This window comes from Marmota flaviventris, chromosome 11 (genome assembly GCF_047511675.1).
Source record: "Marmota flaviventris isolate mMarFla1 chromosome 11, mMarFla1.hap1, whole genome shotgun sequence".
NCBI lineage: Eukaryota > Metazoa > Chordata > Mammalia > Rodentia > Sciuridae > Marmota > Marmota flaviventris.
Genome location: NC_092508.1, coordinates 68,162,985 through 68,235,073, shown reverse-complemented (window position 1 = coordinate 68,235,073; position 72,089 = coordinate 68,162,985). Strand labels below are relative to the sequence as shown.

At 34.2% G+C, this 72,089-nt stretch overlaps 1 pseudogene; it reads left to right on the top strand.

Moving 5' to 3' along the window:
• The first annotated feature begins 27,948 nt into the window (after positions 1–27,948).
• On the top strand, positions 27,949–51,268 carry LOC114094767 (outer dense fiber protein 4 pseudogene; annotated as a pseudogene).
• The last annotated feature ends 20,821 nt before the right edge of the window (positions 51,269–72,089 follow it).

Genomic DNA, 72,089 nt, shown 5'->3' with positions numbered 1-72,089 from the left:
GTTGCTATTTTCTTCTAGAATCAAGCATTCAAGGGCCATTTGGGGGGTTTCCTTGGCACTGATTCTGGATGTGTGACAGACTGAGACACTCTGCTCAATGCCCATGGTGCTGAACATTCCACATTCTAAATATGTAGCTGGAAAACTTCCCAGATTGTACATCTGCCTCTCTAATTTACACCTCCAAAGATAAGGGTGAGCAGGGAAGAGGTGAGAAGCTTTAATGAATTGCTTGGAGCCTTTGCATGTGCTGTGGAAACCTTCCCAGCACACACCAAACCGTAACAGCAGGGGTATAGAGGGTAAACAAATACTGCAACTCAGTGATGCCCACTACATTTCTGTGGCCTCCTTACCTTCCAAAGAACAACCAAGAATCCCTTCCCCTCTTTTCTTAGCCTCTTTCTTCTTATCAGCCTTTCCAAAATGCCTTACAGGTCCCACGTTGGACCTTGACTAAATCCTTGCATTTTATTGACTGCAAAACTGTTCCTAGTGTGACTGGGGACCAATTTACTTGCACATGTTGGGTTTTCCTTCCCTTACTCTGGATACTTCTTATGTAGAAACTGTACTTTCACTGGGATCAAGCATTTACCTGGAAAATAAGATTACTAAGACTCTGAAATCTATGAGATAGTTCTGGTAAGAACATGTAAATTTTAAGTTGGTTCTAGTGAAAAAGGAATAAAGTTTAAAGAAAGCAACCTGCTTTCTGTTCGATCTTAATTAATAATGCTTCTCAACAGGCCATCCTTGTAGTCCATGTTGTGAACACAATAATCTGATGCATGTGTGCTTGGCGGGGAAGATATTTTTTGTTGTTGGGTAAGGGTCTTAAGGTGTTCGTGGTTCCAAATACACCATAGGTAGAATTCATTGTAGTTGTGGATGTGAATGGGGAGTAAAACTTTACTTTAATTTTGAAGCCTCTTAGCTGAAATTTAGCATACCATTCAAAATTCGATGTCGGCTGCAAACCTTAGTATTATTAGCAGAAATTGTCACTTTGTCGCAACAGAAATCACAGGTATTTTCATAACAGGTAACAGTTTTTGCAGATAGCTCAAAAACATTTAGATTATTTACTTGTTAAATTTGAATAATTATTAAAAGATCAATAGATTTTGTTATTTAATGTGTTAATAAACACATAAAATTGCATGAAATCTTTATTTTATAGATAATTATGCTTCTATGTAGTTAGTTTCTGTTTTATGTCTATATATATTATTGTACACATTTAAAAATACTGTCTGTGCATGTTTCATCAGAGTACCCAAGGGTCTGAACAATAAATAAGCTAAAATATTCTGTTACATCTGTATCGTATATTACCAGCTCTGCACATCCTCCACAACCTCTCCAGGGAGACCTGAGCACATCAGTCTTTCTGCATTCACTGCATTTTATTTACAGTTGCACTTACCACGTCCAGTCATGTGTTATTCCTGAGTATGGGCTTCTGGAGGGCAAAGGCACTCTTTGTAGGATACAGGTTCTGCCAGAAGTGGTTCTATAGCTGGACCTTTGGGTTCTAGACCCTAGACTCATCTAATCTAAGATACTTCACTTAATTCTTAGCAGTGTAGTGCTATCAAGATGCTCCCATGTTCTCAACTATAAAATGAAAAGAATAATAGTAGCTACTCCCTACATGTCTTGTAAGGGTTATGTGAATAAAGCACAGAGAGCAATGGAAGAAGTAAGCACTCAGCAAATATTAGTGATCATTATTTCTGTTTTTATTTAAGCAGCAGCAGCAACATTTTGAGAAGGATGGTGGGGGAGTATATAGTAGAGACAGTAAAATCTTTGTAACTACTGAGTTTAGCCCAACACTGAACAGGCATCTGGTATGTGACAGGCACTCAATTAGTGTCTGATGAACAAATTAAATAGTGAATTTCTCCCCTTCAGAAAATTATTTATAATAAATTTATACTTTTGAATCAAAAAACAAGAAACATACATAAAATTTTGTCAATCAATAAGTAATTTATAGAATCTCTGCTGTATGTTCATTATCATGAAATGTGACCCCAGTCCTTTTACAGCTCTAAGGAATGTATGATTTTGTATATTGAGGAAAACAGCAAATATCAGCCGCACACATAAGAGATGAATAACAAAAGGGCAAAAGTCTTTTGAGGTTCCTCCTGGAGAGCAATGGGTAACTCCTGCTTACTGATTAATTTTATCATTTAAAACTTACAGTGTCAAATTATATTCCCATGACTGTCCTCTCAGTCTGTTTTCCCAAAAGCATCCTCTTCTTCCCCATTCATTGAGTAACATTCTGTTTCCTATCTGGCCATTCCTTGCCCGGGGATCTATCTCTTCTTTCATAATTGATGCAGAGAAAGAAAATAAATGAAATGAGTGTTATGCTGAAAGGAACAAAAGGAAAATTTACTTTTGGGGAAAAGACTTCAGGAAAGAATATACTTGGAATCTGTGGTCATTTAAGAGAAGAAAACATTATTAAGACTTATTATATTTTCAACTAAACATTTATTTAGAATATTTAGCAAAAAATCTTTTCATTCTGAACTGGTTTGTTACTATTTTTTATGATCTTTATGATGATTACTAACCATCCAGTGGAAAAATCAGTTAATCTCTCTGGATTTGAAATTTCTCTTCTGTAAAATTGAGTTTAGACAAAAGCTCTCTACAGACTTTCCTGTTAGTAAGCTTCAAATTTACTTACACCAGTTTATTCACTTTCTTCAGTTTCTCTTGTCCTCTTAATCTAGGTACAATCTTTATACCATAGAAATGAATGAGCATAAAACATTTGCACAATATGGCATAAGTAATATTGCACATTTCTTACATACTGAATTATTTTATTATCACTTTTATTTCTAAACCAATTGCCTTTGGATAATTTTATACCCTGTATAGGAAAAAAAGATGAAGGAATTTTATATCCAAAGAGTAGCTCTCCAGTAAGCAGTCTTAGCAATCACCGATGCACCACCATAACCTGTTTGCTATAGAAAATTCAAGCAAAATAGTCACAGAATACACAGAAACCCACGTGACAGCTCCTAAAACTTTATGAATGATTTATATCAATTGAATCACTTTTTCTCTGGTTTTTAAATCCCATATTTTCTTGATTCCATATACACACATATACATATCCTCATATCTTTATAGACACATTTTGGCAAAAGAGAAAGGTGTGCCGTTGCCTTGGCTTGCACCTCTGCAGGTTCAGGTGCAATACAGTCATGAGATTTTAACACCCATCATTGAAGGAAATACTGTTTCTACATTTTCTTGTGAATAGATAAGTAAGAGATGTTCAGAACTTCAAGAAGCAATATATTCACAAATAAGTAAAATTTGTTTCCTTTTTTTGTTGAGATATCTCCAAAATATCATCACCTAGGAGGCATTGAGGAAAAACAATTGATCATCACCTTTGAGACAAATCTCCATAATTAGACCACAGAATTCTTAAAGCTAACAGAAATTATCCATTTTGTGTAACAGGAAGGAATGTCATCCAGTAACAAATTTCTGTCTTTTAAAGTTTGACTTTCAGGAAGTATTGTATGACTTCCAGTTCCTCAATAAAGACATTTATTGAAGGAAACAAACAAATAAAAGACTTCAAATTTAACCAGATAATCCTCAAATATACCTTAAAATTATACTATCAATACTAAAGCTGTTAAAGTTTTTAATCTCAAAAGCACCTGTTCTGAAAAAAAAAATGTGCCTCCCTTTGATGCCAGTTATTGTTCTTGCTACCCTTTGTATTATTTTAAAAAACACAAGTTAGATAAAAATGTATGCAATTTCTTTCTAAGCTATGTAATTATACTTGTATGAAGTGAATTTAAGATTTTTTTTCACTGATACTGGACTAGTAATATTTTTCAATATTCATATTCACACAATCTCTGTATTCATACATTTCTAGTTAACACAGCTAATTCATAAATTATAAATTTAAATTTTCCAGGAACAGTCAACTCATCTGATCAGTTCAAATTATCAAGATCAGTTGACACACACACACATACACACACACACAAAAAAAAAAAAAAAAAAAAAAGGTTTGTTGCATTTGCTTAGATCCCTACAGGTCAGAAAATATTATGACACAGTTGTTACCCCTGGTAAAGCACTGCTAGCCAGTTTTTAACCTTTCATGTTTGAACAAATTATTTAGAGAATATCTAAGCTTGTGGACCTCCAAGTGTGGTCCATACACCATGGCATCTGCCTCATCTGGGGTCCAGTAGAATGCCAAGTCTCAAGGTCCATCCCAGTCAGGTCTTCTGACTCAGAAACACAGAGGTGGGGCTCTGCAATCTGTTCTCCATGTGTATCTGATGTTGCTAAAATTTGAGGACCGTTTATTCAAGAAAAAGTGTGAAGCCTATAATGATCTGCATTTCTTTTTATCATGCCTTATGGCATGAAGAGAAAAAAAAAAACATGGTAAGATTGAAAGGACCAGCATTCTTTAAAATTTTAAGAATGAGATCTTGGTAGAAAGAAAACATCACTGCCACCAAAAAAAAAAAAAAAAAAAAAAAGAAGTTTAAAACTGTTCATCAGAATCAAATGAAAGAACATCACCTTGTATGAAAAAAGTAAAAGAAAACATTATAGTTCATGAAATGACTGCAGAAATTTTAATTCAGAATGTGAAGAAAGAAGAGACTACAAGTTAGATGTTTCTGTAGATGAAGAAAATCATGCTTAAATCTAAAAATAATTAAGTTTTTTGGTGGTGAATTGTGCATGTAAATTAATATGGCATTTTTTGAAAACCTATGAGTAACTTTAAAATATTCCAAAATACGGAACAGATTAGAACTGATAAAAGTTTAAATGTAGCAAGTCTACATTAAATACATATAGATGGGGTCATTCACTGCAGGAGTTCTCAGGATATTTGCTATTATAAAGCTCATTATAAATTTTCAAAAGATTTATAAAGTATGTTTCACTTTAAAATTTTAAACCACTGAATTCTGGGTTTATTTGCTTATAGAGAATTTTTGTAGCACTCTATTTTTATTTTATTTAGTTTTGGAAGTTTTAAAATGAATTAGTCATAGATTTATTGTGGATTCTACAAGGGAAATATGAATACCTGAAATAGGGGTAAGGCATCTTCTTAAATACACAAGTTTTTGGTCTGACTTCAAATACAACACGAACAATGTCATCTTTTTTCTTCTTTTATGGATGCTTTTTTCCAGAGGTGGAATTTTGAACTGGACAGAAAAAACGGATTCTCTTTGACTTTTTTATGTGTGCTTAAACTGTGGAAACTCATCAGGATCACCTCATTCAGGTACCAATTGCTTAGAGAAGCTCCTGCACTTCATTGGCAAAATTGGTGCCCCAGGTCTCTGTGAGTGCCTTGCGTGCATGCAGGCCCTGTCAGTCATTTATTTTCAGTAGATCCAGCAAAATCAAACCATTCTATAGGGTGGACCTTAAATCCTCATTTATCTGGTTCTGCTAAATTGTAATGATGTGTTAGTTCATCAGTTCATTCATTTGTCGATAAAACAAACTAGTTTGACCTCAATACCCAAAGTGTAGCATCAGGAAAATCACAAAGTATTTTCATTCTATCAATTGACTCATAAAACAAGAAAAGGCTATTTCAGTAAGGAATCTAAATCCTTTAGTGAATATTTGATCACTGTCATCATCAAACAAAACAATTCTCCAAAGCATATCTCTGATGATGTTTTAGATAATATAGTCATAACTATGCTTAATGCTATCAAATTTATGGAATAAGTGTTTTGTTTATGAAACTTTTGTTTTATGGCATTACAATGACATCCAGTGGTTGCCTCTTTACATAATATTTATTAAGATACCTTCTCAAACAAAAAGTAACTTAATCTTGATCTGAAACTTGTTCTCGGTAAATTTCCATGCTCTTACATAAGCAATCTATAGTTGCAACAGTCAGCCCAGAGGAAAGTTAAAGTTTGGATTGGAGGAGGTGTATAGTGAACAAATTATTCCCAGCTTTTTTCTGTCTCAATGGTGAACACCCTAAGGGACGAATGTGACAATCTGCTTTAATTTCCTCATTTTTAGTTCTACTTGAGGCTACTCTTCCTTTAGGGGATCTAAAAGAAACTTCTAAAGACGCTTCATCCTTATTCTTTTAAAAATTCATTTATATTGGTCAATTAATTATTTGCCTGTGCCTTGTTTCTGTTTCAGCACTAACTATTTTCCTTAGAGTCATTTATTGCTGCTGCAACAGTACATTTATAAAGACTTGGGACAGCCTTACCTTATCTGCCCTCAAAGAATATATTTTTAATTTTTTTCTATTTAGAGGATTTTAAAGGGGTTACCTTAGCAACTGCTGCAATGTACATATTCTGTTGGGATTTCGCTAGTCTGACTTTTTATAGCAATGTAATGTTAACAGAGAACAAGGATGTGGGCACATTCCTTTATAGAGTAAACTTTGGATCTAGGTCATACATATGTTTCTCAAAGAATCCTTCCTTGATGACTTCACAATTTTTCTGTAATCAGATTTACAATCTTTTATCCTGTAATTTGAAATAAATACTAACCATTTTATAAACCAATGAAAAAGATGTGACAAGAAGAAGAGATAAAAATTGTAGCTTTTGGTAGATGTTAAGAACAGAACCATAAACTGGAGGGGGATACCTAAAATGATGGATAACATTCATATTTATGAATCATGTGATTCGTTGAGAGCAGAAAAACAATGTTCAAATGCTTATATAACTTGAACCCAACTAGACGATAAAAAGAGGATATTTTTATTTTAGCTATTTGCCAGTATTTTACAATACATTACACAATGTGCTCTGTGTATACATCATAAATAGCATACAATAGGGGCAACAGTGATGCTGTAGGAAGACATTTTAACTAGTTCTGATTTATAAAAGATCATTACCACTTTAAAGCACAAAGTTGGTGATCATATTTTTATAGTTATGCCATGTGAAGAGTTAAGATCTTATTTATCTACTATGGTTAGAAATGCTCGGTAGGTAAATTTTATAGTTAAGGTTTAGATTAGAAAGTGCCAAAAGTTTGTGTGTGTGGTGTGTGTGTGTGTGTGTGTGTGTGTGTGTGTGTGTGACCTTGGGTGTGAGTTTGTGTTCATTTAGTGTGGATATCATAAATATATTACCACATTCTTGCTTTAGTCTAAAGGCTTTGTTGCTATCCTTGCTGAGACATTGAAAGTCAGACAAAAATATGATCATAAAAGAAAATTATTCCCAAGTTCCATTTTTGGGAATTAGCTAGTAAGCTAATCCTTTTCTCTTTGGAAGAATGGCAAAATCTTTGATAAAAACAAGGCATTATAATGAATGATTATGACCATACAATATGTGCATGTCTGTAAAACTCTTACCAGTATTGTCACTCTCAGTCCTCATCCTAGTGTGCTTTGCTCTGAGTAAACACTGAAGTTTGTTAGGAATACTTGTAATGTGTTCTATTATGGAGGACTTTACTAAAACTCAAAGAAAGGGGAAGGTCTTTAGGTTGTGTTTGTTTCCATAACTATCCACCATGTTCTGTATTGGCATCAGTATTGCCTTTATGAGCAAAAGGCTATTAGAATGAACATTTGCTTTCCATGCTTAAGACCATAGAACTGCTTCAGTTTTTTTTTTTTTTTGAGTGAGAGAGAGAGAGAATTTTTTAATATTTATTTTTTAGTTTTCGGCGGACACAACATCTTTGTTTGTATGTGGTGCTGAGGATCGAACCCAGGCTGCACGCATGCCAGGCGAGCGCACTACCACTTGAGCCACATCCCCAGCCCTAGAACTGCTTCAGTTTTTAAGTATTAATTTCTGCCTTTTCATAGTTGACCTGTTTCTTTTTATTTTTGTTATTATGGCTTTTCTCAGCCTGCCTCTAGCAATGTCTCTCTCTTTCATTAGTTCATGTTATTCTACTATAGACTGAATCTGAATAAATCTGTTGAAACTGTACATAATTTTAATAACAATTTATGAAGCATAATTTTTGTGTAGAGCCCTGTACTGAATCATTCACTGACTATAAACCTAAGATGTGATATGTGACATATGGCCTCTTTAAATTCTTCTGTATAATATTTCCCAAGAATCAAAATTTTGAGCACTTGAAATCAGTTCCAAGGTGGCTAAAAAATATAAGCTTTTCAGTCAACTTCGTAATTCCAATGTGAGGACTTCCCAAGAGATTGTCTTTTCCACAAACACTGATTGTGCAGTTTATTGGCTGAAAAAAATCTCAGAATCATTTTTAAATCGATGATCTACCTCAACTCTAAATCTGTTAAAGTCTCATGGAGTCATCTTCGTAATGACTTTTACATCCATGTTTCAATGTTTATTCTTTTGTTTTTATTTCCAGAAACATTTTTCAATATCTGGAAACCTGGAAAAAGTATATAAGTGGCCAAAGCATCACAGTTGACCAAGGTTGGAGCTCTGATCCTTACTCCACTGTGACTTACTATGAAAGATTCCATCATCTCAGAGACTCTTTTTAATTTTTATTTGTTCATGTCTCTTTCCTAGAAAGTTGTACTTTGTCTCAGGGTGACTTCTGAATAAATTCATTGCAGTTAGATAAATTTTATAAGAACATGCAGGCTCACATCTCATGTACATGCAAATTTATATGTGCTTTGTAAAATTAATGCACCAGCTGAAGAACTATTGTACAGAAATAATGAGGAATTGGCTATATTTCCATTTTAAATTTTTCTTGGAGGTTCATGTATTGAACTGACAAAAGGAAAGACTGTTATTCAGATACACTGCTATTTATATAACAGTGTATTGACCTTCCCCAAGCTAATCCCTGCCTACTGTTCCATTCTGACTTTCTTAAAACCCGTCTGTGTCACCTGTGATGAAGGCAAGCAGTACCCATCCACATGTCTTGAAGTCTGTCATCTCCATGATTTTGCTTATGCTATTCCCTTGGCAGAAATACACACATTGATCACAAGCAGACTAACCAATATGTGTTTTGTTTTGGTTTGTTTCTAATATCAGCCAGTTCTGATGTGCCCAGCTCAATTTTCTTTGCCATTATCCTCATGTCGAGTCCTTATTCAAGAACAAATTCTTCATTTTCATCACTATGTTGTTTTATTGAATAATGTTATACTTATAGCAAAGTACAGAACTCATAAATGCATACAGTTTGAAGAATACACCCCAAATTGATCATGATGTAACCACACTGTATAGCAACAACTATCATCTTACCAGAATCTTGGAATCCTTCATGTCGCCTCCAAATCATGGTGCCCTCACTAATGGCAAATAAGAAGCTCTAAGATGGCCAGAAGTTTAATGGACCTGATATCCAACCTCGTAACTTAGTTTTGTCCCTTTTTCAAACTCATATAATAAAATCATACTGAATATATTTCTGACTCTAGCATCTTTTATGCAATAATATATTTGTGTTCATCTATATCATTTTGTGTAGTGATGATTCCCTTATAATTACTGCTGCATTGTATTCTATAATGTGAACATGCCATGAATTATGTATCCATTCTAAAAAAGATAAACATTGGATTTTTAAAGTTTTAATCATTTCAAAATTTCTGCAATGATTTTCTTAAACATTTCTTTCATCTTTTGACCAACAAAACCCTGCATTTCAGCTGGTTAGACAGCTCGGCATAAATGCCGAGTCATGGAGTACATATGTGATCAGCACTGGTAGATACCACCCAATGGTTTTCAAAGACTAATTCATAATCCCATAAGAAGTAAATGAGCATTTCAGTTGCCCTGGCTGTTCCACCAACATTTGGGGCTGACAGTCATTTTCATTTTAGCCATTTTTTTGTTAGAATTTTTTGGATTTAATTTCTATTTCCCATCTGAATGATGAAGGTGATCTACTTGTTATACATTTTCTGACCACTCAGAATTTTTAAAGTGCCTCTCCCTTTTTGAGATAGAGTCCCCTCTGCTGACCTGGTCAGCCTTGAACTGCTTGTCGCATGGGATTCTGCCACCTCAGTCTTCAGAGTAATTGGGACTACTGGCAAGCACCGCAGCACCCAGCTTTGTCCATTTTTATTATGAGTTAGTAAGTACTGTTTATATATTGTTCAAGTTTTTGTCAGTTATAGCATTTACCCTCCATGGCTTGCCTTTATACTTTTTAAAACACAAATTAAGGATAATAAAAACAAAAACATCCTTTTGCCTTTTTTTTTTTTTTTTTGGTTTTGGGGATCGAACCCAGGGCCTTATGCGTGCAAGGCAAGCCCTGTACCAACCGAGCTATATCCTCAGCCCACATCCTCTTGCCTTTTTACTCTTCTAAAAATATGCTTAGTTGATGGAAAATCTATAGTTTTAATAATTACCACTTTTTGCATCCTATTTTTTGAACTCACCTGGCAGAAGTTCCTGAAGATGTTTCCATGTAATATTATAAATGCTTTTTAAAAAAATATGTTTTAGTTGTCAATGAACCTTTATTTTATTTATTTATGTGTGTTGCTGAGAATAGAACCCAGTGCTTCACACATGCTAGGCACATATTACATACTACCGCCACCACCCAGCCCCTATAAGTGCTTTTTGTTACATATTTTACTTAAAATATTCAATCCATTTGGATTCATGGGATTTAATTGTGCATATTATATGAGACAATTCTTTGTTATATATATATATATATATATATATATATTTTTTTTTTTTTTTTTTTTTTTTTTACACAAGATCGTGTGTTGTAGTCGTTATTTTCTTTACTGGCAGGCAGTCCTATAAACTATAAGTCAAGTATTCATGGGCATATGAATCTGTTTCTAGAATTTTTATTCTGCTACTTTTGTACCATTTGTTTATTTTTTTGTCAATAATGCATTCTCATAATTTTAAAATATTGAGTAAGTATTCTTATCTCTGTATTTCCACAAAGTTTTTAAAATCAAGTATTCTATTCACATATATATATATATATATATATATATATATATATATATATATACTCACACACTCAGACTGCTAGGATTTTGATTAGTTTTACATTAAATCTAAAGATATATTTCAAAAAAAATCTATATGTGTGTATATTATATATACATTTTTTAATCTTTTAGTATAAGACATAGCATATTCCCTACTGATTAGACTGTTTGAAAACTTATTTCACTGATGTTTTGTATGTTATTTATCTAAGTTGTGCCTTCCCCACATAGCCACAAGCAGAAAGGATGAACAAGAATTACACGCAGAACAAACAGAACATCCCATTTGCACAAGGAACAGCCATCCTGGCCTGTCTCATCTGAAGACTAACCCAGGAGACCATGCTACCCCATTGATGAAATTGAGAGATGACTTTTGGAGGCCGGTTAGCATTATCAAGTAGCAGTCTTGACATGACAAGTGTGACCAGCTCCAGAGAACTGCCAGACTCATGGTGCACAGCCAGAAGTGTAGGTACAGCCACACACTTTCGATATTTGGAAACCAATCAGTTTGAAAGCAAAATGATATAAAAAGACATACTATGTAATTAATAAGCAAAAGTTACGTTAACATTACTATCAAAATAGAACACAAGGCAAAAAGAGTTACTAGAGAAAAAGGACATTTTATAATGGTGAGGTAGTCAATTCAGTGAGAAAAGCTAACAATTAAAATCTACATTCACTTTATAAAATATCTGAAATATGAAATTTTAACATAATTATGGAGTTACCACTGAATTTTTCAATAAAATTTTAAAAATAGGATTCAAATTTTGACTTTTTAAGTACTTGAGAAACACATTCCTTGCTACTCAATTCCCTGCTACACTGGTTTCCCATCCCCTGAATAATGGCTTAAAAGAAGACATTCCCTTTGTGTCTGAGACTGTTGGATGTAGTTCATATAATTGCCACCAGATGGCAGTAGTTATCTGCTTTAAAGTACACAGAGAACAATTAATATTTTACAAATGTCAATATCTAGCAAAGGCAGACAGGAAGGCAGCCACTTGTTTTTTTAAAATCACAACCCTATTATAGTGTTATAGGACAACTGTTTTTTAAATATTTAAAAACTTAAAATATGATAATCTATGAAGAATGTAGAAGTGACAAAATTCTTGTCTTCATGGAGATGATGGACTAGAGGAATATATGGATGAGTCCACCAAGAATGACAATACAGTGTGATAAGGACTATGAGAAGAAAGTAGAGGGTTCTATGTCCTCCTATAATGTACAAATCTGATCTAACTTAGGTGAAGGAAGACCTTCTGAAAGGCAGGCTTCTCTATTAACATGTAATCACCACCATCTGGAGGAAGCTATTGATTGCAGACAAAAGTACCAAAAAGGAAAAAAAATGAGTTCAGCTAAATATGTGGAAAGAATAATACAACAAGGAGAAAAACAGCATGTACAAATTCCAGAGGTTTTGTTTTATTTTTATGGTACAAAAAAACATTTCTTATGGCTAAATGCAGAGAACTAACATAATTTAACCAGGTGAAATGAAAATTTAACCTGGAGTAATGTTTAGAAGAATCATGAAACCCTCCCCCAGGAAACTTTACCAAATATTTAAGGAATAAATAATTATTCCTCATTGACTTGTTCCATTAAAAAAATAAGGGGTAAAAAGATGCTGTAATATTCAACTAATTGTATGAAACTAGTAAATCCTATTACAAAATTAGATATTAGAATAAAAGCTAATAAATTTAGGATGTGTGTGTGTGTGTGTGTGTGCTTGCGCGCTTACAGAAAATGAACTCAGGGGTGCTTAACCCAGCTCTTTTTATTTTTTGAGACTGGTTCCCACCAAGTTGCTTAGGGCCTCACTAAGTTGCTGAGGCTGGCCTTGAACTTGTTATTCTCCTGCCTCAGCCTCTCAGGCTGCTGGGACTACCAGTGTGCAACACCACACCCAGCTAGATTTAAGACTATTGATTTGTACAGTACTAGTTATAGCATGTAACTGCCAGGTTCTAATACAATGCCAGTAGGTGACAATAATTTTTCAGCTCCATTATGTTCTAATGGGAACATCATTGTATATGTGGTCTGTCCCTGATGAAAATGCCATTAAATGATGCATGACTGCATTTTGCACAGCCTAGCCTACTGGGGCTATATCAGAGTCTAGCCAACATGGGAGAAGGAAATCACAAATTCTACCCCTAGGAGCCATCCTGCACTACCTAGGGATGAAATGAATAAACAAAGTACTTGCAAAGTTTATTGCCAGGTGACACAAATGATTAAAACTGATAGCTAAACTGGGCAGGGTGGCACAGGCCTGTAATCCCAGCAGCTTGGGAGACAGAGGCAGGAAAATTGTGACTTCAAAGCTAGCCTCAGCAAAAAGCGAGACGCTAAGCAACTCAGTGAGACCTTGTCTCTAAATAAAATACAAATTAGGGCTGGGATGTGGCTCAGTGTTCAAGTAGCCCTGAGTTTAATTCCTGGTATCCTCCGAAAAAACAAACAAACAAAAAACCCTGATAGCTAATCAGAGAATTATAGAAGTGTTCTCTTCCTGATGACACTACCACTACATCATTGAAGGACTCAAACATATTTCCTTTTACCACAACACCCTTTTCTGCCTTTTAGCAAAAAACCATAAAGCACACTTAAAGGCAAAAACACACAGGAAGAAAAAGTATCAGAATAGGATCTAAATATGGTGGGATTGTTGGAATTATCAGACTATGAATTTAAAACAACTGCAATTAATTTGCTAGAGGATCTAATATAATATGTAGATAATATATAAGAACAGATGAGGAAGGAAGGTAGAGAGGCAGAAATCTAAGAATTAATCAAAAAGAAATCCTAGTTATCAAAAACACCCTAACAGAAATGAAGAATGCCTTTGAGGGAGTTAGGAGACAAGACATAATTGCAAAAGAATCTCTGAGTTTGAGGATATGTCTACTGAATCTTCCAAAACTAAAAAGTAAATACTAAAAAAAATGAAGAATTGCAATAGAATATTGGAGATAACAGTAAAAGTCATAACATCAGTGTAGTGGGTTATATCAGAAAAAGAAGAGAGGAAGGACCAAAGGAAATTCTTGAAGCAAGTATATGTTTCTCAGTCATCAACCTATGACCCAAATTCTAATCTTTATACTGTGCAGTTCTCATCAGCATTTATTGTCATAAATTCTGTAGATATTTTGAAATATTTCACCAGTGTTCATTTCACCAGACAGTCATTTTCATTTGATTTATTCAAAAGTGACTTATTTGGTTTCAAAAGGATGGTTTGTAATAGGTGAGTTAATTTAGGTGAATATTTTCTGAAAGGAATGAATATTAAGTGACCATTGATCATTCACTTCATTATGTGCTTTTACTAAAAAAAGAATAAAGTTTACTTTGGGCATCTGTTAAACATTTGCCAGATGTATGGTCTTGTACTTTATTAATTTGTAAAAATTTAAGTGAGAACACAGCATAACAAATAGTACGCCTTTAAAGAGAAAAAGAGGATTAATTTGTTAATTTGAACAATCACAACAGAGTTCTCAGGAACTTGACAGGAAGCAAGTGAGGCACTTTGGACAGTAGTACTCAGTGATGCCTTTTCCTCTTATGTTTTTGTCAAGTTAGTGATTATTTGATTATAAGAAATTAAAACCTGGCAAAGTTAGCTCAAATTAAGTGTTCAGGAAATAATCTATTTAGACTTAACAGTGGATTGATTAAATCATGTGGTATTCTTCTCTCAAAAGAGAACTTTATTGATCAAGTTTATCAGATTAAAATTGACATTGAAACCAACATGGGCCACTGAGATTGTCTGCCAATCATGATCTTCCTATGTTCACATCATCTTTGCAAAAAACCTTCCTCAGACATAGTCTAAGAGATAACTGATTCCCACACCATAGATGATAGGTGAAGAATACATTTTGAATTTATTGTACACTTTATCATTATTTTGGATTGTCATACATCCTTACTCCTCACCCACATTTACAAGATTCCAAACACATGTGTATCTAAAACACAACACAACTCCTTAACTATAGAAACAGCTTCAAAAATTCTTCAACCAAAGACACAACTCAAAGATTTGGGAAATGAAGGAGCAAAATTTCTCAGGATCCACAATCTTCAGGTTACGTATGTTTCTCATCTGGATTTTTCTTGACTGTATATAGTAAAATGGTTAAAGCTTAAGCATTCCAATGCAGGAAACTTGTAACAAAAATTACTAGTCACATATGGAGAACAAAGTACCACAAGGAAGGAAATTCACATCAGTAGCCACCCAGAATGTGTTCTACATTACAGAGCACACAAACTAAAGCACACCACGGGACTGTTAGATATTCAGGTACATCCATTTCTTCAACTGCTGTCTTGAATGAAAGCAATTCCTTATTTGGAAATCCAGCTGCTTCAAGTTATGCCTGGTGGAATGGTTTCAGCCCAGTTTTCCTTGTGCGTGCATTCTGGGAAAAGCAGGCATGTGGGGGTGCTGGCATTCTTGTGTAATTTGTAGACACAATGCTTTATTTGAAGAAAAAATAGCACATCTCTGATTATAAAGCTTGGATTTTTCTTTATAAATTAAATAGGCACTAGATTTCATCCAGGGGATTCTTTGGGCATAATCCTGTGGCAAGAGAGGTTGTCTTAGATTTTTCCAGGATAGCACCACCATTAAGGACACTAGGAGCTCTAGTCACCTAGATTTCTGTTGCTTGGCAGGAACCAAACTTGGTTTTATTTTTCAGCTTTTCATGATGGTTGCCTTAGTATACTGACTGAAAAATATGTTCCTGGTCTGCCCTTATTCCTTAATATCTTAAAATCTTGTTTGGGGTTCATGATCCATTATAAAATTCTAAAGCCAGACTCACGATGGTAAGATGATCGGAGTTATGAACCACAGTTTATGTATGGTACACTCTCATTGGGCTTCATAAGGCCTATCCTGTGTATTTTCCAAATTTTTGCCTTTTCATTATCCAAGCCCTGCCTCTTGGACATTTATGATGCTAACTTACAGACCTTTGTATTCCTACTAGAATATAAGCACCATGAGGACATCGATTCTATCCTGGCATTTAATACAGGTCAGTTTGTTTGAAGGAGAGAAAATAAAGAGAGGAGAGGCTCTCGGAAAATGCTGGGTACATGGCCACACCAGCCAGCACCACACAGTTAGCAGTACATGTTACCAACACTTTGTTAACAATTGCTTTTAATTACTTCAACATGAAAGTAGTATTCTTATTTTTTCCAACAACTAATGAGCTTCAGAATCTCTTCAAATACCTACTAACAACCCAAGCCTCACTTCTGCACATTGATCTTTCTAACTCTTGTCCATTATTTTTGATTGAGTTCCTATATTTTCTAGTTGATTAGAGAATTTATTTGTATTTGCCAATAGGCTGATTTGGGGTATTGCAAATATCTTCTCTATATATGTGCATTTGCATTTTTTAGGTGATTATTTGATATATAGTCACATTTGTTTATTTTCCTTTCACATTTTTCTGTTTTCAGGTATTATTGAGACATCTTAATCTAATCGACCACAATATTGGAAGATTATTCTGAATGTGATTCTAACAGATTGTAATCCACCTTTAAATTAAATCTTTAGTCCACTTTGAGTTTGTTGGTGGTACCGAGGATTCAACCCAATGGTGCCCTACCTCTGAGCTACATATCTTCAGCCCTTTATATTTTTTTGAGATGGATCTTGTTGGGAGTCCCCCGGGCTCCAGAGACTAACTTCCCCATCCCCCAAGAAGAGCCGTCCAATGGTGAGCCCTGCTGGCTCACATGATGCTTACCCACCAATCAGAGCCTTGCTGGCTCACCTGATCCTTACCCTCCAATCAAAAAGCACCCCATGCCAACTGTCAAACCACTCCTGGCTCTATAAATATGCAGAGCTGTTCCTCAATAAATGGGCATTTGCTACCACTACAAGCCTTGTTCGTTCTTTCAGATCTCACTAAATTGCCAAGGATGGATTCAAATTTACCATCCTCCTACCTCAGTCTCTCAAATTACTGGGATTACAGGCATATGCAATTCTACCCTTCATGTTTGTCTGTTTAGATGATGTAAATAAGGCATGCCAATTAATTTTCTCCATGTAGTAAGAGAAATTTCCATCATTCTTCATAAGAAATATAGGTTTACTTCATTTATCTGTAATCCTTATATCCCATACACCAATTTTCAATATCCATGAATCTATTCATGAAGTCTCCCTCATCCATGGGTCTGTAAAGTTACTGAAGTACAATATTGCATTTATTTTTGTAAGCCATTTCCCCCAGGAGCATTACCTCTACTTACTGTAGAATGGTATTAGAAACCAACACTTAGGCTCTGAGTGTGCTTGTTGTTGCTGGGATTTCAATTTTGAGGCCCTCCTGGCTTACAGAGCAAAGAATTATGTTTGTATACTAACCTTTACCAAAATACATATATATAAATATGCGGTGTAGATATTTGAATATGAATAGAGCATGTAGGGCTAAAAGCAAAAGGCGCTACATACTACTACTATACTCTAGTTGATAAAGTTGCTTCCCGAGGTACAGGCTAATAACTCTGATACTGCTATACAAGCATACTAGAACAATTAAGTGGATAGGTAGTAAATGGTAGGAACAAGGTTTCTCACTGTTGGGGAACCAGATGTTTCAATGACTTCAGATCCATAATCTACCCAATAATGGATGTGCTTTGAAAGCATCAGTAGGAACTCATGGTAAACTAACCATACCAGATAGAAAATGAAACTGTTAACCTTAAACTTAACTAAGCCTTTTTTTTTCTATAGAAATTCTAAACACACTTTTGACTATTAGCCTATAAAGCAAATAGGGTAAAAATGAATGAACTTTTACCGACAATAGTATATTGTTTAATGAATCGAAGTGAACCTGTGTGTATGCATATGTGTATGCCACATGTATGGGCACACACACACACACACACACAATGAGACACAGAACAAAGGTGAGTTCATGATACTCTAACTCAGCTTTAAGCTTAATACGCTAAACTTCACAACTTTGTTTTCTTCATTTATAAAAAAAAAAAAAAAAAAAAAAATCCTTCACTGGATTATAAAGATTAGATGGCACACTGAGTACAATTTCTTAATGTAACTTTTTGGCATACAATATATACTCAAAAAAAAAAAAGGTCTTTAATTTACTGCTGAGAAGATTGCAAGCTTGGCTTCAAGTCAAAATATCAAGTAAAAGTTTCTCTTTTGTTGATATAAAGAAGTTATCTTGGGGCTGGGGATGTGGCTCAAGTGGTAGCGCAGTGTGCTTGCCTGGCATGCGTGCGGCCCGGGTTCGATCCTCAGCACCACATACAAACAAAGATGTTGGTTCCGCCGAAAACTAAAAAATAAATATTGAAAATTCTCTCTCTTTCTCTCTCTCTCTCTTAAAAAAAAGAAAAAAAAGAAGTTATCTTAACATGTAGCTTTCTCCAAAATGGACGTAGTCAAGCTCAACTACATCTAGTGTAGATTCGCTATACTAAAGTGTCTTTTTCCAGAACAGCTATAGGAAAGATGTATTTAATTACATTTTAAAATCTTAGAGCAATCACTTAACAGGTGCAACTGTAAAAACTTTTGGAGAAAATAGGGAGTTAAACTAAAACAATGTAGATGACCCCTTTCTACATAATGTCTCTGCCTAAACACTAAGCTTAATCAAGAGAGGTTAGGGAAAGGGTGAACCCTATGGGGCATGCTACCTCTTGTGTTGCTGTCCCCAATTATCAACAAAACAATAGGACAGGTAAGGGGGCACAGTGCATACAATATCCACTTGAACATCAAATACCCACTTGAAGCACATATAATTATATTTGGAGATTGATTCATGTTTAATATAAGTAGTCTTTTTATTTATGCATTGAGGGATTCTATTGTGTATTTTATTTCTACTCAAAGGTAGAATTTTAATTCGTTTGGGGCCTAAACTGGGCTTGAGAATATAGTATATTGTTTAAGAATAATTATATTTTAGAGATGACAATTTAGAGGTCATGCAGTCTACACACTCGCAATTCCAAGGGGGGAAACCTTGACACAGAGAGGTTAAGGGCTTTGTACAGGTTGCACAGCAAATAACAACAATCACAGAATTATTTAAAGAGAAAATCACCATGGCTTTAAAGTTGTAGTTGGAAACAGCTAGAACTGGATTTGGCCTTTGAAATTGCCTTGTTATGTCTTCTCATTTTATGGATAAAATAACTAAGGTCCAGAGAAGTTCCAGCAACCCCAGCATCTGAATCACTCCCTTCACCAACATTCCACAGTTTTCTGCATTCTGTGTGGCCCCTCTTTATTCAGATATGTCTTTGAAATAAATTTTAAGTTAGTAAGTATAATTTCTATAGCTAACATACAATGTAACAGTAATTATAATAATGATTTTATTATTATAGAAAATTAAATAACGTTTTGCATATATTTCAGCTAAAGATATATTTCTGCCTGATTTATTTGCTTGCCGAGTGTATTCTCCTTTCTGGACAATCTCTTTTCTTTCGGTTCTTCACCTTATTTTTCCTTAAAAAAAATAAAATAAAAATCCCCACTATATTGTTACCATGGAAATTGTTCTCTTCCCCCCAAATTCCTTCTTTTGAAGCTATTTATTTAGTGTAGTATATTCTGGAAATATTTATTTCTTTATGAAGACTCCAGCCACCTTAAGTCTTAAATTTCAATTTATGTTTTCCTGTTTCATGTAATGCGTTTTTCTCACACCAAAAGCATACCACACCCATAGAAACCTGTTTTTAGCTAAATATCGTTCATTACACACAATGTCCTATAGATGTCGCAGTACACCATATATTAAGCAATGGTAAATCTTAAATGGTTTTTCATAACACCACTGTGTTGCATTAAGGCTCATCAGATATGTATCTCCGTGGGTCCACATAAAAGAAAAATCTAGGCTGACACTAAAAAATAAAAATAAAGAAAGAAAAAGAAATGCTGTGACTTTAGAAACAAAACAAATTACTTACATTGAAGTCCTCACTAAGTAATGTATGCACAGCCTTTTAACTTAATGTTGTTCCAACAGGTCAAATGTAGAAGTGGGGAAATACAGTAAATTAATGACTTTATTTGAAGCAGAGATATTTAATATTTTACTTTCAAGTGTTATGTCCCACTTTTACAGGAAAAAAAATTCTGATTGGATTATTTCACATTAGATTTCAAAAGGAAAGCTGTGGTCACATGCCCTTGTGGCAAATGGCTATTGCCCTATGGCATTCACTCACATTATGGATCCAAGGAAATGACTTCTATATGTAATTGATGAAAGGTATGTTTGGGATCTCCCGTAGACACTTCATTCCAGGATTGAGAAACTGAGTCTTACAGATGATAAATGACCTAGCCGAAGCCACAAAGGTCAATGCAGGCAGAACTGGGATTTCCATATCATTGCTGGTTTTACATTACTCTCAGAAATATTACTCTCAGAAATAAAGAGCTAAGCTGATTAGCCTAATTAAAAGCTAGAGCAGCTGGGGAAATGTTCAAAGTGAGCCTTGTTCAACAATTACATTGACTAACAAAACTATAGTATTGACCATTTATTGAGCCCCTTATGCAACAGTTGTATATGGATCATTGTACATAATCTTCACAAATACATTGTGCCTGTTTTCTACTTTTAAAATCAAGTTGTTCGGTGCTACGTATAAAACTGGTTTGTGTGTGTGTGTGTGTGTGTGTGTATGTGCTATGCTATTGAGAAAAATTAGGACTTATGAGACATATATAATAACAATACTAGTGAAAATATTTACTGAAAATTTACTGTAGGCCAGGTATTGAGCTAGACCCTTTATATAAACACATATATATGTTACCCTTGAGATGTCTCTGAAAAATAAATCCTATCATGGTTAATTTCCACAATAAGAAACAAAATAGTCAAGGGGACAGAAATACTTGTGCAAAATTATCCACCAAGAATTGGAGCTAATGTTTAAATGCAAAAATCAGGGAGAACTTGCTCTAGGTTGGTGCCAGGAAAGGAGAAAACATACCTTTTTAACTCTCTCTCTCTCTCTACACACACACACACACACACACATATATATATATATATATATATCCCACAAATATATGTGCATTTAACTATATCAATAGATGTTCACTAGTGTGTGTGTATATATATATATATATATATATATATATATATATATATATATATATATAATTTTATGTACACATGAAAATATATAAACTATATAAAATACTATGAGTAAGGTGGGTAAATATAGAACTAGGGTTGATTGCAGGTAAAGAAGCCAAAATTTACTAACAATGTATTTTAATTCATAATTTCTTTGCTGGTCCTACAAATGAGACACTCAAAAAATAACACAAAGAAAATACTAGATAATAAAGAGCCTTTCATTCTCAGAGAAGGATAACAATGAAGTTGGGAGGACACAGAAGAACAACTTCCTAAAAGGCCAGCTTGTTGTCAGGTGAGGACAATGATGATCCAGAGCTTAAGACAAAGCCCGGGTAGCTCCAAAGGGTGAACATTAATGATGAAGACTGAAATGCCTATTTCAACCACTCATATGAGTAACCTAGGTTAATCTAAGTTAACTGTATCAAAACTCCCCCAAAACATACTATTTAGTGACCCTTTAAGCTATTTCTTGGAAAACAATTTCCATAGCACTTTGTTACCTTGAGTGAAGTAAGTTAATGCCTTTCAGCTTTGGTTTCCACATCTGCAAAGTAAGGGTGAGAGACATAATGCTCCTCAGAGTTTTCTCCAAACTTCAAAAACAATGAATTTTAAAACACTAATTGCAGTGATTTAATTAAAAAACAAATAACAAAAAAAGTTCATTTCTTTCTCTCTCTCTTTCAGCAATCACTTTTCATTAGTTTAAATCCCCAAAGTAATTGGTTCTTACCCTCTTTGAAGTATTGATTTTAGGATTTGCAAAACTTTGTAAGGATTTGTGAGTCATTACCATTGTTTGGACTATGCCATCAGGAACTAACTGCCACAGTACTGAAACAGAGGGGTGGATTAAAGGTTATTAAAAAGCACAGCAAAGATTATGACAACCTTCCATTGAAATATGCAGCCTTAGAATATACAAAATTAACACAACGGAACTGCTGTGCTAGTTTCTGCATCTGATGCTTGCTTAGTGAAGAGCTCTGGGTGAGTCTATCAACTTGCTATGCCTCCACTTTCTTCTCTCCAAAATGCTGATAGCATTTCACAGGATGCTCATCTACTGAGCAAAGTAAAGATCTAGAATGGCCTTGTATATTTAACTTAAATAAATATCAATACAGGGGGGATAGGAAGGGCAGCAGAATAAAATAGACACTAGTATTGCTGTATGTATAAATGTAACTGTATAACCAATGTGATTCTGCAACCTGTACACTTGAAAAAATGAGAAATCATACCCCATTTGATTCAAATGTATGATATGTCAAGATCATTGTATTGTCATGAGCAACTAATAAAAAATAAATATCAATACTGTTGCTGGTTATAATCATCTCTAACTTGCTCCACTATATACAAAGTCACTATACCTTAATGTTGTCTTTGATATCCAATTACAATGATCTCTTTTTGTCCTAGAGCATCCTGGTTTTGGTTTGATTCACCATCCCTAGCACAATCAATGAAGACACTTTCAAGAGAAAGATGCTCTAGATGATTAATTTTGCAATTTAGATAGTGGGTTTTTAAATTAAGTTTTATCTTGTGCTGCTGATAATATAAATTTATTTTAATATAGTTCTGTTTTCAAACTACAGAGTTACAGAACTATACCAAATTAATCTAAATATTGCCTAAATATGCGTTTATTCACAGTGCTGGGCATCATGGAATGCTGTCTTCCCTTTGTATTGCTGTAGAGGGATAACTTACTGTGTATGTGTAGTTTTCTTTCTTTCCTTTCTCCTCTCCACTTTCTCCATCAAAGGTTATCATTACATCGGTATTAAAGGCACTGTCATAATCTGGGCCACCTCATTGGGGGCAAATCAGGTGGATGCTTCTATTTAATTTCTGGAGTGATTTCCCCAAAACGATCTCTATCCCCACCCACGTAAATTTCTTTCCCTTCTTCGGATGAAATTCCAGGATTAGAAATCCATTTCTCTGTGTAAATCAATAACCTCTCCAGGCGATCTCTTTCAAAATGAAGATACTCAAGGGAGTGTTCATCATTAAGCTCTTAACACTTCTGTGTGAAGGATTTTCATCAGCCTTTTCCTACTATGAAAGGACAGCTTGACCCTGCAAGTCAGGCTTGGCTCCATGTGAGACTGTGCAGACACCTGGACAGGGAAAAAATGAGGATTGGCTCCAGGGAGGGAGAAGGTGACAGAATTGTGTGTGTTTCACATGTTTCTAAAGTGACTTCCACAGGAGCCCTTTCACACATACAGAGCACACCTTTCCTAACTGAATACCCCTGGGCTGCTGAAGTATGGAATAGAATACTTAGGGAGTAGTTGGTCTACAGCTTCCCCCTAAAATTCCTTCCAGGCAAAAAAAAAAAAAAAAAAAAAAAAAAATCAGGTTGTTGGTGGTTGAGGTACTATGGAACATAGTGAAAGCAAAAACGATGATGTGCAAGTGGTGAGGTGTATGGGTGCCATATGGAAATGGAAATGTCAAAGCCAGAAATAGGAATCCAGGTCCCTGGTGCAGTGAGATTTGGAAGATAAGACACACCTGGTTTGGTTCCACAATTAGGCTACTGTGAATTAAGCTGCTATAAACAGTGATGTGGTTGCATCACTATAGTATGCTGATTGTAAGTCCTTTGGGTAAAGACCAAGGAGTGGGATAGCTGGGTAATGGATAAAGAAACTGTGATATATATCCACAATGGAATATCACCATTAAAAGAGAATGAAATTATGGCATTTGCAGGTCAATGGATGGAGTTGGAGAATATCATGCAAAGTGAATTAAGCCAATTCCAAAAAACCAAAGGCCAAATGTTCTCTCTGATAAGTGGAGGCTGATTCATAATGGAGGGTGGGGCATGGGAAGAATGCAGGAACTTTGGGCAAAAGGGAGGTACAGTAGGGGAGGGGACATGGAGGCAGGAAAGATGGTGGAATGAGATGGACATCATTACCCTAGGTACATGTATGACTTCACATATGGTGAAACTCTACATCGTGTACAGAGAAATGTGTAATAAAATGTGTAATGCATCCTGCTGTCATATATAAATACAATGAAAAATAAAAAATGAAAAAAAGAAGTGCTCCATTTGTGTACAATAAATCGAAATGCATTTTGCTGTCATATATACATAATTAAAACAAACAAATAAATAAATAAGACACACTGAAAGAAGAGAGTTTTTGTCACATATGTGTGGACATAGTTTTTAGAAACCAACAGCAGAGCAGGTGCTACACAAAGAACAGAACCATTCAGAATGCTAAGGGCCCACTCACTGATAGAGGGCCCTTACAGAAATGGCAACAACTCTCCATTTCTATCTCTAAGACTGTATTTCTACCCCAGATGCTATAAATACTGCCTGTTCCTCAAGTTTTCCAAAAAACAAAGCAGAAATTCTAACCCTATAGTTTCTAGGAAACAACTGATGTATTTACTGTTGTGTTGACTGACTGATAAATTTGCTTCTGCTCCAGGGAACCAGAAAGGTTTACAAAGGTTTACTTGGTCACAAGCAACAGGGAAATGTGGCACTTTGCCTTTCCCTTTGCTCTGCATCAACTGTGAAAATCCACATTCTATCCATTTCCTGGGAACTGGAGCTCCACTCAGCCAATCAGAAGCTGAAAGGACTGTACATCTGCTTTCCCTCAGAACCTGAAGAGAAAACTGTATTAGCTGAAGACAGATACCTGTGTTTTCTAAGCTGAGGCAGCACAGAAAAATAAAATTGGATACTACAGGGAAGCACTAGTTTACACTTGATTTGTTCAGTAAAATATTTCTCAAAATTATACCTTAAAATTATTTTTCAGGAATGAAAGAGGAATCTCACAAAAATTGAAAGGAAACCAATAGACTAGAGGAAGGGACTGAGGAGAGATGGAGGAGGGGAGGGCATGGGGTCATACTGGGGAACACAATGGACCACAGTGTGCAATGTGGATTTACAAACGCACCTCAATTGTTTCACTTTTATATGTAATTATAATGCACTAATTAAAATACAATAATAGAATGAAGACCAGTAGTGTAGAGCCAGAGGATCAAGGGGTGAGAGGAGAAGAGGTACTGGAGAATGAGATTAATCAAGTTGTGTTTTGTGCTGCACAGGGATGACACACCGAATTTTAGTGCACCAATTAAAAATAAATAAATAAATTGATACAATCCATCCATTCAACAAAAATATAGTTAGATTTTTTGATGTAAAATAAACATTTAAAATATAAAATTTGTATGTCAAATACATGATTTACCACTTTATTAAATAATAATTCTTTTTCACACTTAAAATATTTTCACTCCATTTTTAGACCATTGCAATTTAAATCAAGCTGAACTCTGACTTCCAGTAGTAACTGTTTGTTAACCATACTTGGGCACAAATGCAGAATCATTGCAAAGGGCTTGTCTAGACGTAGTAGGAGTTGGTTTGCAGGTGAGCAATCCATTTCTGATTTTTCTTGAGACACTTCTCTGGGAAAATAATCCCATAGTTTAATATTTCAGAACCACCTGTGAGCCTGGCTTTTTCTCCCTCTTGTAAATGGATGAGCACTTCCTAGTCTGGGCATACTCCAAGTGAGTATTATGCAAGAGATGGGGCAACAGGCAAACCAAACATCTTGCTAAGGCAGGGACAGTTACAATACAGCTAGCCTGCCTTGTGGACTAGTAACAAAAGCCAGAAAGATATTATGTGAGTGTATCCTGTTTACAGTTGTATTTTAATACTGAGCTTCCATCTTTTTCTTTCTAATTCCATTTCAAATGTCTCCCATTTACACTACTATCATAATTTTAAAATGCCATTTGAACATAAATATTACAATAGTTCCAAGCCAAGTTCAAACAAACATTCCTTAATTCTAACTTTGAGAGAGTTAAAATGATCAAAGTTAAAGTGACTCTTGTCTTCCTGCTAGAGAATCATTGACCAGAGTTGTGTTTAGGTCATCCTTTTCTCCTCTTTGCCTATTTTCAAAAGAGTTAAGATATAATAAATAAAAGTGCATCTACTCACTGAGCCTAATACACATGCTTTAAAATTGAGAAAAAAAATTTTTCCTCACCTATTCCCTGAGAACTTCATAATAAAAACTACATATCCAAAGAGAAAGAGAGTGGACACTGTGTTTGTATATCACCAGCTTGTCAGTGACTTGCAAGTTCTGTTCTCAACTCTCTAAAGTTGGAAGTGGAAGTGAAGAGAGATACAATACTATGTTTTCCATTTTATAGCTGGAAATAAAATTGAAGTTCAAGGAGATACCATGACTAGCTCAAGGAAATACAGCTAATAATTGGCATTTTGGGGACTTAAAGGCTGGTAATATATACCTCCAAAATTTCTGGTGCGTATTTAAATACCATTTCATTTATAGAATTCCTCTGAAAAAAGATGTCCCACATTGTGCGATTCCCTGTGGCTACACTGCTAGCTTGCAGTTGTGACAGTAGTGAATTTTATCCTCTGACTGGAAGACCAAAGTGTATTTTATCTCACATAATATAGGAAAGAGAGTACTCAAGAATTATGATATTCCAGAGTAGTGACACAAAGCCTGTTGTGACCTTTCAGTGAACTTGAGTCTGTGCAGCAGGTTGGGGAGCCCCAGAGTGGTCAGGTGACCGCATTGCCATCTGCAGTTTCTGGACTGGTCATCTGGCCAGTGCTGACCTTTCAGAACATGATCCAGTGAAATCCAAACCCTGAGAACGGCTGGCAGGCAAAATCTGCTCCTCAATGTCAGTTTCACTGCTGAGTCGCTTAATTGTCCACTATAACTTGTAAAGGGCCCATTAGGCTCAGGTCATGAACCTCCCATTTAGTATTAGTGGATAATCAAATCTTATTTGATTGGAAATGCTTTTGTCTCAATTGTATTTCCTTCATAATTATAAATGCCTAACACTTTAGTAACATAAACTTTAATAGAATGGCATCACTTTATAAAAATGGCATTAAGAGACTAATACCTGGGGCTGGGGTTGTGGCTCAGTGGTAGAACACTTGCTTGCTTAGCATATGAGAGGCATATATATATGTATACACACACACATATATACATACATACATACATATACATATATATATATATATATATATATATATATATATATATAAGAGAGCACCACATATAAATAAATAAATAAAGGCCACCAACAAGTAAAAGATAATATTTTTTAAAAAAGAGACTAACGCCTATTGTCAAAGATGCTCATTAGGCAAATATAATTTAATTAAAATCATTATCCTAAAACTATATAATAAAGATAGAGAGTACAATGGTATATTAATACAGTGGATTTTAACATTTCATTCTCTGAAAATATTTTTAAAATCAAGGTGAAGTTATTTTTCTTTCTTTATCTCATGTGCTCTCAGAACAAATCAGGCCTTTATCAATGATTTATTCATTCACCAAAAATTTATTAAGCATGTGCCAGGAGCCTCAGTTTACTACATACCAGGATAACAAAGGCAAGTAAGACCTTTTTCACAATGAGCCTGTGACCTAGCTGGAATAAAAAACATAAAATATAAGGCGATCTAGAAAAGAATGGTCCATTTATGTGCATGGCATCATGGAGTACATCCTGAAGATATATATGTGGGGCTGATACCTTCAAAAATAAAGAGCTAAGGAAAGCTATGAACATGCTGATTTGAAGCTGATAATGAAAATCCAGGAGGAAATGGTTACATCTGAGGAGGAAGATCAAGCTACTGCTATGGATATTGGAATGAACTTCATGCAAGCACCAACTGAAGCCATGGGAATTGATGACAGAATGAAAGAAAGAAGTTCAAGGAGAGACCATAGAGAAAAGCCTTCATTAAGGTATAGATGAAATTAAAACTAGTGAAACAAAAGGAAAACTCTGGAGCACATTATCATTGCCACTAATGTAGGGAAGAGTTTGCAGTGTAGTGAAATGCAGGAAATTAGGGACTTGAATACCTAACAGTCATAACATCTATCAAATGTTATATAAATTGTAAAATCCATTGGCCTTGTTTGGAAGTTAAATAGTCTGCATTCACAGTCCTATTAAATACTGATTTTCTTTGGATATAGAAGCAGTCTTATTCAGTCCATACCTCAGTTAACCTAAATATAAAATAAAGATAGTATGAAAACCATCTCCCATTTCATTTGCTTGCTGAGTATGAGATAACTGGAACTTCTTAAATAATGCTATTGTATAAATTTAAGATGTATCATTGTTCTAAGTGGCCCATATATATTTATAAATCTAAGACTACTAGAAGTGAAAACCCTCACCTAAATAGCCAGCAATCATTTAACCACAAGAGAGTCCATAAGTTGTATATATTGGCACATAATGTGTCTTTAAAATCATGTACCACATAACTCCAGGGTAACTCTCCAAAGAGGTGATTAGTCTGTTGTGTCACAGGATATTATGTTATTAATAATACACATATGAAAGAAAATTGTCCAGTTAATGTGGTTAGCTAGAGACACAAATTGAGAGCCAAGATTCATTGGTTCTATTTTGAGCTCCAACACTGACTCTGAGCTTTCAGAAGTCACACATTCTTTAAAATAATATTGATCCTTCTCAAGATTATAAAATTTTAAAACACAATAATTTTAAAGTTCTTTGAAATCTTCTAAAGCAGGAGCATTTTTTTTAGTAAAACAGAATCACTTATGAAAATAAGTGTGTGTCAGGCTTATTCTTATTATGCACTCATATTGCATAGAAGGGCTTTGAAATATTTTACATTTACAAAGAGACATTTTTGAAAAAATAAATTTACTAAATGAGCCATGAATTAAAAGCTCATGAGTGTGATCTCATTTGCAAACCTACTAGGGTCTGAGGTGGATATTAAAACAATTGTTCTAGTGAAAGATAAAAATAAAATATATAGAAAGTGTGTTTTAAAATACATGCAAACTGATGTAAAATATCAAACTAATGTTATTTTAATTTTGAGACAAAATGCAGTATCAAACAACATCTATATTTTCAAAGTTAATCAGGAAATAAGAGTATATAAGTACTTGAATGACAGACAAATTCCCTATGTAGGCTGCCAATTAGAGTCTTGCAAGGGCGGGCTAAGGCTCCAGGAGTTTTCATTTTACTTCTGTTTCTCTGTTGGAGTTCCTTTCAAGCTGTCAGAGCTTGGGAAGAACCTGAGCTTTGGTTTTCTTCTTCTTCTTCTTCTTTTTTTTTTAAATACCTTTCATTTTCCTACATGAAGTCAAGTTTTGAAAATTTAAACATGATAAAACTCCATGGGACATGACATGATTCAGTTAACGATTTGACTGTGTAATGATCCACAACTTAATACCAACAAGAGATTAAGATAGGAAAAAAAAATTGGTTATTATGAGGAAAAAATTTATAGCGGAAAGTAATGGATAGCCAAAGAATGTCATCTCTCCCTAAAGATTAGTTGCATTGGGGTTCCTTAAAATTGGCTTCAAACGAAATGGAGGATAATTCATGCTGTGATTTATATTAGGGGATGTTACCAAGAGAAATAATATATACCAAAGTGTAAAAAAATCTATTTTATATATCCATACATAATCATGTATGATATAAAGTTTTTACTTATATATGACATATATTTGTATGTATGTACGTATGTTCAGGATCAAACAATCAGTACCTCTTCTGAAATATATATTGTTCACTCTTAAAAATATTTTTCTATTTTATGGACAATCAAGATAGTTAGATAGTTAGATTTTTAATTTTTGCAGTTTGATGATAATAAACTTTTATTTTCAGAGCCACAGTTCCTGTGGGAGGAAGAAGATGCTCTGTCTCTAGCAGGAGCCTTCAGAGCAGGGTCTCCCATTCCTGTGGCCCTCTGTCTCCCATCACCTCTATTGTTCTCTCCTGCTTATGCCCCACAATCCCCTTCCCCATCCTCTTTTCCCTTGAACCAATAAAAATTTATGTAATTATTATTAAAATATTAGAATAGATTATTTTTACAACTATATTAGTACTGTTGATATTAGTAAGAAATTGATATTACCACATATCCACGTATACAGGATGCATTATATAATGGTAAATTCATATGAAATACAGTTCTATTTACAGGGAACTCTTCTTAATACTTAAAGTGAGATGAAGACCAGTGAAATAAGATGCTGCCTTTTATATACTAATGTCATTAAAACTTCAATAATATCACTGTTTTCTTAAATTTGCCTACATATGCTTAAAGGAGATTTTACACACAGAGATATGAAAAATTGTGTTCTATATGTGTAATAAGAATTGTGATGCATTCCACTGCATCACAATAAAAAATAACTTAGTAAAATAAGTTAGTAAATAAAATAAGTTAGTAAAAATGATCACTGATGAGCACAGATCAGTTGGGACAGTAGTGGGACTTTATATATATATTATTTTAGAGCCATGTGAATGTGTTACTTTTTAATCAAAATTTTGAGTAGCAATCAACAAATGTTTGTTGAATTAATAAGTAAAATGATTGAATGAATTGGAAGTAAGCTCTGCTGATACATTATAATAGCTTACTTAATTTTCTTATCTATCGCCACTGACACTTTACTTCCTTATAACTCAGTGGGCCAAGTCTCATTCAAATACCCAACTTATTTAGTCTTACCTTGTACTGAAGTGTTTTTATGTATGTTCTTTATTTGTATTCTTTAAGTCAAGTTTAATCTATCCCAGAGTGGAGTTGATCTCTTGTGTTTATTTTTATTCTTTCTCCAATATCTCATATAAGACCATGATCATAGCTATGGTTCAATAAATCATCAACCTCAATAAATCCTACTAATGTGTCATATAAGTGATGCTTATTATAGGACATAAAATTTAGATATCTTTTATCTTCATTCAAATTAATCCAGTCATATCATTTACAATGATATGACTCCTAGTGATATGTCATATATTCAGAAATAGTGGCTTTTGGATGTGTTCCAGGTTACGATAAATCCCCAAGTTCCTTTAGATGACAAATTCAAATACCTAGAGATGATGGATAGTGCTTTGATGGGCCTCAAACTTCATACTGCTATCTTGGATCTCCAGTGAGAGTAATGCTTTTATTTTCCTCCTTTTTGTCTTCAAGGAAACTTGAGATATTTCCACATCACCTGGATACATTATTCCCCCACTTATGGCAGCTGAGCCCCTAGTAAAACACATTAAAAATTTGTTTCTGTTTTGCTGGCTAGCTACTTTGGTCAGTTATCAAAGCTCCTGTTTACTTTATGAAAAGTTTCGGAATTTCTAATTAAATTCCTTCACCTTACCAACTGCCTAGAGGTTTCCTATTATGCTGCCTTAGGATCCAGGCTTGGGGGAACATACTTAACAATACAATCTCTTTTCTACTTTCTTATGGGGAAAAAGGTCATTCTTTTCATTTTAAATTCTGACCCTGTCTTTAGAGTGAAGAGATGTACATAAAATTTGCTTTTAATTGAGATAATGTTAAGCAAGTGATAGGCACTTAAAAATGAATAAATAATGATTCTCAACATTTAAATTTCTATGTAAAATCTAATTGTATATCATAGTTTTTTCATTAACAGAAATTATTGTTGGTAATTTTGTTTACCAACTATAAAAATATTTGTTGTATGAATGGAGGCTTGAAAAATGTTGTGAAGGGCACTTGGAAAGAATATGTTTGTGAATGTTTGTAGAACAAAGCTCTAGAGCACTACGTAGAAGGACAAAGTTTCAGCAAATTTCATACAGAATTGAAAGAATATGACAGTATAAAGGATAGACTGATCGTTCTATAAAGGGTGGTCTGCAAATTAACCCAGCTGGTCAAATGCATTAGACTGAAAATGCCATGAATCTGAAAAAGAGAGAAATGCGATTTAGAAGGCATAAATAAGAATTGGATCTAACACAGAGAACAAAAACTTGAAGCCTACGAATGTGTTTCATTTAGTTTGCATTGAATCAGTTCCAACTCCTACAAATTGAAGATTTCATGTAAGAATCCTATTTTCATCTTCTTTTTACAAAGAACAGGGCAACCCTGGGAAGCTTCCCCTCCTGGCACCAACCACTACAGCTAATTAAAGGCTGTCTACTTTGCATGGGGCATGCTCTCTAGAGGTCCCCTTAATTCCTACTTGGCCAGTATTTTTTTTAACCTTTAAGTTACTTTGTGGGCCCTGTAGACACTTGAGTTTTCAATTTCTTCTTTAAAAAACTGTATCTTTTATCTGCTATATGGTACTGATATTCGTCTCTGAATCTTCATAGTGTCTAGGTAGATATAGTAAGTATCATGTCAAGATAGCCATCATTATCATCCAGGAATTTTGTTAAAAATGTGGATTCCAGTTATCTCCTTTTAGTAGGTTTAGCAGGGAGCATAAGACATAAATATTTGACAAATGTCTAGATAATTCTAATGAATCTGGTCTCTAACAGGCTCTGGAAAGCACTAAATAGGGAGAGAGCAGCAGGTACATTCAGTCAATTCTTGAGTGTGAGGAACTGAGCCTAAGCTGTTTCTAATTTATTCACAGTTATGACTGTAATAGCTTTGGCTCTTTGCCAGTGGTCCTGGGAATCTTGAGTTATCCCATTGGGTGCTCTGGTAATGGATGTTATATGAATACTGAATATGAATTTAAAGGAGCCTTATTATCATTTTTTAAAATACCTATCCTCTATGCACCAAAAGCCAAATATCAGAGGAGAGCAATGTCATTGTAATTAACCATCACTGTCTATTAAGTCCCTGTCTTTAATAAGTCTCAAGATGGGGGATATCTGGCCGAAATCTTTCAGATGAGAAAATTGAGGACCAAGAAATTTCATGACTGGCTCAGGGTCACACAATTCAGTGTTGGTGGGATGGTCTGGAACGCTAACTTCTGATCTTTTGATTTTCTTCCAGCACAATGAGTCACACCATGTATAAATGATAGATTATGACATGTATGTTCTAAGGGATCAGTGTCATTAAGGGTGGTTGGTGTTTGGGATTAAAGTGGTATGGATTATAGGTGCTAAAAGTGCAGTCTCTTACCGATACTTACTTTAGGCATAATATTAATTCATCTTTACATTTTGCCTACTTTTAGTAAGTGAAAATGTGAATTTAAACTTGTGCATGTTACAGAACAAAATCTATAATATAATATTAATTTTCTCAGGAAGTACGTGTCGCATATCAAACAATTTTAGGACTAATTTATAAGAACAAAGCTACTATCTTTGTTAAAATAGAAATACAGATAGAGGTTAAAAGTGGTGGATTAATGTAACATTCCCTATAAGCCACCAGATGTCACTATCATAGGCATTATACATAACCTTATAGTAAGATTCTTGGAGATTTTAGCTCCAACTAATATTTGCAGTTTTGTGATCATGATCAATGTGCCAGTTTGGAAATTTGTTTCTATTATGTAAGGCATATTCCATCATTGTTTTCCACAAAAGTTGCTATATAGAAATAAAATGAAATTGAGATATAAGATTATCCTCACTCTTCAATTATGGACCTGGAGTAAAATCATTTGAAAAAGTTAAGTACCCATGAAAGCCCAAGTTGCTTCCCAAATCCCTCAGTTTTAAAATAATACCTAGAGTTGGAGCTATAATTTAATGAGTTAATTCTGTTGAATTTATTTAAGTTAAAACTTTTAAATCAGTAACTATAATTTGCAAAAGTTTAAATGGATGCTAGAAAGAAAAAATGTGAATAGGACATTAAAATTTTTGTCAAAAGAAATTTAAATCTTCTGGAAATATAAAAGATAAATTTAAGCAAAGCTGGAAAAAACTATATAAATGGAATGGAAGGAAAGTGGGATATTCAAGTTGGAAATTTAAAAATTAGAGACTTTTTTAGGAAGATGATGGAAGGAAGGAAGATTATATGAGCAAGACACAAAATTATGAGAGAGAGCCCATAGTATATCCTGGCAATTGTTTTCTGAAGGGCAGGGATTGCAGGGAATAGTAGGATCTGACTCAGGGAGTTAGTTCTAATTGATGAATGTTTTGAATGGACATACTGTCCTTTCATTTTTTAATAATAATTTTAATATTTTCATAGTAGTAATTAAGTAATAATTTTAGTGATATATTTTAGAAGGAAGACATATTACCTAGCTGCTATGTTACAATTATAGGCCACCTGACCACAGGTACATGGGCTGAAGTTATTAGAGATTAGAGATTGAAAAGCCATTCAGGAGGCTCTTATATTAAAGAAAAGCCCAGAGTGGTAAAAAACAAAGGGTGGGGGGGGGTGGTGGGGGGTGGGGGGGGGATGTCTATAATGCAGAGAAAGTAATTCCTAAGGAATACTATTGAGGATATAGAACTGACATGCAGATTTTGGCTTTTTAAAAATCTTTTACCATCATTCTTTTTTGGAAGGTCTTTTTAGCACTAAATTCTGTTAGCAGTGAGGTGAATTTAAAAAAAATAATTGAAAAAATGTTGATTATTTAAAGGGTCTTAAATCCACTAAAGATGTATATGACCATTAATATTGTTATTAAAATATCTACAGATTTAGAACATATAAAACTATCCTATAGAGATAGTTTTGAGCACTGTAATTCTTACTAAAGTAATGACTCCAAATACTGCCAATTGATTAAAACCAGGTTTCAAATATAAACAAGATTGACAGGAAATCTTAAGACAATACTGAAATACTTTTTTTTTTTCTCAAAATCTATCTCCAGCTGTCTTGACACAATGCTTGAAATACCCACTTCCCCAAACACTAAAGATTTGATACCCTTAATTAAGGTATTTCATTTCTTGGATGGTATTCATCCTTGGAATGAACACTGATTGCCTATTGTGTGTCAGGATGCTATAGATTTGGGGGATACAAAGACAATAAAGTGAGATTGTTATATTCAAGAATCTCATAGCTTTACAAAGGAGATAGACATGTAAATAAATAATTTCTCCACAACTTAAGAGTATAGCTGTGCTGCCTTGGGGACATGAAGGAAAAATTTACTAACTCTATCTGGAGGAAGTAGGATGTTGGGAAAGTGCCTAGGAAAAATGAAGCTCAAAGGATCCAAAAAGTGAGGAGTCTCCAGGTTAGGATGACCCTGGTGAACTGGCACTCTGTGGAATAAGGGGGCCAAAGGGAGCTATTAAAATAGTCCATTAATTTATTGCTGAAATGAAAAGAAACATGACTATCCATTTCAATTTCTCTAAAACAGGCCCTACTTTCACTTCTTGCTCCCTTTAGCTCTTAAAAATATGCTAGTTTTGACAATAATTTTATTTATATGTTAAAACATCTAAATGAAGCTTTAGTAAAGACATTTGTGAGCCAACTGTGACCAAGACCAGTAGAGTATAAAGAACTAAGGGATAAAATTCAGTTATCAGGGCAGCGTAGGCAGAACCCATGCTAGGTAAGTCAGTGGAAATGGAATGAGATTAAAGTACTGCAAGATACTGCCCATCTCAGACAAGAAGAAAGTATTGATATTTTTTCCTGGTGGCATGTGGGGGGAGAGGTTGATCTGGAAGTAATAGAACGTAGTGTTCAAGGAGAGTGTTGGGAAAGGATGAGAGCCCCTTTATGCCTTATTAAAAGGCATAAAAACAATAGCTTATATTTATTCCATGTCTACTGTGCTCTGGGAACTCTTCCGACCAGGTGATGAGAAATAACCCCTTAATCTTGACAGCAACCATGCAAGGCATACAGTAGCCCTTAAAAATTGATGGTCCCTGAATATTGCACTTCTGGGCATTTAGTCAGGTTTGATTGTTTGGGGTTTTTTAGTTTTTGTTTGTTTGTTTGGCTCTTGGCCAGGAATGATACCTCTGGGCTGAGAACTGAATCCATTGTGTGGAATTCCAACATTATTTCACCTCTGTCTCGGCAACCAGAAGTCTTCCATTCGTTGGTCACTCCATCATCTTGGATTCAGTACTGAAGATGAAAGCAGCATGGACCCCAGATGGATATGTAACATAAGCAAGAAATACCTTCTGTGATTTTCAGCCCTTCAGATTTCAGAGTGAAGGGCATTAGAGCAGCATCATCTACACTTTTTGATTAACCTGCACTGTATTATTTTTAATATCCATATTACAGATGAGGAAACTGATGCTCAAATGTTTAAGTAACTTAGCTAAATTTACAGAGTTGGTAAGTAGACATGCCAATCTTAGCACCCAGGGAGTCTGAACAGATCCTTAAGCTATAGAATATTAAATGTATTGTATGAAAAATACCTAAACTATAATTTACTTTATCAAAATTACTCATAGTTCTGATCACATCATTTCCCTTTTAGTTTTCAACTTTAAATAAAGTCATTATCTGACCTAAACCTAGCATAGACACAGAAAAAAAAATCCAAGAGCAAACACAAAAGGAGAAAACAAGCCTTGGGATATTTGTCTATCCTCCCCCACCCCAGGAGTGAAACCTCAGTTCTCTGAAAGGTAAGCAAGATGAAGTAGGTTCACACTACAAGCATTGTATAGTAGTTAAAAACTGTGAACAAGTAATATATCTAAATGCAAAGTTGGGCACTGAAAAGTAGCTGGTAAAAGCAGGCAATAGCTATATAACAATAGAATTTATGTTAAACTATTCACACATAAAGTAATTTTCATTTCACAGGAATACAACATGTAAAAAGCTACACGTTTAAATGGTTGCCTATTCAGGAAGTGGTAAGTGGAGATTAGATGCAGACATGAAAAGGAGTTTTAAAAAATAAATCAACAATCAACCAATTGGGCAACATTGGGGACCCACATACACCATGGATGATCATGTTTTGTGAACTGATAATATGAAAAGCTCAACTTAGTTTAAACCTCATGTGTGAAAACAAAAGCAAAAGAAAACTTTGAATGTGCCAGAGCACAAGCCCTCCCCACCAGAAGGTTTGTTTTCAGAATGTCATCATTTTGGAAGAATTTCAAAGGTGCACACTACTTAAAAAATGCAGAATTTCTGTACAGAACAAGAAGCATGGATATACAGAGTGAGGAGTGAGAAAATCTTGGCAAATGCAAATTGCCTATCCAACTGCTCAAACTGGCTCAGAACCTAGTCGTCTACTGACAGACCAGACCCTCTGAAGAGCCTAAAGATCTCCACAGAAACCCTTAATTATCCTGTGCACAGACATATCCGTTCCTTCTGCCTTACTGTGCCATTTAGGTCCATAACATGTCTTTCCTTAGATGTTAATTGTTTGTAGGTTACAAGAGGCTTTGTAGGAGTCTGGCAAACCTAAACACTGGGGAATTAAAGTTACAGTCAAAAGCAGCTCAATGGCATTGGGGAGTTTTGCTCCAAGGTGACATGAAGCTGTGACAGGAACTGCATCTCAAGCTGTTTGTCCGGCCAGACCTGGAGATTTGGGAGGCTGGTACCTGCTTTTATTTATTCATATGGAGGGTTACCGAATACAGATGCCAACGCTGACTGTGAGTTAAAGAGAAAAGAGGATAAGCACTTAGGCTTAACCTACAGGGGACCTGAGGAATAAAGAGCCCCAGAGTCCAGCGTGGAGAAGAGAGAATAAAGGGGAGGGAGAAAAAAGACTGAGAGAGATCAGGCCTAATGAACCTTCTCCTGAAGTCAATGGAAATGGGATAGTGGTGCCTCAGAGAGCAAGACTATGCCCAAACAAAGCAGGGATAAAGTGGATCAGCCACAATGTCACCAAATTTGTCAAGAGTTCAAAAACCAGCAAATCAAAATCTGCGGTGAGAAAGAAACAAGCAGAGCCTTCCACCATCATTCACACTATCAAGATGAGATACAACAGGAAACAATACACACATATGCCTGCACAAACACACATGCACACACTTATTTTTGATGTTCACTGAGAAATCTGAGCAAAGATTTTATTATATTTAGTGGTTGAAACTTTATATGTAAAAAAACCTCGTTGTTTAATTTATCTTTATATCTGTGATCGAAAAAGCTGAAGATGATGAAGTGATTTATACTATGATCAAGGAGTTAATAATGACACTCAGAGACTCACTGATACCTTTCTTCCCTGGAAAGTGCTGAGGAATCAAGTTACAGAAAATGCTGGGCTTGGAAGTTACCTCAGGAGAGCAGAAACTAAAGGGAACCTGGGCAGTTCAAGGGAAAAACTCAGTGCTTACTGTCAGTAGGAAGTAAATATGTGCGTTCACAAAGAGCCAGCTAAAACAACCTCACTTCCTGTGACAATTTTGATTATTGAGCCTTGCCAACATGCTACAAGCAATTTTAATTAGCGGAAATGTATCTTCTTGTCATACTTGATTTGTAAGCAAATGCTGTTATTTTTCTTTTTGAATATAGTTTTATAGATGAATAAATTATCTTTCATCTACATTTATATAGTAAAAAATTGATCATTTTTACTCTCCAAAATCTTATTCTGCTAAGCCTGACTTCTTGTGGGAATTAAATAACTTTTTTCTTTTTTCTCTTTTTCTTATCATCATTATTTTCTCATCTTCCTTTCTAAAATTGTTTCTCTAATGCTTTATATCCCATGGATGTCGAAAGGGCTAGCATGAAAATTTTACATATAAACTAGAATTAAATGTTCCCTCTTAGAATGCTTCTAATACCTAAGAAGCACACTCCAAATACATACAATGTTGCATAACAAATGCCATGGATAAATTTACTAGGGACAGAGGAGAGCAGAAAAGGTGGTAATGCAGAGGTAAGAGTATTTTGGTTTCTTATAGTAAATGCATTTTAGCAACTTACCAGTCCTCAGAATTCTGGATTTCCCTTTGTGCACTACAGCATTTCACCCTAAATTCATATTTGACTTTTCTTTGTTTACTTATTTTTATGAAACAAGTTCTACAGAGCCACCTGTTCTTTACAATTGGTGCAATAATGTTCAGTGTTTTATTATTGTACTCTGGGACACTTGTCACTTCCTAATTCATATTCCTCTTTGAGTCTGGTAGCAAGTGGTACAGAGCAGAGTCAGTATTAGTTGAGTAACTGAGGAAATAAATGAAATGCACTTTGTACTATTTTGAGGACAACTAATCTTTACTAGCAAAAAATTGTTGAAACAATGATCTATCATATTAACTAGATTATTAAGGCTCTGCCATGAAGGTATTATTTATAAAATATAGCTGCAATTTTGGGGGATAAGGGCAGTATGGAATAGTGGAAAAACTGGACCATAGAGTCATAAAAAAGTAGGTTTAAGTCCAGGTTTAATTTCTATAACCTCTTGGGTAACTTATCAAACTTCTCTGAGCTTCAGGTTCTTCTTTTTATGAAACAGTGCTAAAATATCTATCTTTCCAGGTTTTAATGAGAATTAGAGATGATATATCTAAAGTGCCTGAACCCTGAACATAGAAGCTACCAAATTAATGGTAGCTATTAACATCATTACTTTTATTAGCAAATTCTCAACTCTGATTAATTTAGCTGCCTTTCCATTTTCTGATTTAATTATTTCAGATGCTATTTAGACATTAAAACAGTAGCCACTACAAAAAAAAATGTTCATTTCCCTAAGATATCGGAATTATTTCTGCCTCCAAAGTAAAAAAGGCTCTTGTGATGGGTGCCAACCACCCTTCTTCACTACCTCTGTTTGCACTTTCATGGTGTGAATGCCATCTTTGTAATTATTAATTACTCTGAATTATAGTAAATGGAACAATTATTTGTAAAAAGCACAAATGAGGACTTGGAACTTGATTTACAGGCACTAGGCATTTCCCTAGCTACATGTAGCTAGGGATGGAATGATTGTTTGTTTTCAAAATTTGGAAAATGAAATAGTACCCAAATCTAGAAATTGATTTTAGAAAGCTATTGGAACTCAGGGATGTGGGTAGAAAAAGGCATTGCCTATGTTTTAGGTTATGATGTTCTGACACCTACAAGCATCTGACTTAGCAGACTTTTTTTTTTTTAAAGTGGTGCTTAAAAGTGTTGGTATGGAACATAAGTAGATAATGCAAATATGTTACCGACCCCTACCAATAGTTGCAATTATGCAAATTTTCAAACCTTCATCTTTTATAATTAGGTGTAGTGGGCTTCTGCAGTTAAGTTCTCCACTGGCCAGCTCATGTTCTGTAATCTGGTGAGCAGCTTTCCCTCTAAAATAATGCACTTCAAATAGACAAAAATATGTGTTCTGCTAAGTAATAACAGAAATGTTTATGATAAAAGGAAAGACATGGCATTCTGCATGTTAGTGAAAAACTCCTTGTTTGTCATTTTAGAAAAGTATCTTTTATGAATAACTGAGATTCCTTGACAATAATTAAGCATATTATTGAACTGGTCATAGGAGTATGGAATTTCAATTAATATACTCTAACTCCCTAGAAATGAATTTTTTTGACTTTAGTGCTAGAAGGGAAGAAACCTTCCTATAGTAAAATTTATATGGAAACTAAAATTATCCTTATTAGGTACATAATTTGCTCATAGATAATTACTATGGGTCATTTGAATCTCATTATCCATAGCTCTAAGAATATAGACTGTAAAATACTATTATCTGCACATCCCATAATCTCATGCAATCCAAAGTTTTCAGTAGAATTATACGTATTATAAATATTATCTATGTATACTCAAAACCTGTATGTTGAAACTTAAATGTACTTATAAATATGTATTTGTAACTATATGTGGATATTTATAAAATAAAACACACTAAACCTTGGTTTCATTACAATAAATATAGATTCAAGACATATGTTGTCATGTCTAATTTTTAAATTAAAAAGTTAAAAAATTAACTTGAATAAGTTAAAATCTGAGAAATTCTACCTTTATTTCACAGATAGACATAGTATCTTAGAAAACCATACTCTAAATAAATAATGTATTTTATTTATTTTCTAATTTAATGTCAGGCTACATTTAAGAACATGAAGTTTAGGCTGGGGTTGTAGCTCAGTGCTAAAGTGCTCGCCTCACATGTGGAAGGCACTGGGTTCCATCTTCAGCACCACATAAAAATAAAATAAAGGTATTATGTTCATCTACAACTAAAAATAATTTTAAAAAGAACATGAAGTTCATTCAACAGAAGAAAAATACCAAAAAAAAGAGAAAAATATTCAAGCACATTGTTGCTTAAATGAATCAGTCACTGAAACAAGGGTGGATAAGGTTGAAAAAAATCAGCTACTAGAATTTTATACAGAAAAAATTTCAGCATCCAAATGTATCCAAAGCCATATAGTTCTCTAGTCAATTTTGGATAGTAGGTTTAGAATTAAGAATTATATTTATTGTCTAAATTGTCTTTCTTAAGCATTTTTTTTTTATCTATTACCTCTCCAGGGATTAATGGAAGGAAATCTAAATCAACTGTGATTAGCAATAGTAATCTAGTATTAGCTCAAATACTGAAGACCTGATCATTAAAAAAATTGCTAAAATTAGGTTTGAAAATTTCCTATTTTAACTATTCCCCAAACAGTAAATGCACATTTTTGTTGTTAAAATGAGTAATTTCCATCTATTTAAAAGGTAGGTTTAAAAACAGAAATAATCCAATGTAAATTAATTGCAGTGTTATGAAAGATCTCCATACTTTCTTCATATACCTTTTTTGATTTATAATTGATTTAAAACAACATATTTATTCACCCTGAGATTCTACCCTTAGGATGCCTCTTCTCATGACAGTGGATTGACCAGATTTTAGTAGAAAGAAACTGCACTAATTTACAACAGGATAAGGAGGAAAAGTTACTGGTTGACAAGAGCTATTTTAAAATATTTATTTGCTTTGTATTTCAGTGACTCAACTGACTAATTCAAAGTTAGGGCAATATAATCTGTATTTATTTCTCTGTAGTTAGTTCAACATCATGAAAATCAGTCTTTGAAAACAAAACACAAAAGAAGAACTGGATCATCAACACAAGGTGGCACTATGGACCAGTTTCTTGAGCATTTCCTTTTTGATTTCTCTGAGACTTAAGTAATACAGTCCTCTTAATTTTATATCTATTTCTCCTTACTAATCTGGAAAAGAGATGGGGAATGTAATTTTCTTAATTAAAATAAAAATTCAAATTCGGAACTTATGATAGATATTTTATATAATTAGTAGTCACAAACTTCTAGGCATCTGCTTTGTTTACAATTTATATCTATGTTTTCCCCATCTTTCTCAAAAAGAGATACCATGCACGTGCTTTTACTCTCATCATCTCATGAATGGACTCCCACTGCACTGGCATAGCCATCTCCCTGTTCTGATTTGAAAGTTACAAGTTGCATTTTACTCAAAGGCCACTTCATGTTGCCACTATTTCAAGTATTTTCTTTCAACTAAGCATCTTTAGGGGGCATGCTATTATGTACTAGTTTAAATATAAATTCTTATCATAATATTTAACTATAAGCCCATCTTAATTCCAGGACACTGGTATGAATATACACAAACACATGCACACACACACACACACACATACACACGCACATGTGCATGCACATACACATAGAAAGCTATTTGTTCTCATCAGTGCACCCAGGACTCATTGTCTATCATAAAAATATTATGAAAATTTCTGTCAGTTCCAAGGGCTTTTTTCTAATACTTGTGATGTCACTAACTCCCGCCCCCATCCCAGAGCCATTGCTCACTGTCGTAATTCAATTTTTTAAAATTTCTTTCATAAAGTTCTCTTTCCTTAATAAGACTAAACTCAGTTTCCTACAGCACAAGCCTACAACTTTGTGGTACATTTATAAACCCTATACTTACATGAAATATTCAAAAAGGATTAATGACAGATGATTTACAAGGCATGCTATAGTTGGTAGTCTTGTTTCACTTTTCTGGAATATTATAACTTCACTATTTTGTGTTTCTGCATCATTTCAAGTATATTGTGTGATGCATAAGTAAGTGCATGACACAAGGTCAGAGAACTTCATAAATTGCATGGACCCAATTTCTGTAACAACTCACGACTGTTAATGTTTACACACACATATGCACACACACACACACACACACATACAGCTACACTTCATGAGATATGGGCAATGAAAATTTAAGAATTGTAAAATACTTCTAAACTGACACAAATAATAGTACACATACATTATGCAAGCTTAATATGTGAGTATATTTAAAGGTAGATTACAAGGGACAATATTGTCATTTAACATGTGTTCAGGTTCTTAATCATAAATGGCACTCAGTAGAACGCAAAATTAGATCAAGGTCTAGTGGAATAAGCTTTGAAGTTTCATTTCTGCTGTTCAAACAATGAGGACAATAAGTAAAAGGGAATAGCTCAACTGGGTTTTAAATAATAAAGAAAATACACACTGAATGTTTCTATATAATAAACTGAATAATTAGCACATATCCACACAAATCACATTGGATATAGACTTTAAATGTTATAGTTGAAAAAGTCAGATATTTCTGTACAGTGTTTCTTTTAAAAATTTAATTATAGATATAAATTAATAGCACACGCTGTTGGAAATGATGTTTAAGTTCTCACATTCTGTGAAATTATTTTCCTTAAGTGTCCGTTATACATCTTTGGTATTAATTTCTTTGTTATTACTTGAGTCACATCTTTGTCATTTAAAAAAATTTCCTAGGAAGCTTTACTTTCACTATTAGATAGCTTATTCTATACAGAGTTTATAATCAATATATGATGTTGTTATTGGAACTTTTGTTTCAAGTTCTGAGTATGCATGTGCTAACATTAAGAAGATTTCAGACTTTTTTTGCTTTTGCTGTTATCTTTTTTATAGTGATTAATTTTTATATTTGATTTTTATAGTGTAATCAGACACCTGCTTTTTAAATTGATCTATGATAGGCTTATGTACAATAGCATCAAAAACAACCAGTAGGCTTTAGTCCAGGGATGATAGGTAAAATTTTTCTTGGGGGGGGGGGGTACCAGGGATTGAACTCAGGGACACTTGACCATTGAGCCACATCCCCAGCCCCATTTTATATTTTATTTAGAGACAGAGTCTGAGTTGCTTAGCACCTCAGTTTTTGCTGAGGCTGGATTTAAACTCAAGGATCCTCTTGTCTCAGTCTCCTGGCCACCGGGATTACAGGCTTGAGCTACCATAGACAACCTCTGTAATTATCCCAAAGTAACTTTGGTGATTGTGATTTCTGGCTCATTGGCCTTCTCAAACTTGGGAACAATACAATTATAAGGGATGAGTCTCTATTTAAAGAAAATTTTGGGAAAAAAATTAAGAATTCATGTTTGGACAAATATGATCTTTTCAGAAGTGTAAAATCAAGTTTATCAATTGGGTCTGCAAAATACATTCTAAAATGAATAGCCTGCAAGTTATGTTGCTGAAACTGGAGTTTAGTATGTATGTATGTATATATATATATATATATATATATATATATATATATATATATATATATATATTTTCTTCATTTGCAACAGGCCTAAAAATAGATGGGGCAATATGTTGAGACAAGAAGGTGACTGTCTAACTTGTTGAGCTACTTAAGTGGCAATGGATTATAGTGGTTCATACACTTACTCTGAACTCAGCCTGCCTGTGTTTGAATCTTACCTTCACCATCAACTACCAAGTGATCTTGGGTAAAATGACTCTTGCCCTATGTTTTAGTAGTAATATCAAAGTCTACTTGTTGATTTTATTTATTTTATTTGAAGGTCACCTAAGTTGATTCTCTGAAATACTTAGCAGGCAGCTAGTGCCTGGTTCATAGTGCTGCAAAAGTCTAAGTCAAATTTGCTTAAAACAAACAAATACCATAATAAACAGATAATACAGTTGTCTCTTCTATTTTTCTTATAATTTTGAATATTTCAATTTTTAAATTCTAATATAAAATGTGTCTATACACATATATAAATACACTGCAGTGAATCTCAACACAATATACATCCATAGACTAGTATCCTAATTAGAATAAGATATTCTCCATGTTTGTATAAATATGTCAAAATAGACTTTACTATCATGAATAACTAAAAAAGAAGAATATAAAAAATGTTATCTAACATTGGAGATAATTAGGGGGTAGAACTCCTTGCTCTCATACACACTTTATTAATCACTTAGTACATTTTTGGTCTTGTCCTATTTTAATGTTTTCATTACTAAATTTTTTACTTTGTTTAGTCACAGGCTGTTTTTCTAACATGGCTTTTTGTTGAGTTTGCTACTTGGGGCGTTTTATATTTTTCCTGTTTCTATATTTAATTTTAAATTTCAAGTTTTTCACTTTAAATTCTAATGTAATTTTATTGAAAAAGCAGATCTCATTGGCATGTTTTGTATTACTTTGACATTTATCAAGTGTTAATCTAAATGTTTCAAAATTGAATTAAAGCAGAATTCTAATTCTTTTCAGTTTAAAAATCAGCTTGAAATATTTTTAAGTCATGCTTAAAATTATATTAATTTTAAAAGCATTTTAAAATATAAAGCAATAATTTCATCTTACTATGATAAGTCAATGTTAAACATTTTCTAAAAATATTTTGTGATGAGAAATTCCTATTGAGAGTTCTTGGTGCTCTATTACATTCTAAAATTCATCAAACTTGTTTTTCAAACTTTAAAATGTTATAAAAGTTTTGAGTTGAGTAAAATATCTTAGAGCTATAAAAGTAGTTCAACATATCCTTTCTTTCTGGTTTTTTTTTTTTTTTTTAGATTTTAAATATATTTTTAGTTGCAGGTGAACACAACACCTTTATTTTATTTATGTGGTGCTGAGGATCGAACCCAGGGCCTCACACATGGGAGACAAGCACTCTACTGCTGAGCCACAGCCCCTCAACACATCCTTTCTAAAATAACTTTAGCATATGAATAATGTTTCTTTTTCTATTGTAAGAAAAACTTGTTTTCTGCCTGTTTTATAATCACTGTTTTCCTATTTAAGTAGGAAAAATTTAATGCTCAGAGAAATAATATTACCTTTGCTTAGTTCCATTTTGATTTCACATTCTTATTAGCAACTTTTACAAAGCACTTCACAATAAAACTCTCTCTACTACTTCCTAGTTGGTCCTCTATTTATAGTGTTCTCTGAATACCACATTAAAAAAAAATAAAAAACAATGGGACATTTAGGTTATTATCTATCAACAGACATGTCTGGCAAAACAACATGCTTAGACGCAAGGTTTGTTTGACATGATTTATAACAAAGTCACTAAATAGTCAATCATGGATTATATTCATAAACAAGCTTTTAAAGTGATAGCAATAGTCAATAAATAAAACCAATAAATTATTAATATTAATTCTTCTAGGTCTTTTTTTTTCAAGCTATTCAAAATGTTTACTTTGTCTATTATGACTTAGGAGCTAAGAACTAACTCTCTTCTATTCCAGTCTTTGTTAAAGGGTAAGTGGCTGGACCTCATGAGCAAGAGGATTGCATCAGGGCAATAGACTGCTATTCCCCTGGGGTTGCTCACCTGGGGGCCACCGACATCTCAAGAAGCTCATGGATATGAAGCTGCTGAAAGAAAGCAAGAGTTGCAGCAGTGTGTCCTGAGTCATCTATAATGCATCTTATTGTCTTTCCTTTACTACTTCGGCCTATTTTTCCAGCCCTCTCCTCAGATAGGCCAATTTACCCATAGGGATGGATGGATATGTAGCTAACAACTGTTCTTGTATCTGACTCAGTCATAATTAAACCCTTAATGGCAATCATGAAAATCTCCTTATCACTGGTTAGGTAATTGCAGACACAGAGAATGAAAGCTTAACTATAATTATAGGCCTTGTTGCCAGCTGAATATTGAAATGTGTTAGTATTGTGATTACTTAATGTCCCAATGTGGCTTGTGGCCAATGCTTAAAGTACACTCTAGAAAACTATAACAAAAAGCATAAACAAAGCTTAATTCTCTAATAGCATCTTAATTCTACTTACATTGAGGATATATGAACTTTGATAGTACGAACTTAAGCCATACATAGGATACTTCCCAACATAGGTGAGTTTGAACTGAAGATGATGTTGTGTCACCTGCCTGGAAACAAAATCATCTGGTTATATATTCTGGCTCTTGTCTCTGGCAAGTAACTTTCGTTGTAGTCTATTTTGTTTTTTAAAACATGTTAAGGGCATGTTTCAATCATATCACTTATTCCTACTTAGGAATACATCATAAAATTCAGTGGCGCAAAACAGCCATAATATGATGTTGTGCATGGGGATTTACCAGTTGGCTGGGAGTCATATAATTCCATGTTATGCTCAGCTGGGCTTGGATAGCCTTGGCTCTTACATATGAATTGAGTCCAATTGCCCCAAGTTTTGCTCCTTCTTGGAGTGGTGCATTACTCAGAGCATGCTCTTTTTATGGAGAAGGCAGATGTGCAAAGACAAGCATAAAAACAAAAGCATAATTCAGGGCTTTGCTTACATCATATCTACTAAAAGCTATTGGCCAAACTCACATAACTGAGTCGAAAGTAAAGGGGTAGAAAAGTACTCATTTCTTATTGGAGGATATGCAGTTACATGAAAAAGAGAGTGTATTTGGGGATAGGTGAAGAGTTGTAATCTCTAATATCCACCACATGACTCGGATCAGTCATTTTCAAGAAATGACCAAGTAGCCCTAGAGTTTTCTTTAAACAATCCTCTTCTATATGAAGAAATACTAGACTACTAACAACCATAATCCATAAAATTTATGTGTTCATCTCTTTTATAATTAATTCCTAATTTTTCTGAATATTTTTATCACTGTCATAAAAATAATAAACTCTCTTTGAAAAATATTTTTGTCTGTATTTTTATTTTTTTGATACAGACTGTTAGTAGGTTGCCCAAACTCTTTTTTCTTTTTCTTTTTTTTAACTCAGGGGCACTCAAACCCTGAGTCACATCCCCAGCCCCTGTTTTGTATTTTATTTAGAGACAGGGTCTCATTGAGTTGCTTAGTGCCTTGCTGTTGCTGAGGCTGGCTTTGAACTCATTATCCTCCTGCCTCAGCCTCCAGAGCCACAACAAACATTGCCCAAATTTTAGGCTAAAATAATTATTCTGCTTCAAACTCCCAAGTAGCTGAAAACACAGGCATGCACCATGGTACAATTTATACACATTTTAAATCTAAATAATTATGACTCAACATCTATATGTAAACATTCAACATTGTTTGAAACAATAGAATAACTAATAATTGCCATGTAGTCACTATGGCAATATATAATGATCTCTCCCTGTGACCAAATACATAAGTAGTTCCAAGTAATAGAGTCACTTCCCTCTGACAACAGTTAACTTTGAGAATGGAGTACCAGTCATGTTATAAAGAGAGCAAAGAGGAGATTGAGTGTTTCCAGATTTCCGGACTGTGATTCTTTGAAGATTAGATGTAGAAGGAAATTATAGGAAACCTGGGACCATATCATTGCTGTACTCCTGTCAGTTTTTATATTGCTGTAGAGGTGAATTAACATATAAAACACATGATGTAACAGATAATTTTTGGTAAATGCTAAATTCTTGCCTTTTTTTTTTTTTTTTTTTTTTGTCAAGCGATCTATAGCAGTGTGGCAGAAATATAGCACTTCTCGTCCTCTTGGGAGCATGTCTAGAATATTCTCTCAGCCTCTATTGCAGGTGGATCAGCAATGTGATGAATATCTGATTAATGAGTTGTGAGGAGTTCTTATATGCATCAGGATTGGACCAAAGCACTTATAACTTTTTTTTTTCTCCAACCAGCCTCTTAATTCAGAAAAGAGCAAAACCCTGAAAGATGATTCAGTCACATAAAGAAAAGAGCTCATTCCTGTGAGGTAGAGCTCCACTACCAACCACACAATATTTTTCTCTTTGAGAAAGAAATTTTTATTGAATTAAGGTATGAGAATTTGGAGTTTGTGATAGCTTTTAATGTAGGATGACCAAAAGATTAAAAAAAAAAAACTATGCCAATAGTGGAACATTAATGTAAAATATCAAAAAATATTTGTTGGTTTAGTGACTAGATTGTGATTAATAAAGAACAAATAAATATTGGAGGCTGATAGACTAAAGGGTCTTGGTGTTCTCTAGCAAAATATGCTGACATGACACGCTAGAAGGAAAACATTGAATTTTTGAACAGGTGGCTCTAAAAAATACTATTTGGAAAGATGGACTGTTAGTATTTTTTAGACTGGAAATTTGGAAAGATGTTAAATGAAGTTATGGAAATAATTTTTAGATTGATGAACAGAACTAAAACTAATCTGAGGGGGATCAAAAATCTGGAAACTGCCACCAGACATCAAGTAACAAGAGGGATGATTGAAAAAACTAAGTAATGAAAAAGAATACTCAGTTGAAGAAATGATTTGGTAATGTGGCAAAGATCAGGATTTTGTCCTATGTAGTCATAAATTAGTACCATTAATCTGAAGCAAAGAGGCAAGAGGGGGAAAGAAGCAAGAAATGAAGTAGATTTAAGACTTGACTAGGAAGGAATATGATCTAGTAGCACATGGATTTGATTAGAAGCAGATAGATCCTTTGCCTTGTATGTTTTTATCAAAACTTTAAAGGAAACCATAAACCCAGGCTCAATAACAATCTTTGGTTATTCAAGCTGTGAGACAAATTTTGGTCCCTAAACTTACTCTATTAGAAGCAGCCTGCAAAACTGCACAACCTCTAAGGAGAACATGCTGCCCAGTTTCCTGCTTATGTGTGAGCATAGAGAATAACTCAAAAAGAATAAACTCTCAGAGGTCAGGGATAAGGGACACAATGAGCAAATGAGTCGCTTCCAGAGAGCAGCATCAGAGCCTAACCAAAGACTGAATTCTCAACTGCCAGACATTCAGCCTGTCTGTCTATTGGGTATGGCAGAAACTAGAAATGTATTCCTTAATGTCATAGGTTCCAATAATGAAAAACCAAAACCAAATTAATGTGTAGTACTCTCCATCCAGGGATACCCCAGATTTGGCACTGGATGCAATGTTGGAGTGATTATGTGTGTTCTGTGTGTTGAGGAAAGGGGGTAGGGAGAACTCTATGTTTTGGCCAGTATTGCTAATTGTGGCAGAGTTTGTGATTGCTCACCACCACATGTATTTTCTTCCTGGGCATGTTACTAGATAATATTTCCAGGTTCCATTGCAGTTATGTAAAAACACTGTATATAAGTGAGGCCAAAGGAAAGTGGGAAGTCTATGCTTTCTACCTTATTTTGTTTCCCATTCAGACCATTCACTGCAGATAAAAATGAAGCCTTAGGAAATGTTGGAGGCACAAGAGATAAAAACCCTGAGTCTCTCTCTCTCTCTCTTTTTTTTTTTTTTTTGTTATAAGCGCTATCCCAAGGATATAAACAACATCATCCACACCTCAGTCCACGTCATGTCCCTGGGGCTGCTGTATACCTGCCCAGCTAGGAGCTGTTCCCAAGTAGAAAATGAGAAAGACACTTTTAAGATATGGACGAATCACCCAGTCTTTGGGGTAGCCAAGGTAATCTTCAGCTAGGCTTACTGCTCACCATCTGGTTGCACTTGCTGTACCTGCCCGGTCTTCAGACAGTGCCCGCCTTTGGCTTGATTGGAACCATCACGAGCTTCTGTGAAGGTGCCCCTCAGCTCTGTAAAAGTCACCCTCATTTTCTCTGTCCTCCTGTTGTACCATATTAACCTCTGGATCTTCGAGGTGAAGAAAAATCTGTCTGTTCCCTTGGTTGGAGCTATTTCATTTGTTGGCTGGTATTTATCCTATATATCAGTTGTGGAATCCTTTGCTATTTGAACTACAGAACTTCCTGGAGTGTGATTCTGAACCATCCCTCTCATATCGGGTCCTGCAGTATTAGTGGCAGCTCAGTGAAAGACACTCTGAATGATCAGACTATATCAGAAACCAACCAACGGAAGTTCCTGGATCCTGAGCAAAAGAATTATACATCTGCCAAGTTATCCATTCACCTAAATCCTTCTTATGACCATTCCCCAAAATCTTGAATAGGTTGGCCCTCAATTTTGTAAGAAATGAGAAAAGAAAGATTTGGGGCCAGCTCTGTAATCTTTTTCCTTGTCCCTGCCTTGCCTGTAGCTTAGATGATGTGAAATAAATTATCCATCTCTTCCTTAAAAAAAAAAAAAAAAAAAAAACCCTGAGTCTCTCCATGACAGCATGAAGCAGATCCATGCCGCTCTGCCAATCCACATTGAATAGTGACATGAAAACCTACTTTTATTGCATTAAGACACTGAGAATATGGGAGGAAGGTTCTTACAAGAAGTTTACACATCTTGCCCAAGTGATATTAAGTGTTTTTAACTGATTATTTTAAATTATTTTTAGGTTGATATATATACAGTTGTGGATATTTCAAATATTGGATTTTATTTTAACCAATTATTTCATTAAATCCGTATTTTCAAATAATCCACTTTATGATATATTACTAGTTATATATTTTGTATAACTTTATTTTCATTATTTGGTTATTTATGACTTCCTTCCTATTGGGTTAATTTCTATATATTGGAGTTCTATATAAGATATCATAGGAACAGTAGGCTCATTTTCCTAAAAACTGAATTAATCAAATCTAGGATTCTGCTTTTATATGTGTGGGGCATAGTACCATTCCACATGTAATTGCATAATCTATTTATATGGAATCATAATTTTAAAAATACATAATACATTCCATTCATTTCTGTGGAATATATTTTTACCTAGAAAAGAATGCTAAAATGGGAGGAAGAGTGGTTGTTAATCTAAGACACTATTGTTAAGTAGCCTGTGGGCATACAAAAATTATTTTTAATAACAGATGTTCATTGAATTCACAATTTGGAATGGAACTCATTGCCCATTCTAATGCCTTATCTAGTACAACCTCTTCATTATTCAAATAAGGAAACTGAGCCTTAGAGCAGTGAATTAATTTTCCCAAGTACCCAAAAGTAGAAAATCGAGAGCCAGGCCTATGAGCCAGATCTCCTCATGCCTAACCCACTGCTTTTCCACTACAAGACATATTTCAATCCTCTATATATTATATTTTAGAAAACTTAGAAATTTTGAATTTGGTGAGTTAATTTCTATTAAAAGATAATATTTTAATTTTCTTCTCAAATTAATTCACTTATTTAATGAAAATCCAATAAAAATCCCAAAGGGATGGTTTTAGAATCTGACAAATTGGATTAGAAAGATTAAATACACATTAATCATTGGGAAAATGGTGAAAAAGAAAACTAATGGTAATGTATTATCTATATAAGATTTTGAACCTGACCAAAAAATTGCATAACTAAAACAATTTGGTAGTAATACTAGAACAAACATCAGGTTGATGAAATAGAATAAAGGTTTCTAGAAGTAAAACCTGTGAAAGAGTTTCTATTAGGAGAAGTTATAAAAATAAGATGAAGTAAACAGTCTAAAAATCACTTTTCATTAAAAAATCTGTCTCAAATCTGGCTGTTCCTTTTTCTAGGACTGCATAGAGGAAGGAGGGAATGTCCGTTAGCAAAGCTCACATGCAAAGCCTCTTTGTTAAGAATTAGTATGGATTACATTGTTTGGTTGTGTTGGGGACTGGAGAAAACTTTAGTTTTACTGTACTGAAAAATGGAGAATTATGATAAAATGTTACCTCGACTCAGTTATTTCAAATATCAACATTACAAGGTCAGAGTACCTTCCCCCCTCCCCATCTCTAAAAATTTACCAAGGAATAAAGCAACAGTAAAGCCTGTTTACTAGTCTCTCTGTAGGTATCCTGAGTATGCTGTCCCATAGCAACTTCAACTGCTCAAAAACGGGGTTCATACCTGATTCTGCATGCCCTGAGATGAGCATACTAAGCTTCTAAGGAAGTGAAGAAATCAAGTAGAACAGGTTTTACAACATAGACATGAATAATCTATTTATAAAAATAACGTAAAAAGCAAACAAGTTGGAGAAATATTTAACAACAATGTAGGTTGATACACTAAATAAAAGACTTAATGTGCAGTAAAAATCATATGAAAACAACATAAACAAATAGGTGTGTGAAGAAAGGATTTGAACAAGAATTCACAAATAATTTTAGGTGTTCTAATATGTCATATTAGAGAATATAAATACTTACAAATTTATAAGAAAAAAAATTGAAACATGAGCTGCATTTTTAAAATGTTGAAACATTTGACCCACTAATCCCCTTTTTAAAATCTATCATATACTGAAATTTAAAAAAAGAAATATATATATACATACATCACTATTAGTAATAGAAGTGACATTTTAAGGTGATTTATATTAAAATCAACCTAAATTAAGCAGTGTAGGAGAAAAGTTAGAATGAAATCTTACATAACTCTTAAGAGGAGGATTGGAATTTTTAATAATCTAATTTGATAAATAAAATAAAATAAATGAAATATTTAGAGTTTTTATGGTTTGTAGGTGCCCCTCAAATTTCATGTTTTAAAAACTTCCTCACCAATAAGGGCAGTGCTGGGGCAGAGGGACCTTGTAGAGATAATTTGGTGACAAAAGCAAAAGCTCTGCTCTCATGAATTAATGCATATATCATAGAAGTGACTTCCTTATAAAAGGATCAGTTAGACCTCCTCTTGCATTCTCACCCCTCCCCATACTGTTCTCGTGCTTTCTGCCCTGGAATAACACAGCAATAAAATGCTTGCCAGATTCCACTACCTGGACCTGAATTACCTAGCTCCAGAATCACAAGTCAATGAATTTCTGTTTACTATAAATTATCCAGTTTAAAGTATTCTGTTATAGCAGCACAAAACAAACAAACACAGTACCATAGGAAAATTATATTTAAATAATCACAATTCTGTAAAACATATATGCATTAAAATGACTGGAATATCTGTTAAATATAAAATGGTTAGTTGTACTGAATTATGAATGGGTGGTAATTTCTTTCTTATGCTTTTCCAAATTTCCCAACAATTAGCAAATGTATTCCTTCAACAATCAGCAAAATTTAATGTGTGCCCCCCATCCCCCCAAAAAAGCCACTATACCAAATATACTGGTCATTCTTTTATTAAAGAATTTCTAAAAAGATACCACAAAATCTTAGATCTGATTGTCTACTTTCCTGTTCTTAAATTGTTTTATTTAGCTGAAACCAATTGTCCCTTCTATAATTAAAATATTTTCTCCTGTTGGGCATGGTGAGGAATGCTTGTAATCCCAGCTGCTTCGAAGGCTGAGGCAGGAAGATCATGAGTTCAAACCAGCCTCAGCAAAAGCAAGACACTAAGCAACTCAGTGAGACCCCGTCTCTAAATAAAATACAAAATAGGATGGGGATGTGGCTCAGTGGTTGAGTGCCCCTGAGTTCAATCCCCAGTACCAAAAAATATATATAAATATAAATAAATAAATAAATATATATATATATATATATATATATATATATAATATATAATATATATTCTCTCCTTTTTGTTAGTTGAACATCCATTAAAATACCAATTACCAGTCTCCTCCCTGAAATGTAAAATTTGTATATTTTCTTTTGTATGTCAAACTATATATCTTAGAATACACAGCATTTTAATGCCCTGTGCCAAGTATTATTTAAATCCAGTTCTAGTCAAACACAGGGTCTGAAACATGAGTTTATCTAATTCCTATTAGTTCCTTTGACTGTTATTGTATTGTTTCAAAGGAGTTAAGACAATTATATTCACATACAATACTTAATGTTCTTTTAGTTTCCTTGGGTTAGAAAATTTATGTACAAAACACCTAAACTGCATTAGTAATCTTTCAAGGAAATTTTCTTATAGTACAGAACCAGAAGGTGGGAGGGAAGACATGATATAAAAATTTTAAACCTTTATTTATAATTTTTAATAATCAATATAACTTTAGTATTATTTCTAAAACTCCTTGCAAGACATTTGAATTTATAAGAATTCCAAAGTTGAAAATAATTCACAATTTAAGGACAGTTATCTTTTTATAAGATGCAAAGTGATTTATATATTTTCATAAATTGAAAAATTTAAACTGTGTATCATGGAAAAATAATATGGTGAGATGTTATCTGTACTTTGATGAAATGAAATGGTTTTTCTCTTCCTGGGTTCAGTGGAATATATTTTTTTAATTGCAAGACTTCACAGAGCTTTTCATAAGCAAATGTACATTCTAAGTCTTTCTCAAACTTAATACCTCATCCCAAACTCTAATTTTAAAGAATCATCTCAACATAGTGTCCCTCAAAAAAAAAAAAAACCCTTTTATTATTGTTTTTAATATAAGACATTTTTTTTTGCTAAATTTATAAATTTTCTCTATAGTATGCGTGCAAGTGATCTAAACTAGTGTCTCCCATCAGCTATACACTCCGGTTGTGGGTTCTTGAAAGGATAAATGGGAACATGATAGTAATAGTAATAGTAAAACAGATGCCTAACTTGACTCCTGGAGATAAGACCTTCAGAATATAACCATAACCACACAGCCAAGGGTCATAGATAACTGGGTGATCACTTTGGGTGAAAAGAGCTTTAGAGAACCAAGGTGTCTGCTCAGCACATGTCACCCTTCCTTCCCTGCTGTAGTGTTTAGCATGATGCCAACTCGGTCATTCTTTCTCTTTCTGCATCCATGGTGTCTGCTGTCACTTGTAGGCTGACCCTCATTATTCTCCCCACTATTGAGGCATTTTCTTAACCCTGCATCCTGCAAACCCATAGTTTCTGCTTACTGCTTCCTTTCTGTGTATCTCTCAGAAACTTTACCCCTTCCTATTGTCTTCAAGCCTTTCTTTGAATTTCCCATTCAAATCTCACAAAAGAGAAGATTGGGTCTGCCAGGCTCATCCATTTTTAGGCAGTCCAGTGGGTAAAGTGCTCTCTCCAGGACAATGTACACTCTGCTGGCCAGACTCCGTGGGTGCCTTTGTATCCAGCACACACTCTGGGACCAATTGTACACAGTAAGAGTGGTGACATCACCTGTGAAAGGAACCCCTCAGAGCGAGTGAAGTAGTGATGGATACCTTGGACGGAGGAATCACCAAGGAAAACGACAAAAATGGTAGATACAATGTCCCCTTTTAATATGGCTTATGCCTTATTTTGTGTAGCATTGAATACACCCTTAATTTTATATTTTTCATGTGTATATTTTAAGAAGAATTTGTGAATGCATAGAGTCTTGATAAATGGCTATAGGAAAAATTAGGACCCTGGATGGGAGATTCATCAAAATTTCAGCTCAAAAACTGTAAAATTTATTTGAGACATCTGCTGTAATAGAAAGCAAAGGTATCTCTAAGGAAGATTCATATTAAGGAACAAATTGAGCCATGAAATTGGATGATCAACCAGTTGCTAGAAGTAATACATTGATGAGGTATTCTCATTAATAAGACAGGAAGTCTGATGCCTCTAGTAGTACTTTTGTAGCTGTGAATTGGAAATGTAGAAAGCTGAGTCTGGGCATCAGTTAGGAAGCTCATTTCTTTCCTTAATCGTTATGTAAGAGTAGACCAGAGATGTTGAGACTGAGAAGATACATTACTCTCTAACACAGGATGTCAATAAGGCATATGCACTGAAATGGGCTGAGAACCATCTAAGGCCAAGAAAATGACAAGCAGGGAAAGTAAAGAGCCTTGTGCTGTGTCATCAATAGTTTGAATGCTCGAGAGAGGTCAAGACCCATAAGATTAGCCCCTTCTTCTGTCACACAAAAATTGAAAGTCTAGTTTAAACCATGCTTTTATAATAGCACTATAAAGTAAGGTCATTCTTCCATGTATGCCAATAAGAACATTCACATCTGCAGCAATTTGTGCTATGGTAAGCCATAAAAGCAAAAGCAAAAGCAGTGGTCATATATATTCTTAAGGAACTCAAGTGCCCAGAATCAATGCAATAGGTAAGCCACTGACTGAGCAAGAACATGTCTTGAAAAAGTGGCCCTGGCATTGGGAATCGTGTTAATTGAGTTGCTTCTCCAGCTCAATTTGTACCATTGGTGGTAACATTTCCTCTGAGGATGCTGGTGATCAATAATGTGACTGACAATGGTAAGCAAAAGGAGTCCTTGTCTTCCAGTGACATTAGTGAGATGGCTCTGTGGTGTTGGTGCTTACAGAGTCTGTTTCACTTGAATCCAGCAATTCCACAGCCTCTGTCTCGAACGATTGTACATTGCATGGACTCTGATGTCAATTTAAAAGATAAAACCTCACATTGGTCTTCCATCTTTACCAACACAAATCAAATCAATGTTATTGGATAATACAAAATAAATGTTAATGTAATTGTAGGTAATTATAATTCCAATTGCATTATCTCTATTAAATTTGATTTGTTTTTACATTAACCAGTAATGTGCTTGGATGTTTTACAGAATACCTAATGCTTCTCAGTATCAAGCTTATTTGGGATTATTATATATTCATGATAAATTTGACAGACTTTCAGTGTTTAAATTAACTAAGATGTTTCTAGATGCCAACAACTCTTACATGTAAACCTACAAAGGAAAGATAAAAAATATCCCTTTAAGGGATAAGAAAGAGTTTTCCACAAACTTATTTAAGATTTAAAGGATCCTGGATAATCTTGTCTTAAAACAGTTAGTCTGAAACAGGTTCCACCTAAGGAAACTGAGACATGTTTTAGGAGAGTAACAGGTTATTACTCTCATTACATTGGCCACATTATAGATGAGTGAAGTTTATAAAGAATGTGAAAAGGTGACATTTTCAAATTGTTTTCCAGCTGCCTCTTTATAAAGTTAGTCTGTGGCTTTAGCATAATTTGCGATCAACAGGTATGAAGAACACAAAACAATCCAAAATAAGCAGCATTGTTCCTGGGGATAATAATCTTTTTAAAAAGTCAAAGAAGTTCTGAATGAATTGTAAAAAAAAAAAAAAAAAAAAAAAATCCTTCCAGTGATCAGAACAGAGTTGTGGTTCACTAGTCTGTCTCAAAGAACTCAGGAAACTGGGAGGAACAACTACTTTCCACACTCCACAGGCCACATGGAAGTGGGGCGGGCAAAGAAAAATCCCCAGGCCTAGTGACTGGTCAATTATGAATTGCAATTCAACTGTCTCAACAGTTGCCAGAGAAACCAACTTGGGAACTGTGGTACCTTTTGAGACAGGACTAAAGAATGGCCATGGCTGGTTAGCACACTGTGCTAAGAACTGTGTTTGATCCATGAGCTCAACAGTGCAATATGGGTGATTCCTTGCACCTACCAGCTGCTTGATTAGTAAAATGGGGAGCAGAAGCATATGGTTCTGACAGCCTTCTATGGCTCCCTTGTCCACAGCTAACCCTTTTCTGGTGTTAAACTGAAAAACGGATACTTCAGAGACATGAATCTGCCACATTTCAAGGATATGACATCCATTGAGAACCAAAGTGTGAAAACAAAACAATTCCATATAGCAGGCAAACACCTTGACAAACATGAAGGCTTTCAATCATGTCAAACTGTTTTTAAAATGTCCACTTGGCTGTCCCTCTCCAGATACTTAACGTTTCCTAACACAAAAATAGAATAAATACAGGAGAGAAATCAATACTCTGTACATCCAAATTGTACAAGCTGCCACTGTAATCAAACTTTCTTCTTTTTCTCTGCAAAAAGCTCAGAGGCAGTTTCTCAGTTCAAGGATGAAACATTCTCATCGCCCCGTCTCTAACTATAAATATAGATAACAGAAACATTAATTTCCTGAGAATTTTGCCAAAGAATTGTTTTTAGCCATGTTCTCAGCAGTTGTTTTCTCTAGACAGATTGAATGATTCTTTTATAAATGACCTTGTCTGTAAAGCCCCTAATAATTGGTTAATTTTTAATACTTAGTAATTGGTAAATAAGGGTCTTTCTCACGACTGAGTTAGAAATAACATATACTTTTGAAAAACAGATTATTTTTCTTGAACTCTCATCCTCATAAAAACTGTTAAATTAGCAACCCAGAAGACTACAAAACCCTTTGAGCAGAGAAAGCTTTCTTTTAGAAGTCCTGGAAATTACAATGAAGAAATTGTTGCAGCCTCCAAGCCCAATTGACGCAGGCAGGAGGATTTTGACAGCTCCAGTTGGGGATAGAGGTGGGGGTTTATTCAGAGGGGACATACCTCTCCAGAATAAGGGGTGTCAATGAACTCATTTCCAAGAGAGTACCTCATTATCCTGGGGAAGGACTCTTTCTCTGAACAGGCTGTAGGCCTCTTGCACCATGCTCTCCCTGTCACCCACAATCTCCACATTACTTCCTTCTCCTATTCTTTAAAAATATTTCATTAAAATCAAGCTGGGTTCTTTTTTTCTCTTTGATGATTACTGCTTTTTAGCATAGTATTCAGGGCCCTTTGTCTTCAGACATTCTTACCATTGGACTATTTTCTCCCAGAACTCTAGTGAGTTGGACAGCTGGCTCCAGAAGGCTAAAACTTCTGATGATAACACTTATGGTTGGTTGGCCTGAAATGGTCAGTCTTTTGAAAAAAAAAAATCTGAATATTTATTTATTTTTAACAATGACATATGCCAGAGGGCAGACTGCAAATATCAGTAATTTGATTTATTGACAGGAAACAAAAAAATCTAAATTTTACTGTATATAGACTTCAGATTTTCTTGTTCAGTGTTTTGGATAGAATTGAGGGTCTCGCAAATTGTAGGCAAGCACTCTACCACTGAACTACATTCCCCAGCATGGTCACTTTTTGCTGTCAAATAACTGAGAGAATTTTTATTGGAATAATTTAAAAAATAACAATATATTTTCCAAAATATTCATTATATCAAAGAAATAGTCTGTGAAATAAAATTTTAGCAAATTTATTAACGTAATGGGAAAAAGTGTTTATCTTATTATCTTTATTCAAAAACTTCTTTATTTACTTCATTATTTCTTCTGATTCTGGGATTGTTATGTGACAAAAATCTAAAGGCTTATTAACCTTTATAATCTAAAGGTTATAATTCAATGCAATATTCCCCCATTCATGAAAAATACAATATGTTTATTTTCTTCATTAAGGTAGGATTTTATTGTTTTAATTTAATTTTCCTTTAAAATATTCTTCACTGGAAACTCTTTTTCCTTCCAGAAAAGCATATGGAGATTTGCTATTTCATGAATTTTTGTGCAGGGGTCCATTACATGAATCTACATACTAATGTTTTTCCAAGAAAATCAAATGTAATTGAGGGAAGTGAGTTGAATTTATTTATTCTGCTGTCTTCCTATATCCTCATGTTCTGATATACATATCAAGAAACTAGAAAGCATAGGTCATTCCTATTAATTATTGATAATCATAAATTTTTTGGATAGTGTAGCCCTTCCCATCTCCCTTACATATTATAAGCCTTATATGCACATTGCAAGGAGACTCATGACAATAATAATAGAAGACATAGATTATTTGGTTTATTAAATACTGAATAACAGATATTGAAAGACAGGCAAATATTAAGGTCTAGGGTGGTCACCTTTCTCTTTAGTTTGACAAGTACTGAGGAGAAGGGAGAAAGTTTCCTTTGTTGCTATATTTACTAAGATTTATATTGTCTATTTAAAATATCAAAATATTAATTTTCCTATGACAAGGACATAAGATGCATTCCAGTTTATCAATAGGAAACATAGGTGGAGAAGCAGATGGGAGCTGATATGTTGGATTATGAAAGTATTGTTACATCTTGTTAGTAGTTATAAAATATTGTGTAAGGAAGTGACATACCTGTATTTGTTTTAGAAATGTAACTCTCAAGTCAATATGGATATTGGATTAAAATTAGAGACAATAGGGGGAGGAAGTTCTCCATGATAGATATAACCCACACAGTAAATTGTAGTCCATAGTAACTTTAGACTATACTAATCTGAGAAATAAATGATGAGGGCCTTAAACACAGGTGTGAGAGGAGTTGGAGTGTTTACATATATTTAAGAAGAGTCACCAGACTTGACAACCCAGCAGATATGAGGTGGGTATGAAAAGACGATTCAGTAATTTCAGGTTCTGACCAGCATGACCAAATGAATGAGAGGGCCATGAAGCAAGGCAAGGGAACCAGTTGGAATGCTATGTGGGGTGCACTGCATACTGGTGGGAAATGCAGAAATCAGCCAACAAAACACTGATAATAAAATCTCTTATTGGAGAACAGAAACATTATAAAGTATCACTTCATTGAAATATATCAGAATTTGGTGTTCTTCCAGTCTGGTATTACCATAGAGGAGAATCCCCAAAAGTATGTATTGGGTTTGGAAAATGAATGAATGAATAAAGTAATGAGTACATCTCCTTTGACATCCCTTAAATTGATTGCAATTATTTTTGCATATCTTTATCTTCTACTACACTGAATTTCTTGACAAGATTCCTTATATCTCACCAATTCAGTAATTGAAAAGTGAATGGAAAGCATTCAGTATTCTTATTCATTGACACATTGAATTAATGAAAGAGTTAGTGGAGGATTTAGTCAGACCCAGGTTGTTTTAGAGTTTACTGTTTGGGGAGAACTAGGCATGCCAATATAGGAAAGGCATTAGCAGCTTCCCACACCTGTGTTACTTTATTAATTTACTAGAGCTGCTATTAAAAGTACCATAGAATGTGTGGCCTAATTAACAAAAAAAAATATTTTCTCATTGTTCTCCATTCTAGAAGGTCAAGATTCAGGTGTCAGCAGGGTTTGTTTCACCTGAAGACTCTTTCTTTGGCTTGGAGATAGTCATATTTTTCTTGTTTTTACAGTCCAAATTTCTTTTTTTTAATATGGACACTAGTCAGATTGGACTAAGGCCCACACTAATGGCCTCATTTTAACTCGCTTTCCTTTTCAAGACTCTATCTCCAATTACAGCCACATTCTGAGGTACTAGGGGTCAGGAACTCAACTTATGAATTTTAGGGAGAAGCAGTTCTGCCCTAACAGATACCATTTGTGATTCCTGTAATCTATCTGACCTATTCTGCTATTAAAAAAAAAAAAAAAAGAATCTAAAGTTTCAGATTCAATCAGACAATACCAAAGAATCTGACTCATAATAAGCTTAAGGCTTATATCATTAAAATTCCTGAATTATTTGGTCTTTTATCAGAGTATATCAACCAATTGGAAGATATAACATAGGTCATTAAGGTTATTATATGAATTTCCAAATAATTCCCTGAGAACAAATTTAAAGTGTTCAATAATATAAACTGTATATTGTGTGGAATGTATATATTAATACTCTAGAGAATCAAAAAAATCATCAGAATTCACTGGGTTCTTCAGAGAGTCAATATAATTATTACACTTGTTCTCTCTGCTGTATTTCATAAAAGAAATAGCTTGGATTTTTAAAAATAATAAACAGCAATTAAAAATATTTCTACAATCGGTGTTTTTGTTTATAATGAAAGTGATATTTCTGAAAAACTCCTGCCCTTCCTTTAAACTTGAACCCAGGCAGGGCAGATATTCCCAGTTACACTCACATTTCAGAAGCAAGAGTTTCTGCACCCATTCTAAGCTAAAGATAGGGCCCAAGAGGAATCTACCTCCTTGCATTTGGGTAAGCAAGTGGCTGCAAAAAAGGTATGACATAATGGTTAACCCTGCTCTTCCCTGCCCTGTTCAGTCTTCACAACCTGTATTGTCGACAGTGTTCTCTTCTTGACTTGTGGGACTCAGTAGAGTCGTGAAATTAAATCTAATCTCCAAATTCCATTGTGCCCTTGGAGCTGATAAGTCTTTTCTTTTTATGAAGGACAGATGAAGCAGTTTAACCTTTTGGAACTCAGACTCTTTCCTTTTAAAGAAATACTTTAACTTGTAAATTTCTTACATCTCTGTAATGAAGAACTCAAACTTAATTTTTCATTAATGGAAGATATTTTGCATCTAATTTTACAAATAATGTAAGCTTTGGGAGAAGAGAATAGTTTAACCTGCTCACTGGGGCAACCTAAAATTCTTTATTCTCAATCTTTACCCATTTTACATAATCTACCCACCATGTAGCAGCAGGACAAGTCTAAAATCAGCATGTATGTCAAATTGGAGGAACATTCACATAGCGTAATTTATACAAGAAGCCAATTTAAACACCTCATTTAAATTTCATGGAAATGGAGTTGCTTGTCCAGCAACTGGCTGTGGAATAGGTTAGGAGGAGCAGATTTTCTGTCCCCTCATTTTCCTTCTCTCTTTGACACAAAATTCTAGACCACTACTTCTGTATCCAAACAACACAAAACAAAATAATTTCTCAGAAAAGAAATTGCATCAAGTTAATACATTTCCCTTGCACGCTAACTATCATTTGCTAAAGCAGATCTGATCTAGTATATTTTGAAGTTGACTCAGAGTCTATTAGATACCACACTGAGGATTTGTTGTTGTCGTTTGTTTTTGTTTTGGGTTTCTTTTTTTTTTTTTTTTTTTCTTCCTGTGCCTATTCACTCTTAGTAACTCTGGCTGCTGCATACAGAGAAAGAAACAAGTTATACAACAAAGTTCTGATATGGGGTGGGGAAAGCCTGAATGTATTTGTTTATTATAGACTCCATCTTCAAAAATTTAAAGTCATATTGAAGCAGAAGGGGAAAAAATGTCTAGAGGTTCCAAGGGCTCATTAGTGCATGGATTCTGTAAATACTACAGCTTTAAAACAAATGATGATTTTTCTCTGTTTATCTTTAAAATTTCTATGTTCACACAGCTCTTTGGGAAGGCCTTTTAAAATATTTTTTAAGAATAGTAAAAACTTAAAAACTTTTTAATGAATTTTAGGAAGTAAAAGACATTTTCTTTCCCTATATAGACCTTAAAGAACTTTTGCATGCAGAGGAAAAGCAGATAACTAGATTTTGGCTGCTAATAAAATGGACTCATTGGGAAATCCCTGTGACTTTCCAAACACAATCAAAAATAGATGGATCTGGAGAATATCATGTTAAGCAAATAAACTACACTCAGAAAGTCAAGGCTCAAATGTTTTCTCACATATATAGAAGCTATTGAGAAAAAAACAATTAAAAATGGTATTTCATTTTCTGAGGAATCTCCACAACACTTCCATAATGGTTGCACCAATTTGCATTCTCCATTGTATGTTCTGTATCAAAGTGCATTCTGCTGTCATGTATAACTAATTAAAACAAAATTTTTAAAGTTTTTAAAAAAGAAAAAAAGGGTATCTTATGAAAATAGAAGGAAGAGCAGGAGATTAGAAGTAGGGAACCAAGTGTGATGGAGAAGGGGAAGAAAAGGGGAAAGAACTGGAAAGTAAAGTTGACCAAATTATCTTTATGTGCATATGACTATAGCACAATGAATTACAAGTTTATCTGTAACTATAATGTAATGTTCCATTTAAAATAAATAAATAGAAGTAAGACCAGTAGAGTGGTGGAAGGGGCTGGGGAGGGAAAAGGAGAGGCAAGGGAATAGTATTTGTGATTAAAATGGACAAAACTGTATTATGTGCATTTATAAACATGTCAAAATGAACCCCACTACCATGCACAAAATTTAAAAAAAATATATATTTTTTAGTTGTAGATGGACACAATATCTTTATTATTTATTTTTATGTGATACTGAGGATTGAACCCAGGGCCTCACACCTGTGAGGCAAGAGCTCTACCTCCGAGCAACAGCCCCAGCCCCACACAAAAATGTTTTAAAATAGAGAACTGACTGCTGAATTTGAATGCCACAGCCAGGTCATCCCAATGAAGGAAGTTTTTTATTCTAATGACTGGGTTTTTAAACCTTGTTTGTCCTTGTCTTGCTTGCAAAGCTTTTACAGTTCATCTTATTAAATGTTGGAACACCTTTAACACCACACCCACTTTCTTTAGACCCCAGTGTTTGGTCACAGATTTGTAGAACATTCAATGTTGGCCATAGCTAGTTCCCCAATAGCCTGTTATCATTAAGCAGCAGCTACTGTCAAAAGTTTAGGAATAGCCCCAGCAGGCTGATGGAAACAAGCAAGGCACAGAGCCTCCCCAACTATCACCACAGGAAGAAACATCTGGTGCCCATAACAGCCAGTGGAAAGGACACCAGCAGTGGAGGACCTGATTCTGCAGAATCTTTGGAGAAGCTGCCCCCACATCCCAGCTCTATCTCAAGGAGGATCCAAGGAGACCCATACAGAGAGGGTTTTAATAAAAATCAAGAAAAAATTATTGGTGAATTTTTACTCATTAATAAATTAATATATACATATATTTTCAATCCATATTCACAATGGAAATGAGAAATTTCTTTCATAAATTATTCATTTATTTGTTTAGTTTCATTTTTTTTTTTTTTTGCGATGGGAGTCTGGGAGTCTATGTTGTTTTCATGCTGGTGTTGAACTCCTGGGCAATCCTCCTTCCTCAGCTTCCTGAATAGTTGAAATTCATCACCTCTTAGTGCAGCTGTATCTTTTTATATTCATCTCTGATGCTGTTTCCTACCATATGGATATTATGAGGCCTACATTAGAGAATGCATGCAAAGTGTCCTAAATTTTGTTTAGGATCCTAAACAAAAGAAACTTTTGAAAAGTGGCAATGATTTCTTATTATGAAAAGGAATAAACTATGTTAAACTGGAATTAAATTGTACTATATGGGCAATTGCCAAACTTCCTGGAAATACAGTAGATATCATTGCCAAAGAAATAGACTGAACTCCCAGAATTTATTTATAAATCAGTTAAAATGAATTCTCTTTCACAAGAATGTTGTAAAGCTTACAGGCTAGTCCACAAAATCACTACCTTTACGAATTTGAGGCAGTAAGTTTTCAAGGATAGGCAGAAATAAATTCTTCTTTAAAGATATCATACTTTAAAAAATATCACTAAATAAGAAATCAATGTTGTTAATATGTACCTTTCATGCTGATAATTTTACAAGTAATATATTTAAGATTTTAGGAATGGATACACACATGCATATGGGGGATTATATAGATACACAAATATATCATAAACATATTTATATTTTAATAATTACAGTCTACTAGTCCCATGGATTTCTTTTCCTTTTATATATTTATAAAATTTCTCAAAAAAGAAATTAGCTATTTAGAAAAGATAATGATGAATATTATCTTAATCACAAAGAAAAACAATGTTATTCAATCTTAAATCCCCAATGCCAGCATACATCTGGAAATTATTATCTTGCTCAAACACACACAAAAAAGATATATGCTGGGCATGGTGGCACATGCCTTTAATACCAGTGAATGGACAGGCAGAGGCAGGAGAATTAAAAATTTGAGACCAGCCTCAGCAACTTACTGAGACCTTGGCTCAACATGAAAAACAAAGAGAACTGGGGTGTAGCTCAGTATAAAAGTACCCCTGAGTTCAATTCCCAGTACCCCTCCAAAAAGAAAAAAAATAGATACATAGATAATAGATAAAAAATCTATTATATATTTTATCCATTAGATATTTATTATATATGTATATATGCATACATATATATTCAAGAGATGAAGTTGTAGCTATGTTTACACATATGTGCATATGGTCTTTGATAAAGGAAATCAATTGAAGAATGAGGAAAGAAGAAAATGGAGTGAGAGCTTTTCTCTGGGTAAGTGGGTAAGAACAAAAGAGAGTGAAAGAGAAGCTAAAATTATGAGTTCTGCATTGTGCAAGACTGAGAAACAGAGGATCAGGAATTCTTCTTGGGTTAGTGTTCCATATATTAAACAGGTAGTGCCACAAGTGTTAGGAAGTGAAGCATCATAGTTCTATCAGTTGTAATAACTTGCAAATGCGAGTAACACCATGCCCATCTTACAAAGTCATAAACCAATGCTCTTGAACTTTAGTGTGCAAATCACCAAGATATCTTGCTAGTCGTGACAGTATGTCTGGGGTAGGTCCTGATATGCTGCATTTCATACAACTTCAACATGAAGTTGATGATGAATACACTTTGAATAGCAAAGGTTTGAGATACATTGCATCCCTTAACCCGTACCTAGCCTGAAATAGAGGGTGGATATCCACCTATCCCACATCTAGGTAATGAATTAATTGTTGTCATCAAAAGCCTAGAACCTGTCAGAGTGCCTGTAACTCAGCAACTCAGGAGACTGAGGCAGGAGGATCACGAATTCAAAGGCAGCCTCAGCAACAGTGAGGCACTTAGCAACTCAGTGATTTGCTGTCTCTAAATAAAATATAAAACAGGACTGGGGATGTGGCTCAGTGGCAGAGTGCCTTTGAGCTCAACCCTCCCCCCAAAACACAACAGAATCTTTCATCTTCAATATCACAGCAATTTTAACATATCTGCATTATTAGCATGCAGGGCTGCTTCAGTCCTAATCCCCACAATCACATCCAACACTGGGAAGCAGAGTGACATGTGTGAGAATGTTGCATGTATCCCCTCCACCCCCATTAACTGATTTTCTTTTAACAAAGATAAAAACTTATTTCAGAAGGATCATAGAAGAAAGTAAATTGAGAAGACTTTTAATCTATCTAGTGAAGAGTGGACAAGGAAGCAGGAGTTGAGAACAGCTCACAGTAACTAATTACCAAGGCATCTGATGGAGCTTTGGGAGGAAGTAGTAGAGATTAAACCCAGGGCCTTGAGCATGCTAGCCAAGTGCTCTACCACTGATCTATACTCCTATCCCTATTTATTTATTTATAAAATTTTTAGATAGGATCTTGCTAGGTTGCCCAAGGTGCCTCCTCAACATGTAATCCTCCTCCCTTGCTTCTGGAGTAGCTATAAAAACTTGTTATAACTGCCCTCTGAATGGGAATAGAAGATAAACCTCTGAGTGGAGGAAAAGATGGGGGAAGAAAGTTTCAAATAATGGATTCTAGTAACAAATTTTTGCTCAGTAAGGTGGCACACAATGTAGTTCCAGCTACTCAGGAGGCTGAGATCAGAGAATCACATTAACCCAGGAGTTTGAGTCAGTCTGGGCAACAAAGCTAAACCATATATATATATATATATATATATATATCTCTATATATTTAGTATATTCTATATATCTTTATATCTCAGGAAATGTCTGTTCCTCTTTTCTGGAAGAAAGTGACTCAGGAATTAAAATCACCTGTTTATAATGTCATGTTAAGTTCAGTGTGAATGCAAACTAGCCTTTTTAAAATAAATAGGATCTACATGGATTCTTGCTAATCATTTTTGGTTCCTCTGCCTTAGTCTGCCAGTGCTCCTTACCACCTTGCTCACTTGATGCAGATATTCATTGGAAGCATGAGCTCTTTGGTAGTGTCTTTGTTCATAAACACATAATAAAACTCGAAACTGAAGACAGGGTAAAGATGTACATTTGTTTAAAAAATAGAACAGATGGTTAGAACAAATCACTTGCTATTTTGGGTGACTTCAACTCTTTAGGTATTTTTTCAGGGAAAATACATACTGCTGTAAATGTTCCAACTAATCTCTTTAATGCCATATTCAATAATTTATTACCACAAATGGGAAACTCTAAAGAAAATAAATTTATACATGATGTGTGTCTTTCAGGAAGAATTATAAATTGTCTGAAAAATGGTAAAAAAAAATCTTCAAATCATAGAAAACTCTAATTGTTACAAAAATAGCTCATTTAAAATACTTATTTTAACTAATTTTATTGAAAGTGAATACTCAAATAGAAGTTGTCAACTGAAGCAGATCCTCCCAAAGTGGTAGAGAACACATAGATGCATTTTGATCTTTTCTCAAATTTGCACGTTAATTAATTCTGTTTATTAACTATAATATTCTAAGAGATTGACCTAAAAGAGTGATACAAAAGGAATTGTTCATTTACATATTTGTATTGACATTTTTAACTTTGCAATAATTGAAAGTTTCATTGCTACAACAGAAGCTGTCAAGGTGGGTATGATGTCTGATTAAACTAGAATAAAAACAAAAGTATTTGATTTGCATGGCAATTACAGTTATGCCTATCACACAAACTTGATCAATTATCTCCATATTTTAAGGTAAACATGTCTCTGGCAGAGTAAAGACTTGTGTCTACCTGATACAGATACCACAGAATAAACACCAAAATTCTTTTTCACTTAGCCATCCTTATTCTAGAATCAAAGTGTAAGTCAGGTTAATCTGTTTTACTATGTTATTTAAACGGGGGGTTGGTGGGGGGAGCCTAAACTCTCAGTTGGTTGCTCTGGGAATTGCTTATCTTGAAGAGTTCAGCTCATTGTGTCATTCATGAAACTCATCTGGTGAAGGCTTCATTTCAACTTCTAGGATTTCAGAAACAGGAAAAAGAGGGCATGGCAAACCATTGCCTTTCTTCTTTTAACTTCCTATTTCAAACATGTTGGTTCTTGTCTAACCACTTTCCATATGTCCATTTATCTCTTGCAGAATTGAGTGTAGCATGCTCGATGACAGGTTCTGGGGTCTTGTGAATAGAACCCAAAACTCTACCACAGTATCACACATAAACATTTACTATACTCGTAAAAATTCACCACCCTGAGAACTAAATCTCTAACATGGCAATGTTTGGTGGACATTAACCCATAGCACATACTAATCTGTGTTCTAAGTTTTTTATTGATTTAATGAGTGGTAGATGGCACTTCGTCGGAGCAAAGAATTTTTAATTTGTGTGATCATTTTACGTCCTAGTTCCTAAAGCTATAGACTCATTGTTTAGTTATGTACAACTAAAACCTCCTAATATGGAATTATTAATTAGAATAATAGCATCTGCTACCATGTACTGAATTACCATATGCCAGACATTTTACCTCTCTTATTTCAATGTACCCTTAAAAAATTAGTTGGGAATAATAATTAGTAAATTTTATTTATGTGTAAAGAAAGTGAGTTTAGGGAAGATTAATTTACCTTGATTAATACAAAAATTTAGTGTTAAATCTATAATTTGAATCCAGATCTGTTTGAAGGAAAGACCTTTATTCTTAAACATAGTGTGTATAGTTTCACAAAAAGCAGGTACACAGCAGGTGGAGGGTTTACCTGGTGAGCATCTGAGAAACAATGATTTGTAATTAAAGAAGGGAATAAATAGTGGGGAGTAAAGCACTATTTTTGGTGCTAATGATGATTAAAGAAATACCCAAATCCAACCAAATTTATTACATTAATAACCATATTTTAAACATTTTTTCTTTTAAATTAGATGCTTTGGATCATAATTAGTTCTTGACTTTGGATTTCCTTTAAGACAACACTCTAAATATTCATTTGGAAATAAAGATAAGACAAAAAATGATGAGGAAGAAATCGAGGAACTATAAGATATACTGTTAGAAAATAGGTTATACAGTCCACACAAAGACCTCTGATCAAAATACAGAGAAACTACTCTAAGATTACATTAGGTAATAGGGTTAAGAAGAATATGATCTGAAAAAATTGAGTATCTTCTAATAACTGTAAGTACATGAGTTTCTAAAATGCCATACATAATATCCATGAAATTATGTTGCATAATGTAATAACACGTTATGCTACCATTAACACATTATAACTATGTCATTTGGAAGGCTAATTTTTTTGTGTAAAACCACTTAACTACATAAAATTGAAAATAATGATTATTGTAACTACTTTCACTTTTCATCTTTAGAAGTTCAAGATTAAATACTCCATATGCAGTTATTTTATGGTGATGTGTATTTTTATGGAGTGGTCACATAGTGTTCTAAGTAATAATTGTCTTAAAATTCCCAAATACATAAATCATAAGATCTTTTCACATATTATCATTATGAGAAGTCAAGGTAAGTCATTTAACAGCTACTTATAATGCATATAAAGTTGAACATAGAATTTAGATAAAATCTAAAAAGAAAGATACAAGTTTCAAGGCAAAACTTTGTATGAGAAAAATATAGGGCCACTATAGCTATTCAATATAACTAAGCCCAATTTTCTCAACAGCATCTATGGTTTTAAAAATTAAAATTTTAAAATTTAAATCACTTTTATTAACTCCATTTATTTTAGGGGGCAAAATCTCTATGTAGATTATTTTTTGTTAAGATTCTTGGAAGGAAGGAAGGAGGGAAGGCAGTAAAGAAAGAAGGATGAAAGAAAAGAAGGAAGGGAAAGTTAGAATTTTATGAGACAGGTACAAATTTATATATATATATATATATATATATATATATATATATATACACACACACACACATATATATCATATATATATTATATACACATACATATAGAATAAGACAATATTTTCTCTATTTTGGGAATAAGAAATCTGAGAGTAAGAGAAGTAACTATTTGCTTAATGTCATAGAGCTAATAAACAAGAGATGAAATGAAGCACCACAGAACCTATTCAATTAGTTAGTTTACATGAGCATTTATTAGACATCAGGCATGACTCCAGATGCTAAAATTCACGAAGATGTTCAAGATGCTCTTTCTATTACTAGGTCCCTCTATGTTGTGAAGATAGACAAATATTAAAACGTAATGTGGTAGGTAGTGTAAAGCATTATTTTTAGACAACTACAGGAGTTTATCTGTGAAATCTCCCTGTAATATGGATAGTTTGACTAGGAGAACAACAAACTATGGGGAGTTAGAAAAGAAAAAAAAAGGAACTTGATTTAAACTTGTCCTTGTAGGTTTTTCTTTACCTGCTATTTTCTCTTTGCTCTTTTTTGTTTTCTGGCTATTTAGGCTTGAGCATGTTATAGAAACTACTCTTTGTGAGCAAAGAACTCTGACAGTATGTCTGAAAAATGCCACAAAATACACTTGTCATTCAAAAATTAGC